General features: G+C 35.4%; 1 long non-coding RNA gene across 1 annotated transcript; it reads left to right on the top strand.

Annotated features, from left to right (window-relative positions):
• Window positions 1-29,956: 29,956 nt before the first annotated feature.
• Window positions 29,957-60,407, top strand: LOC103096600 (uncharacterized). The gene is made up of 3 exons (XR_459142.3): window positions 29,957-33,076; window positions 58,442-58,489; window positions 59,115-60,407. It is a non-coding gene; the product is annotated as an uncharacterized LOC103096600 (long non-coding RNA).
• The last annotated feature ends 11,682 nt before the right edge of the window (window positions 60,408-72,089 follow it).

Genomic DNA, 72,089 nt, shown 5'->3' with positions numbered 1-72,089 from the left:
CAAGAAGTATATATGGTATGGGGACATAATCCAGTGGAGGCTCCAGTAAAGGATACAGAGGAGAAATGGTAAGAGAGGCAGGTGGAAAATAAGAGTGGTTTGTCCCCAATATGGCCAACATTTCTATTTCAGCAAGCAGTGTTCTTTGTTGAACAAAATTGGGTCCACTCTAATAGTTTCCCTTCAAACTTACTGTATTTTTGAAGGACATAATTATTACTTTAATATTTCAATACATTTACACTCTCATTGATGTAGATACTCCTTTCAACAGTGTAGTCCACAGGCTGCCTATGCCTTCTCATCCTAAGCAATTTTTATCCATAAATCACCCAGAGATTTCCTTAATGTAATGTAGGACTTCTTCAAAGTCTTACACCATTTATGTATGAAATACTAAATTATATATCTTAATATCTTGTATGTTGAAAAGCCTTTGGCAAAGGAAAAAAAATGTTTTGAAGTCTGGCTCTTTAAGCGTTGCCACTCCCTTCAGAAGGAGTGGTCTCTTAGTGGCTGTTGTATTGCTAGGCAGATTAGCTGCACTCAACACTGCTCTCAAAATGGCTACTTTCCACAGTCACACAGGCTTTTGAAATGTATGTAGGCCCGATTTCTCTGAAACTTCTTTGACAACTCCAGCTTCCTTCTTTGTCCCAAATTCTTGGCAAAATAGCCTGGAAAATCTAGGTAGTTCTGCCAAAACTGTAATAATTAAAGGGATTTTAGGTATTGAAGGGGGTACAGGGGATGAGGAAGGTTTTGTAACAGGGAATGGAGGAATGACGGGACAGAGATAATATGGCTGAAAATAGGATTCCGGAGAAATGGGCCACCTATGATAGCCTGAGGGGATGTCTTCTCTATTAACTTATGTTGAAGATACCCCAGGACAGGTCAGCCTGGACCCCCCTCCCCCCGAGGGGTAAGCCTCCCCCCTGCCCAGAACAAGGTCACCAAGCAGGGGTCCAATAAGGACTAGTTATGGTTGAATGGCTGTCCTGAGGTTCAGCTCCCTCTACGTCCCCTGAAATGATAGCCCTCTTATCTGATTGTGGTTATTTAAATAAAGATGAATTTAATAACAAGTTTGGATTGGGAGGTATCAGGGAAGAGGGAATAGGGATTTCCCTAGATTAGGTTTGAGTCTCTCACAGCTTTTGAACTGGGGCCAGACTTTGCAGACTGGTGGAGGGTTTCTTTATTCCTGTCTATGCTTATCTGTGCTAGTTTCTTAAATTCAAAGTCTTTAGCAGTAGACAGCAAGAGGAAGAAAAGTTTCGGACCTTCAAAGCTGGTTGGGCTTGTCTCTTAAGGCTGATACCCCTATAGACTGGTCTTATAGTTCAAACCGCTTCCCTTAAATCCTTTTGTCCCATGACACGATTCATAGGAATCCAGGTAAAGCACACAGTTGAGGAAATCGAGGAATAGAGGAACTTCTATCTTGAGAGGGGAGAGAGGCTCCTTCCAGTCCCAGGGCCAGGAAAGAGAGCCAGGAGACCCAGTGTCACTCTAAGTTTCCCCTCCCCCCACCAACTGTCATTGCTGTTCATCTATTTCTGTCATCAATTTCTCTTTAACCTTCCAACTGCTGTTTGCTCCAACTCAGTGGCAGAAAGTCCAGAACTTGTTTCAGTTTTCCTTTCCATAGCAGAAAATAGAAAAACAGACAAAAGAGAATAAAGATTAAGAAAAGGCCATTTGATTTGACAACTAAGAGATAGTAACTTTGAAGAGAGTAGTTTTGATGGAATAATGAGCTGGGAAGACAAAATGTAAGGGGTTAAGAAGAGCCTAAGGAGAAAGTAGAGGCACTTATTGTAGACAATCTTTTCAAGGAGTTTAGCTACAAAAAGCAGAAGAAAGAGATACAGGATGCAAGCGAGGATTTTTTTTAGGTTATGAGAGAATATCTCCTGAATTCCAGTGTCACATCAATAATTACCAATTATACATTTTAAAGCATATGTCCTAACAATGTCTAAAACTTGGCTTCTCTGAAACAAAATGCATTATCTCTCTTCTTTCTTCCCCACCAAACTTCCTTATTTCTTCTGAAGGCAGGAAATCTGTCCAGTATTTAGGTTTGTAACCTCTGTAAATTCCTTGATCTCCTAGTTCACCCTCACTTCACATATCCATTCAGCTAACAAATTTTACAGTTTCTGTCTCCACAATATTTTTTCACCTTTTGTGCTTTATTTGTTTCAATTATGTCCAACTTCTTCTTGACTGAATTTGGGGTTTTCTTGACAAAGATACTGGAGTGGTTTGCCTTTTCCATCTCCGATTCATTTTACAGATGAATAAAGTAAAATAAACCCAGTTAAGTGACTTTCTTAAAGTCATGCAACTAGTAAATATCTGAGTACAGAATTGAACTCACTAAGAAGACTAGGCTTAGCAGTCTATCCATTAAGTCATCTAGCTACCCCTGCTCAATTATGACTCCATTCTAATCATAAAGTTACCACCTTAGTTTAAGACATTATCCTCTCTCATCTAGACTATTATGATGATCTCGCTGCTTCAAAATCCTCCCATGTTAGTCAAAATATAGGGTGACAATGTGTATCTGAAGTCTGACTATGACACTCTTCCATTTAGTAAACATTAGTGTCTATTACCTTTAGGACCCAAATTCTTAATCTGCGATGAATTTATAACACTCATATTTTTAATCATGAAGTTTATTCAAATATTGAAGCATCTCAAAATTTAGATGTTACATTAAAATTCACTACTGAGCCCATTTTTTATACTTATCTTAATTTTCTTATTTTCTCTCTCTCAGAAACAATATATCCTTTTAAATTACAAAAGATAAAGAAAGTCAAAGGGAGAGAAATTCTTGACCCACTCCAGTAAGCATTCAAAAATCTTCTCTCCATTGATTAATAGCAGATTAAGATCAGAAAATTGTGCTTGACAAAATTGTATCTCTATATGCTAAATCATCATTAATATGTTAGAGAACTATACAGATTTATTGGAACACACAAATAAAAACAAATGATTTATTAATCCACTACTATTTTAAACATTATCTCTATGTGCCACTATAGGATATGTCATGTCAATCTCAAGTCTCCTTTGCCCAATTTATTCCAGGGAGTCTTTGATTCCTTTTTTTCCCTTGTTTATACCTGGTTTATTCTTTGATTTAATTGGCTAACTTAATGCAGAGTCCAGGTAAGCTTCACTCACACAGAAATGAGGAAATTGAGTCCAGGAAAAAGAAGGCTTTCTTTTTATTCCCAAAGGACACAGTGGCACTTAAGCCTAGAAATTAGGTTTTTTGGCTTGTATTCTGTACTCTGAATAGTATGCTATTAGGTGAAACCACCCAGAAAAAATCTTTTCTGGGCCAGATGTTGATGTTATTTGTTATTGATGATTTTGATGTTGTTGTTGTTGTTGTTAATGATGTTGATGATGATTTAATTTGGAGTTGGAGGTTTTCCTTCCACTTGAACCTTTCTGACCCTTCCCACTATAAGGATTAAAATTTTCTTGGTGACTGTCTCTAATCTCTTTCACCCTTCCTTTATATTGGTCTTCTCCTCCCTCCCATGAGCTTCTTTTGTGAAATAGAAAATTACCTCATTTTGTTTCTTTCCCCATTTCTCTTAGTATTATCCTTTTTTTACTTCTAGCTTATATATATTTGACATTTCACCCTATACAGTTTGTCATTGTTCCCTCTAAGTATACTTCTTCTAGCTACCCTGATGATAAGAACAATTTTTAAGGAGTTACCAAATTTGCCTTTTTTATAGGAATACAAATCATTTGAACTTGTTGGGTCCCTTAAAAAAGTTTTTTGTTTTTTTGTTTTTCCATTTCTTCATTACTTTTTGGTGATTCTCTTGAATTCTGTTTGGGCATCAGATTTTCTTTTTAAGTCAAGTCTTTTCTTTATGAATGCTTGGAAGTCTTCTATTTTATTAAATGACCATACTTTCCTCTGCAAGAATATAATCAATTTTGTTGGGTAGTTAATTCTTGGTTGTAGATTCAATTCCCTTGCTTTCCAGAATATCATATTCTATGCCTTCCAGTCCTTTAGTGTAGATGCAGTCTGGTCCTATTTTATCCTAACTGTGGTTTCATGATATCTGAATGGTTTATTCTTAGTAGTTTGTAGTATCTTTTCCTTGGTCTGGTAGTTCTTGAATTTGGCTATAACATTCCTGGGAGTTAAATGCAGGAGGTGATTTGTGGATTCTTTCAATCTGTACTTTCCCCTCTAGTTTAAGAATGATGGGGCAGTTTTCTTGAATACTTTCCTGTAGAATGATGTTCAGGCTTTTTCTTTTGTCATGATTTTCTGGTAGTTTAATAATTTTTAAATTGTCTGTTCTGGATCTATTTTCCATGTCTATTGTTTTATCAATGACATGTTTCATATTTTTCTCAATTTTTTTCATTCTTTTAATGTTGTTTTATAGACTCTTTCTGCTTTGTGAAGTCATTTGCTTCTAGTTGTTAGATTCTAATTTTTAAAGACTGAATTTAATCCCTGGCTTTTTTGCCATCCTTCTCCTTCTGGATTGTTTTTCTTTGTAGGTTGTGGGAAGGGAATTTCCTCCCCCATTATGTTGCTTTATTTGACATAATCAATCAGTGACCTGGAGGTAGTTTACCATTGAGATGTGCAGGTATAGATATAAACGCTCAGAGAAGAAAGTTGAAACCAACTAGACAGTAAACTGATCCCATAGGCACTAGCCCACTGGGTAGTACCAGGCAAATTAAGGAACTGTGATTAGTTCCTGAGATTTGATGTGGGAGAGCTAATAGGTAGAGAAAACTAAATGTAAAGAGAGGCCAAAAGACTACTACCTCTCTCTGGCTCCCTTCTGGCTGGAGCTTGGAACCTGAAGGAACCCCTTTAAGTGGTGAGCTTCAATCCATGGAATGGCAAATAGGGTAGTAAGCTAAGTTACTCTCTACCTCTTTCCTATATTTCCCTCTCTTTACTATCACTACTTTGATGTAATAAAGCTACTAAAGCTACTAGCATCCTCATGATTTCATTTTAACTATTAAAAGGTAATCTTTGCCTTGTTTTCAAGCTGGTCAATTCTGGCTTTAAAGATACTATTTTCTTTTTTTAGTTCATATACTTCTGTTTCCAGATGACTTATTTTGCTTTTTAAGTTCTTTTCCTATTTTCTTTCAGCCCCTCTTAATTGTTTTTTGGATTGTGTTTTGAGTTGTTCCAAAGCCTGAGTTCAATTCACTAGAGTTTCTGTGTTTTTGCTTGGTATTCCTTGGTCCTCCTCTGTTCCATTTGCTCTGTGTTCATTACCTGCATATAAGCTATTGATTGAAATTTCTTTTTTCTTTTTCTATTGTTTACTCATATTTTTTTTCCTTCTTTCTTCTTTGTCATTGGCTGTAATCATGCTTCTCTGATTATTTGCTGGATTTGTAGGTTTGGGCTATTCTGTCCTGAAGGGGGTTTTTCTCTGATCTGCTGTTTGACTAGATTATGCTGATGGAGTATTAATGAGCTCTAAGATCAGACCTTCCTCAACTGGCAGCAGAAGCTGAAAGCATAGGTTAAGGTGTCGAGGCTGAAGGGAGCTGTGATTCCTGCCCTGTTATCAAGGTATTCTGTTGAGGTTGATGCCTTCACCCTGGAATCCCACAGTCAGGGGGGTAAGGGTGTTGGGGATTGAGTTTCCCTGCCCTCTGAAGGCTTCTTATCTGCCTTATTAATAGACTAGATCAAGACAGGGTAGAGCTGATCTATAGGGCTAGATGTGCCCTGAGGCTAAAACCTCAAGAAGCCAGGCCTAAGTTGGAGAGTAGTAGCTATGATTAAGCTTCCTCCTCCTCTGTGCCTTTCCTCCATCTGCCTCTCTGCAAGCTATGGTTAGAGCCCTGAACCTGGCACAGCTATGGCAGCAAAGCAGTCCCTTCTGGCTGGAGTCCTTGACCTCACCCTGAGATTCCAGCAACCACCCAAGTCTTAGCATAGGGAGGGGTCATGGGACCATCCTTCTTCCTTTTCCTTAAACCTGAGAATTTGGCCTTCTCTGCATATCTTTTGAATTGAGCAGGAGGGTCCCCCAACTCTGTCCTATTGTTAGATTTGGTTTTCTGTTCCCTTGAAGCATTTTGTTTTTGTTTGTTGTGGAAGGGTTTTAACAGAGGTCTGGACTTTTGTTGCTCTAAGTGACCATCTTGACTCTGCCCTACATCACATATTTTTAAACACATATTTATATATATGCACATAATTCTATCTGTCTGTCTGACTATCTGTCTATCTACCTATGAAACCTAAACATACACATATTTATTAGTAATATTTATCAGGTTTTTGACAGTGTCAGTTTCCTTTTTAATATTTTGTCTTTTATTTATTCAAAAACATTATTCTGAGGGCTTGCTATGCTTCTCTACACTACCTACAAGGTCCTTAATACTAAAAAATTAAAATTGAAGACAGTAGCTCTAGAATAAAACATAAACTTCTTTATTTGACATTAAAGTTAGTAAAAACAAAGTTAGTCAATAAACACTTATTAAGTAACTACTATGGATAAGGCACTTTACTAGGTACTAAGGTAAAAAAATTTAAAAAAAGAAAGCCTTGCCCTTAAAAAGCTTATAATTTAATGTGAGAAGACAATACCCAAAGGAAACTGAAAAATGTGTGGAGGGTAGAGTACCAGTGTGCTAGCACTGACAGAGCATGCTTCTCTAGTCTAGACCAAGCAAAGTGGCTAATGAAAAATGAAGTCTACTGGAAAGCCTTTGAGAAGTGTTTATTACTCTGCCCTCCAGTTTTCCAAGAGTAGGGGAGGAGCAATTCAGGGGGATGAGAGGTTTTGAATATCAAGGCTGGATCAGACTCCATCATTGATGAAATTTGCTCATCCTGAGGAAGGCAAGATGTTTGTGAGATAGAAACTAAGCAAAGCTTAACTTTGTAAGCCCCTTATAACTTGGCCCCAATCTTTTTGCCTTGTTCTCCATTATTCCCATTCTTGCACTTGATAGTAATTGTATTTTGTTTTGTATTTGTAATGCTTGATGTGTTCTTGATAAATGTTTATTGTGTTTATCAATGATCCAAATGATCAATGGACATTTATTGAGTACTTACTATTCGTAGAGCAAGAGGGCAAGATTCTGGATATCAGGCATCTGAAATAGTCACATATTCAGCCCATTACGGACCTTACAATATAGCTAGAAAAATAGGTAACGTACACAAAATCACAGCTATTCCCAATATAGTATATTCTAATTTGGGTAGGTAGCAGGAGCAGTATATAGAGTGTTGGATTTTGCGTCAAGAAGAGCAAAATTCAAATTAGGCTTCATACTAATTGTATTGTCCCTAGAAAAATGATTTAACCTCTGGGCTTCAGTTTCCTTATCTGTAACATGGAGAAAATACAGTACCTACTTAACATCATCCTCATGAAGATCTGATGAAATAACATATACATAGTGAATTTTATAAACTTTAAAATGCTAGATATTCATATTATTAATGAGCAGTGCTATGAGAATTCAATGGATGATGAGGTCACTGCCGTCTGGGACCATTGGGAAAGAGTGATGGTGGAGGAGTTGGAACTACATACAGGTCTTGCAAATCTGTTGAAAGCAGTTCATTTCAAAGGATACCATAACCAATAACCATTAGGTGCTTCAAGAGGAGCAGAGGAAAAGCATACTTTTATATGAATGCAGAGATCTTAACAGGACCAAATGGGGTCTCCCTGTGTTAGTATAGTTACCCAGAACCACAGCCAGAGTTTTATTTTCCTATCCTGCCAACTTAAGGGCTTATTCATGAGCAACTTTAGGGCAAAGGAGGGGTTAAAATGACTTTCTAGCTGTTGGCTGCCCATCTCTAATAATGCATGTTAGCAGAAGGCATACAAAGCTACAATTCAGCAGCAAGGTCTTGATGATGTCATAAACACTTATGACAGCAGGACAGCACCAAGATTGAATTACCTTCTTTGTACCCAGGAAAGGAGCAAGCATTGCTGTGTATAACACTTTTGTGTAAGTTAAACAATGTTTTGCGGTTTTCACATGGAACATAGGAAGACGGGAACTTGATCTGTGAACTTGGAAGATCATGAATTTGATACCGGTGGAGACAATTCCACCCCCCAAATAGCTCTGGTCTCAGAGATGTAATTCCCACATTAGATGAATTAAAGTGTGCAACCAAGTTATTGTACCTACTGTAAAAACACTGCACTGTACTAAGTGGTCTTTTTTTCTTATACCTGGGGAGTTACCCAAAGGGGGTCTAGCACTTAGTTACATCATTAATGATTACATTCTAAGACCATAAAGTATATCATCTAATGGTAGCTATTCACTCATTCTAATGCATTAAATGTTTTATTATGGGAAGTATGGGGACCAGGCAAGGGAATTCAGTTGAAGTTATTTCTTTTAGGAATTTTTCCAATTGAATGTTCCAGTTGAAGGAATGAAACATGTAGGGTTTCTCAAGGCTTTGAATTTCCAAGTAAAAGATGCCAGGTTTGTAAAAGAGGCGGGCTTATGGATTGTGGAGAATTGGCGACATTTCCCAAACATATGGGGGAAAGATGCTTACAAGAACAGATGGTTGGAAAATTTCTTTTTTTTTTTTAATGTTTTCTTCTTTATAGTCACCTTCATGCAACTCTTTCATTAATATGAGGATATTTAAAAACAGCTATTCCTTTGGTGGTATGATTTTTTTAGACAAATTCAATGTGCCTCTAAGAAATTCTAATCAAATATCATATTAATGATTTCACTGAATAACCTAGAACATTCTTCTGTCATAAAAATGTTCTGTGTAAAACTGTTCAAAGTTTATTGGATTTATGTTTTTTGTCACCCACTTAGTGACAATCAGACCACTCTATGAACATGTGCAAGCTCTTTGACATGCTTCAAAATGTTTTTCTAAATAATCGGTAGGGAACTATAGTATTATATGAAGCAAAGTTAAAAAAAAAAAAGCTCTGAAAGAAAATAATTGATTGATGGGGGAAATGGATTCAGGAACCATCTATGAAAACATCACAAAATGTGGAAAGGCAAATATTTTCTTGATTTGAGCCCTTACTGAAAACTTTAACTGTTAACAAATTCTCTTACACCCTACTATTTTCACTCTGGTCAATTCAACAGTTTAACAAACTTTAATAAGTTCCATCTCTCTCTCTCTCTCTCTCTCTCTCTCTCTCTCTCTCTCTCTCTCTCTCTCTCTCTCTCTCTCTCTGTATATATATATATATATATATATATATATATATACATACACACATACATACATACACATATATACTTCTACATATGCCCATATGCACCAATATATGTAACACTATGGCACCTAGATGATGCAGTGGGTATAGCTGCAGTAGGCTTGGAGTCAAGAAGACCTGAGTTGAAATCTGGCTTTAGACCGTAGCTATACGACCCTGAACAAGTCATTTAGTCCATTTTGCCTCAGTTTTCTCATCTGTAAAATGAGCTAGAGAAGGGAATGGGAAACTACTCCAGTATCTTTGCCAAGAAAAACCCAAATGAGGTCATGAAGAATCAGATATAACTGAAAAGTACTAAACAACAACAAATACCAAGATTAGGTGCTACAGATACAAAAATAAACATTTAAGTGTTCCTAACTTTCAAGGAGCTGGAGTGGAGGGGAGGGACCTGGTTAGACACAAAAATCAGTCAAGTAAGTGCAAAGTAGCTATATAAAAGGATAAATTCAAAATAATTTCAGTAGAAACTCCTCACTTTCTAGAGGGATAAAGAAAGCCCCCCCCAACAACAATAATGAAACTGTTTTATGGAGCTTTGATATATATATATATATGTATATACTTTTATATACATATATATATATATGTCCAGTAATATAAAGTGAATTTAAAATCACTGTTTTTATGTCTACCATGGTCAATTATTTTCTAAGAAATTTCAAGTATGCCTCCCAATCCCCGTAGGATTTATTGAAGGTTTGAGGGCATCGTATATGTCCCTGTCACACACCTGAGGAAACTGAAGCACAAAAATTACCAGCCTCAAATTCTTTTCCAAGCCCTTCTCCAGAGAGGTGTCAAGCTGTTAGTTCTAAAACACAGATCTGACTATTTCTCTCTAAGAAATTTTCTGTGATTCCCTATTACCTCTGTGATAAAATGCATTCTCTTCACTGCCACTATAAGCTCTCAAAAATCTTGTTGCCAACTAACTTTCTATTCTTATTTTCTATTATATCCCTTTACACACTCAATTACAATCAAACAACTCAACTAGCTGTCTCCTAGACACATTATTTTATCTTCTTTAACTCCTGCAGGAAGATTTTTCTAATCTCACTAATTATTAGGACTCTTTACCACTTGAAGTTATTTTCCATACTTCATCTATATTTCATATTTACTCATTTCCATTTCCTCAGTAGAATATAATTCATAATAAGCCTTTAATGAATGTCTGCTAAATTGAAGTGAATTTAAAATCACACAGCAAATCAAGCAGATAGATTTTGAAGACAGTAAGTCTTTTCATTTCCAGACCTCTCTCTGGTAATTATCTATTCCTCTAGTTTACCCATGGCTTCCTGATATTTCATCAGGAACCTTTTTTCTAATTTCTCCACAAAGGCATAATTGTAGTGTTTGGTTTTGTTGAACAGTTCTACCTGAGCTTCTCTGAACAATGTTGCCAATGCAAACAGAAGTAACCAGGAATTTTTCACCTAGCCCTGGGGGCTTTAGGTTGTACAAATGGAATGCATGGGTTGTTTATAATGTTCTTTAGAACTCAGTGCCTGGAGGCCACTGATTCAAATCCAACCTTCCTCTACTAGGTGGGTACCTGGGGAATGTGGATATAGCTTAACTGGTATATAGTCAATTATGAGTATTGACCTGGTGGTTTAAGTCAAGAACCTAGCTGACCAGCCTCCAACAGACAAAAACCATCCATCTAATTTGTCCACTTGCTGGCAAGCTCAGCTGCGAGAGCCTAATAGCTGCATAAGCAGAGCCTGAACCCTTGTCTTCTGGATCCATGCTTCCTCTGGGGCCAGCATGAGGAAGTTTGCCATGTTGCTGACTGATCTACTCTGCTCTAAGGAAATGAGGATGTTGGCCGCCCAGATGTCAATTTTTATAAGAGCTAAATTCAATCAAAGATACTTTGCTAAGCAATTACTTAGCTTATAAAGATTTTTACAAGTAGCACTTGAGGCACATCTTGGATTTTACAAAGCTGTGTTGAGCTTGTGGTTTTTTTGGCATATGAAGATGATGGGGTGGGAGATGGCCCAAGGGATGGGGAACTAATCAACACTGCATTGGACAAATGAACAGCAAAGTAATGGTCACAATTTAGCAATTTGCACAACAGGACTTGTTTATTTTACTAACTTCTTACTTAAAGAACATTGGTGTATCATTGGGTGAGAAAGCTGGGAGAGTGCTTAAGGGACTAGATTCTAGCTCAGCTTCTTTATTTTGTTGGAGACAGAGGCTGGTGCCCAGAGAGATTAAGATACTTTCCTGTAGTCATACAATGAATGTGTGGTCAAGCTAAATCAGAATTCAGATCTCCTGACTGAAGTGCTCTTTCTGTTATAAAAATGGCACTGTGGGCTTTGGAGAATAGCCATCTGAAGAAATTTGTGACTTTCTGAAGATCATAGCACTATCAAAAAAATTACAATCACAAAGCCTTCATAATTAAGTGTAAAATGTTTGATTCATGAAAGAAATAATGTAAAGTCGATTGACTCATTTTACATCTTTCTTCCTTCATAAATTAAGCTCAATGTTTAGTTGTTTTATTAAAAAAATTACCTTCCATCTTGGAATCAATACTGTGGATTGGTTCCAAGGCAGAAGAGTGGTAAGGGCTAGGCAATGGGGGTGAAGTGACTTGCCCAGGGTCACACATCTAGGAAGGGTCTGAGATCAAATTTGAACCCAGAACCTTCCATCTCTAGACCTGGCTCTCAAACCACTTAACCACCCACCTAGCTGCCCCCTCAATGAGTCAAAAAGTTTGTTCTGAGAATGGAAAACCATCTCTTAGCTTCTAGGTTAAAAATTTTATGGCTTAAATGGTTTTAGAAGTAGTTCAAAATATTTTCACACACACATTTATTGAGCAAGTACTAAATTTAAATTACTGTACAAGAGGAAAGGTAGGTGGCTCAGTGAATGGAAAGCCAGCCCCAGAGACAGGGATCTTGGATCTAAATTTGGCCTCAGTTATTTCCTAACTGTGTGACTTTGAGCAAATCACTCAACTCCCATTGTCTATTACTGCTCTTCTGCCTTAGAACCAATATATGGTATTGATTCAAAGATGGAAGGTAAGGTGTTTTTTTTTTTTTTAATCTTTAAGACATTGAGTGAGGTACAAAGAAAAAAGTTATAATCGTACTTCAAACCCCAATATGCAATCTGTGATTGTATCAGTTTTGGTACTCCCCCAATAATACAGACTATTTGCCATCTTTTCTTTTCTATCCTCTGTAACTCTAATTTCTGTTATAGTCTGCCATAAGGAATCCACTCTAAATTCCGATAGTCTTCCTCACATTCTCTTCATATTTAAGAGAAACCAATGATAGATGTGTTCTGTCCATTCGTTATCCCTTTTTCTTGCCATATGGCATAACTACCCACACAGAAACAAATGAAATAGGTGAATAATATCTACTGTTCAGATTATGATATGCAATTGGATAGACCAATCATAGACCTTGTCCATAGGCATGTGTGACTCTGACAGCTAATATAAATGGACAATGAACTAGGGAGAATTGAATAAAGGAGTAAGGTTATACTAGAGTAATACTCAAATGATCTTGAGCCCATCAGTTTGAAGTTTCCCTCCAGTAATTCCCATCTAAACCTTCTCAGTTTAACTTGACTGTCCTCCATAGGTTCTCTCCTTGCTTTCTCCTTACATCATGAAGGTATTAGTGGATCTTTCTGGCTCTCTACCTGCCATAGCTTGTCACATGACCAGCCCATTTTTTCATCCTCTCAAACAATTCCTTTGATGATGTCTTTTTGGACAAAAAAATCCTTTTTGTAAAATTTCAAGTTTTACAAAACCAAATAAAACAAGCATTTTCATATACAAAGAAAAAGAAGATTGTACATAAATTAAATAATAAGTCTCTTACATGTTTGGACAAACAATCCTAATTGGTTAAACCTTTAGCTGACTTATGCCTATCATGAATGTCTACCTGGTCCCATGTGTGACACTAACTTTTAGTTTTTTAGAGACAATTTCATTCCTTGTTTTACCATCACATGCTGACTCCTATAAAATGTTATTGAAATAATGAGGCTTTGCTTTCATGGGAAGCACCGGGTCAATAAAGGAGCTTTACAATTTCCTGAAGATACTCTATCCCATATTTTTCTCCTATTTAACTGACACCCAACAAATCCATTTAAATTGTCTATTCCAGATATACACATTGCTGGGCAAATTTTGTCCAGAAATATATTTTCACTGACAAGAAAAGAATTATTATTGATGTTGAAGTTATTCCTGAGACAACTATCTGTGAACAGCCAGATCATTGACTCGTGAGAACTGATACGAAAATTATTAAAAATTAAGAAGAGAAAAGAATGTGATATATAACTGAAATAACAACTCTAAGCTACTTAAAAACTAATTGAAAAATGAATCATGAGAAAATGGACAGCATAAATGATACTGACATTATCTATAATCATTTTATCACCAAATGTCATTGTTTCAAATTATCCCAATAGGAAAAAAAAAGGATCCCTGAAAGTGCTTTAGTAAATATTGTATCTTATTTGCCAGATTGAAAGAAATGATGAGAAAAGCAAAACTGAGTCAGAATATAGACTTTATATGAACACAAAAAGAAAGATGATGGATAATTACAACAGTGTTATCTTATAAAGCCAAGGAAACATGGGAAAATGAAATCAGATTAAAGTAAACTTGATAAGTTATTCAACTAAGTCAACTTATCACAAGAATATTCAAGGATTAAAATACAAGAACAAAAAATGAAGAAAATGGAAGATTTAAAAAATCATTAGAGCATATAATTCTTGGGCCTTAAAAGCATAATATGCATAAAAAGAGTAGAAATGACTGGAATGCCTTTGGGAAATTTAAGTCTTTCTCTGGAATAAGAATCTATTTTTAATCCTAATGTTTGTCCAATGATATTGCATTGCTGTGACTTATGGAACACTGTAGTCTTCAAAGAACTTAAGGTAAGACTCATCCAAAGGGAAATGGAGAGTTGTTTGATGTGTGTGAGCAGGACATAATATGTTACAAACAAGGAATTACTCAGGAAAATTGATATTAATAATGTTGTAAAAGAAATGTAGGCTCTGAAAAGAAATTGGGGAGACTAAAGCAGACTAAATATTGATCATGAATATTCAGTAATCAGTTCTTGTTAAAATAGAAAACTATTCCTGTAAACTACATATGAAGAGAAAAGTTAAAGCACAGTTAAAAATTCACTTAAGCATTCTGCAAATTTCTGGATTTTCCAATTCAAAAGGAACTTAAGCTTTGAGATGTGTCATCAAATGAAAGAATGGACCATGCATATCCTTCAATTTTACAAGGACATGGAATTTCATTGTTATGGGCACTTCCTCTACCAATACCTACTGTAGTACCTCTATAAGTCAGTAGCTGATTTTTAAGAATTGTAGTGGCCAATTTGGTGATGAGCCTCTCCAAGTTTAACTACTCTGATCCTAAGAAATGAGGCATTGTTCCTATACTGAATGTTTTTCTAATTTGGTAGAACCTAATAGACATTGTTCTATGATCATAGAGCATCCTGTTATTAACGTTACCTCCATGCCTCAAAAATGCAGCGAAGGGCAGAATGAAGCACAAGATAATAAAAATACCATAAAGCAGTTATTAAAGCAAATTCACCATAACCACAAATATCTCCTTCTGGTTCCATGTATATAGAGTGACTCAGCTATCTGAGAACTTAGTCTGGAATAAATAGGTCTGGGCAGTCTGAAAAGTTTTGCCTAATGGTAAACTGACCAAATTTTTAAAGCTTCATTGCATTTCTTCCCATCTATTCTCCAATGTGCATTTTAATTCTAAAGTGCTTGACTTGATTTTAATTTTGACTGACATTGATGCTTACTTTAAGTAAACCAAACCGCTTTGGCAGTTTATGTTTACATGAAAAAATGTAAAAGTATTGGGAAAATGGTACTAGCTCACACCAATCTGTATTGAAGAGAAATTACTGTTTTTACTCTACAAAAATCCTCCATATATTAGCCCAACGGAACATGTTTTCTTTCAGAGTCATTGCAACCTAATGCATAAAATGTCCATTACTCTTTTGGAACACTTTAAAATGCATGTTATTAACTCAAGAGACTATAATGGGCGCCAGTGTAGCATTTTATATTGCCTCATCAAAACTTTTTTATGTAGTCAAAGATATTATTTGCTTTCAGCTAAATACCAGAAGCTTGTGGACATGCCAAATGGAAAACATTAGCATTCTTTAGTTACCACAAAAAATAAAAAATAAGTAAATAAACAAATATATGAAATGTTTCAGACTTTCCAAAGGTTTTGAGTCTTACTGGACAAAGCATGATGGGAATTTCCTAATTTTTAGCAAGTCTATTTATAGCAAATAGTTTTATGACTAGGAAAGGGGTAGTGAATAGAATGCTTGGCTTGGAGTCAAGAAGAACTGGATTTGAATCCTACTACTTGCTAGGTATATATCTCTGGTTAAGTAATTTAACCTTCTCAAGTCTCAGTTTCCTTCTATGTAAAATGAAAGTTTAGGATTCAGTTAAATCTCTAGTCCTTTTTAATTCTCATTGTATGAAGAGAAGGTGAAGAAGGGCTGGTTGCAGAACATTTATATGTGTGTTGTATATATATACCTCAAGCTCAATCAAATTTTTATATGTATATATAAAAATATGATATATATATATATATATAAATATATAATTTCACTTGAAATTTATAAGAATCCAATAAGGTGTGTATAATATGTAATACAGGCCAGCAAGGGAGGTTATACCCACCCACACTGGTGAATTGGGGAGAAAAAGAGAAAGGGTTGAGAGAATGAGAGGGGAGAAGAGGTTGATCTTCCCCTCTCTTCCCCTTGTTGAAGACAACCTGAAATTGTCTTCCAGAGGGAGAATGGGTTTGGGAGGTGGAGGTTAAGGACTGGAGGAGAGGGCTTTAGGGAAATGAACCACTGGCTCCCTTCTTAATCTTAGCTATTGTTGAGAGGCAGGATAGATTTTCCTGCCTCTGGATCCTCCCAGTACCCCAACTACCACTTTTCCCTTTAAGATCTAAGTTCACTCCTTATCCCTGGTCTTGAGCTAGTCCTCCTCTTTGGGGAGAGATATGGTTCTCCCTAAATCTTCAGTCCCTTTCTTTGGTGTCAGAAAGTAGGTGAACTTGATCTAAATAGTAACATTTTAATAGAGAACAACATAGGGAAGGGGAATTGAAAGTTGGGTAAGGAAAGTGGGTAGCAGGAGTCTCTAGAGACTGGCAGACTGACTCCCACCAAATCTTAGGGGGTCCAGGACCTCAGCCTTGACCCCTCTTCTGGTCAGCTGCTGGTTGTCCCTACTCTTGAGCTAATTTGATTAAATTGCTGGAATTCAGGACAAATTTAGGATAGAGAGGTGGAGAAAATTCTTGGAGAGGATTTTCTCAGTAGATGACTTCTTTAAAGTTCAATCTACAATATTTGAGATGAGCAAAAATTTCCAGGGATCACTAGGAAGCAGTTAGTGTCCAGAGAGAGATCTCTACTCTCTGAAATCCTCTTGTCAGTCTTTCAGCTGAAGGAGTGAAAGTTGAAGTGGCAGTTTTGAATTCTACTCAGCCTCTGTTCTCACCCTGGAATCCTGAGTCTCTTCCTTTCTGCCCCTCCCCCACATGGGCTGCTTCTTGCTTAACTAGATCAGATTTCCTTCTTTGCATCTTCCTTTCTTTTGCAAATTCTTCTCTTACAAATATAATATGTATTTTATATATATATATATATATATATATATATATATATATATATATATACTTTAATTTTACAGAGTTGGAAACTGAAGTACAATAAATTTATGTGACTTGCTCATGGTCCTAAAGCTGTCAGAAGTATAAGAAGTATTGAGACACAGATCTTTTGGTTTATAAATTTTACATTTGTGTCACCCTGAGTAGTGATCTGCAGGTATGAGACCAAGTGGGAGTTGAGATGCTGTTTTCTATACACAACTGTTTTGATTATGCTGCTTTCAAGAGGAAACTTGATGAGTTAAGTCCTCTATGGCAAATTATTAATCCCCTCTTCCTCAGGGATTGAAGTGATTTAAGGGAGAGTGTGCTCCTAATTCTGGGGAATATGGACCCAACTCATCAATGAAAAGACTCCCTGGAACCTATATATGTGTCATATTATATATGTGTATTTATAATTATATATATTATGGGATATATTATATAATTATTGTTATATATAATTATGATATATAATACCATTAAATAAGTTCACCTGTAATCTATATCCATAATTTACAAAAAATCTCTCCTTTTCATTCTTTATTTGATTCTTCACAAGAAACACCCACATTTCACTTCTATTTGCCTCTGCTCATTCCATCTTTTCTTTTTATCTGTGACTATATTTGAACAAATAGTCTGCTTTACAAATAAGCCCATGAGTGATGCAGCAGAACAAGTCCTAAAGAACCCAAGAGATCTAATTTCTAGTCCTGACTTTCCCTCCAGATATCTGAGTGACTTTGAAAAAGTCACTTAACTCCTCTGAGACTCCAATTGCTCATCTTTGAAACTGATGACATTTCTATAGTGATTTTTTTTACACCCTTAACTTTCATCTTAGAATCAATACTGGGTATTGATTCTAAGGTAGAAGAGTGGTAAAGGCTACGCAGTGGGAGTTAAATGACTTGCCCAGGATCACACAGATAGGAAGTGTCTGAGGCCAAATTTGAACCCAGGACCTCCTGTCTCTAGGCCTGACTCTCAATCCACTGAGCTACCCAGCTTCCCCCCCCCCCATAGAGATTTAGGGTTAATGAAACACTGCACATATACAATTTCATTTGAGTCTTCTAATAACCCCAAAGTAGGAGCCCCAATTAAAAAATTAAGAAACTGAGGATGAGAGAAATTAAGGTCCTTGCCTAGAGTCACACAACTAATAAGTGTCAGAGGTTGGATTTGAATATAAGTTTTCTTGACTCCAAGTCTATTTCTGTCTTTGCTGCACAAGCCTTAGAGCCTCAGATGAAGGGATGATTCCAAATAATCCGTAAGGTTCTTTATAGATATTAAAATATCACTTTTGATTTCACAAAATATATATTCTAGAGGTTCATTGCGTCATAAAAATTTGAATAATCTTTTACTATACTCAGACAGCTAGGTGGTCCAATGGATGCAATACTGGCCATAGAGTCAGGAAGACTCATCTTCCTGAGTTCCGACCCTGGCCAAGTCATTTAAACCTGTTTTTATCAGCTTCATCATTTATTAAATGAGTTAGAGAAGAAAATTACAAACTACTGCAATATCTTGGACAAGAAAACCCCCAATGGAGTCTCAAAAAGTCAGACACAAGCAAACAACAAAAAAATCAAGCTCCATATTTCTTTAGGACTTCTTTTAAAAATCCAGTACAACTCTTTCAAATATTTCATGAGATTCTTGATTATTTCGATTCTCTCTATCAATGCATCTCAATGACTATATTCTAGATATTTTTCTGAAAAAGTTTTCTGGAATGCTAAAATGTTAAATGATCTGTTAAGTATCAAAAAGGTGGGTTCAAACACTGGTTTTCTTGATTCTGAGGTCAGATTTTTATTCACTGTGCTACCCTGAGTAATGATGGTACTAATTACTCAACCATACATTCTATAGACCAGCAATGCAGGCTGGGTTGGTTTTCTTTTCACATGATGTTCATATACCTATGTCTTTGCACAGGTTCCTAGAATTCACTCTATTCTCAGCTTACTTCTTAGAATGGCTTCTCTCAAAGCTTAGCCCAAGAACTACCTTTTTGCATGAAAGCTTCTTACCAGATGCTGCTTGTAGAACCCATCTCAGAAGATTTCAACCAATCAATAAATAGCAGTCTACTTTCCAATAGGTTGCAGAAATCAGGGCAATGAACTAGATTGGTGTGGTATGCTAATGCTATGCAGCATTTTAACTGGTATCTGAGCTAGGCTACACTACTTTCAAATGTAAGAATCTGATCATAATTTAGATGTTTTCCCCTCCCATTTTACTTTATTCTTTCTTTTGTTTTCATTTGGAGTGATCTGCTTCAGTGACGCAGAGCCATAATTGAGAATACTTACAGTTTAAAAAAAAATGATTCTGAATTTTCAGACGAACAACATTAACATTTGGAAGATTTCTTTTCTCCCTTTAATTTCTTTTTTAAGATTCTCTTTTTGAAATAATTTCTTGTTTATTATCTGGAATTATTTCTTTCTGGTTCATATTTCTTTTCATATTCAAAAACCAAAATAAATTATTTTTTTATTTCCCCTGATAAATTCCTTTCTTGATTGTCCATTGTATTTCCTGTGATTAGAAATGCATTGTGCTTGTTATTGTTAATAATTCTTAATTCATTGTTATATGCTTTTGACAATGCCTTGCCAACTAGCAGGTGTTAATAACTAAATTTCATGCTAAATGTCTATTTATACTCTAAATGATGGCATATGTCAGGCAGTAATTGTTATCGATATTAATATCACTTTGTTGTGGTTCTTTTGTAATAACATTGCAAATTAACCTTTTTTTGCATGCTGTTTCATTGTTTTATCATTGTTCTGTCTTGTTTGGCTGTTTATTTGAATACTATTGGTTTGCTAAACAAAATTTTATCTAATACTTAGACAAAATAGAGATCAGGGTTTTGGAAAAGTTTTATGAGGCATGATGATTCTAAATTCAATAAGGTCCTTGGTCCTAAATATGTGGTCTTGGTAGATGATGTGAAAATTTATCTAAATCTGATTTTGGACAACTTATTTACTTAGTTTCCCATTATTGTTATCTAAAACATTTTGGTTTTTTTGTAGTCATGCTCTTATGTGACAATTTTTTCAATTAGCAAATGTTTATTGTCTCCTTCCAAATACTGAGTCTTTATCTCAGTTAAGCACTGATATCATTGGTCTATAAAAGAGTCTATCTATGTAAAGTCCACTAATAGTGTTAGATTTACAATAACAAAAATAAAATAAAATCCATGAATAATCTTATTGAATTTCCTCATGATCAGTTTCTGAATCCACAAGTATCAAGATCATCTTAGAAACAAAATACAAGCCACTCCTCTCAAGATTATACAATTGATCATTTCTACCTTCAAAGAGAAGAATTAGAAGTTTGTGTTTGCCGATGTCACCCAGAATTCCTCTGAAACTAATAAACCAACCAGATTTAAAAAGAAAGTTACATAAGCTTTAGTTAATCCTTATCACTATTTAGTCATTGTAAATTGAAGCTTTTCTAATGTTGTTTTTCCTCTATCCTCCAGCATCATATGCTTTGCTTAGTCCTTACCTCTCATATCAGATGAACTCACTTCCTGCTACACTGAGAAAAATCAGAACTGTCTATACTGAGTTACCTCATTTCCCTTATAACCTCTATTCATCTTCACTTGTCTTCTCTTTTTATTTTTTTTAAACTCCAAGAAAGATGTACTCTTCTTGTCAAAGCTGACCCTGCTACTGGTGTTCTTGAGCCAATGATTTCCCTCCCCCTTTCCCTTTCCAGGAATTTATCTCATCAATCTTTTCCTCTTTCTCTTTCATCTTCAATCCCTTCCTTCCCCCTGACTGCTTTCCTGCTGCTTATATATATGTTTAAGTCTCTCCCATCCTTAAAGAACTTTCACTCAACCTGTCATTCATTCAAGTCAAGGTTCCATATCTCCCTTTCCAGTCCAGTTCACTGACAAGCTCCTGGAGAGAGATGCCTTTCACTGGCTCCACTTCCTCACCACCCACTCATTTCTCAACCCTTTACAACCAGGCTTCAGACTGAACCATTCAGCTGAAACAGCCCTCAGTGTTTACCAACAATCTTAAGTGACAAGTCCAGTGGTCTTTTGTTAGTGCTCATCTCCCTTGAAGTTACTCTAACTCTTAATCCTGTTGCCTACCTCTTCCTTGGGTCTTCTGTCTCCCTCACATTCCATCACACTGCTCTCTTGCTTTTGCTCTCCTTTTCATTCCTCTTCCTTTGGTGTGTCATCTATACACCACTCTCAAGGCATACATGACTTTTTTGATCTTCTCATTTAACTTTGGCTATTTTGTGAATACCAGTGCGTTCAAAGCACCACCTTTACACAGATTTTATGTGTGTATTTATGTACATATGTACCATATTCTTGTTCAGTTTTTCAGTCACATCTAACTCCTCATCATTTTTTTTCATGGAGTTTTCTTGTCCAAGATACTAGAGTGGTTTGCCATTTCCTTCTATAATGGATCACTTTTTTTTTGTAAGAACTTTCCACTATGACCTGTTCATATGGTGTAACCCTATACAGATAAGCTCATAGTTTCATTGAGCTATGCAAGTTCCCCTGCCATGATAAGAAAGTGATCCAGGAGAGACATTTTTTTAGTTAAACACGGGTAGAATGACTTGTTTAGAGTCATATAGCTAGTAAGCATCTGAGGCTAGATTTAAACTCATGTTTTCCTATCTCCAGGACCAGTATTCTATTTACTTTGCCATCTAGCTTTCCCCATATACATATATAAATACCCATGTATGTGTAGATATGTGTGAACATATATATATGTACATATATATTTGGACTAGAATATAGGTGTGTATATACACACACACACATATATATATATAATGTAACTATATTACATATGCATACATACATGTATTTATCCCCCCCACCCCAACCTGCAGTCAAACATTGCCAAATATCTTCTGGACAGCTTCTATGGATATATCATAGACATCTCAAACTCATTATGTCCAAAATGGCCATTCTTGTTCCCCATAAGATGACCCTCCTTAAAACATTCTTACTTTGGAGGCAGCTAGGTGGTGCAGTAGAGAGAGCACTGAGTCTGGAATCAGGAAGATCTAATTTCAAATGTAACCTTAGATAATTCCTAGCTATGTAACCTTGGGAGAGTCACTTAACCCTGTTGGCCTCAGTTTCCTCATCTGTAAACTGAGCTGGAGAAGGAAGTGGCAAGCCACTACAGTATCTTTGCCAAGAAAACCACAAAAGGGGCAATAAAGAGTCACATATGGCTGAAACAAATGGACAACAATAATAACTGTCAAGAATACCACTAACCTACTAGTCAAGTAAGTTCATAGCTTTGAAGTTATCCTTGACTCTTCTATCTCCCTAACTCTTCCCCAATTCTATGTTCAGTCTGTTGACAAGTCTTATCTATTCTTCCTCTTTTATATGTCTTGAATTCATCTCATTTTCTCCATTAACACAGCCATTACCCTAGTTGAAGCCTTCATCACTCCTCATCTAGCCTATTGTAATAGATATTCTATCCAAGTCTGCATTCTACCTCCTAGCTCTATATTTTTCCATAGTCCATTCCTCCATGCCTAGAATGCATTACCATTTCATATTTTCTTTTTAGAGAATGTGTCTTTTTTAAAGTCTTATTTCAGTTATCATCTCTTTAGTGATTTTCTTCTGCAAATAACCATGCAGTTACTTATAAAAGTGCATGTTTTACTCTCCAGAAAACTATAAACTTCCAGAAGGTTTGGACAATTTTATATTTCCTTGCATACAATAAGTAATCGGTGAATTTTTAATGAATTTAATTTATATGAATTCTGTGAACAAAATTATATAAAATAATAGCTACATCTTATGGACTAAGAATCAGAACCCAATAAAATTGGGGCAGCACAATTTAAGGATAAACTTTGCTATTTGGTCTAGCTCTCTATAATATATATGCAATATATATTATAGCTCTATAGGTCTAGCTCTCTCTCTATATAGAATAATTGAACTTTAGAAAGGAAGAAAGCAGAAACAAGATGTAATCTTTTCCATGCAACCTTGTTTGAATCATTATCTTTCTTAAATTATAATGTCCCAGTGGACAGAGACCATTTACTGTTAAATAAATTTAGCATCTTGCAAAGCACTATTGAGTAGATGGGGGCATAATAAATGCTATTGATAAGATAGTAGTGTCTAGCCTTTCATGCAATATTTAGGGTATAGATAATGGTATTTTATGTATTTTTCTCAATGTTAGTGGTTCTTCTCCCTTTCATTCTATGACTAGTTTTACTGATGCCAGAGCACCAAAATGAAATGTGAAAAGATAAGTTGGTCCACTACATGTTTTCAAATATTCAGATCTTCTAGAGGATTCTTCACTTAATTGTGCTTTTTATTTGAATTTCTTAGCATAAAATAGAAACAAAGATCACTTCTCCTGTCTCGTTTCCTTTTCTAAAAAAATGACAAAGATTGGAGTAAGAAGAAAGGCAGGGGAGAAGTCACCTCTGCCTTCCTCCAACCTTATTTCAACCTTGTTGTTGTTGTTGCTTTAGTTGGCTGTCAATGACATTTACCTGAATGAATCTGGGAAGATGTAATGAGGCAGAACTGGGTCTAAACCATACTAGCACACTAATGTTTGAAGTAAATTCACAAAGTATAACTGAGCTGGTGTTTCCAACCATCTAGGAGAAAGTGAAAGATGGTGTTTCTATTTAAACAGTTAATTTTATTCATATGATCTACTGGATAACATGGCACTGACCTTGTACCCTTAAAGATTATGCTTCAAATAGGCTAGAAATTTTTGTCTTTTTTTTAACTGAACTGAGAAATCTCAGCTCAGATGTAGCATCTGGTATTCAGTGATATCCTGCTGCTTTCATCCAATTTTCCAGCTGGAGGAGTGAGGCAGAGGGAGGTCAAGTGACTTGCCTAAAGGTCACTTAGCAGTTCAGCTGGGATTAGAACTCAGAATCTTCCTTCCTTTCCCAGCCTTTGCTCACTGGACCACAAAACTTCCTTGATCCTATCTTTTCAAGCTTGCCTGAGTAGGAAGCAAATGCTTAGCCCTAGAAGAAAAAAAAGGAGAGAAAATCCCATTGAAAATCTGGCAACTTGATTTGCCTCATCTTACTCTGAAATGCAAAAACAAATTTCTACTGGGCTTGCTAGGAAATATGTCTGTGTAGTTATGTTACAGTTTGATTCTTAAATAAACACATAAGAAATTAAGCTACCCAAATGAGTGGTGCCTTTTGCAATGGCCCCCTTGGGAGGCTACTAAACACTCTAATTCAATTCAATTTTATTTAATCCAATTCAACAAGCAGGAACTGAGCTGGCATTGAGGATGCAAACACAAAATTCGAATCATACCTGCTTATGAGAAGTTTATGTGCTACTGGGGAAATGAACACACACAAAATCTGTACAAAATAAATACAAATTAATTTTGGGAAGAACACCAATAACCAGGCAGATGGGGAGGAACAGAGATCAAGAAAGGTTTGGGGTGGGAAGGGACACATAAACTAGCTTTGGATGAGAGCTTTAAATTCCAAGAAGCAGAGCATCTCAGACATGGAGGACACTCTCAGCAAAGAAAGAGAGAGGCAGGAAATGGAATGTTCTGTCCTAGAAATAGTAAGTAGGATAGTTTGGGAACTATTCTAGGCTGTAATCTAGAGCCAGTGGAGAGAGTGATGAGAAACCAGTTTTCAAAAGTAGGTTGGACCCATTTGCCTTAGGGCTTTAAATGCCAATTGGATGACTGTATTTTTCTAAAGGGCCTTTTGCTACCTACTTCTGTTATTTGAGGCAAGTCACTCAACCTCAGTTTTCCCACACTCATGCTCAATACAACTTTCCTTCTGGATAAACTGGAGTTTATATATATATATGTGTATGTGTGTGTGTATGTGTGTGTGTGTGTGTGTGTGTGTGTGTGTGTGTGTATTTATTTAGGTATATTTCCTATAAAGCATTTAAAATTATTCACAATATGGCTTCAATCTGCCTTTTTATGGGCTTAACATGCATTATTACCCCCTTTTAGAGGGTCATTTAAGTAGCACAGTAGATAAAGTTATGGAATTGGAGTCAGGAAGACCTGATGTCAAATCCAGACACTTACTAGCTGTATAACCCTGGAAAAATCACTTAAAAAAAAACAACAACTCTGTTTGCCTCAGTTTCCACACCTGTAAAATGGGGATAATGGTAGCATCTGCCTCACAGGATTATTGTGAGGATCAAATATGATATATTTGTATGTAATATTTGTAAATCATTTATCACAGCCCTTGCCACATTTTAGGTGCTTTATAAAAAATGGTGATTATTACTCTCACATGCTTTGGTCTGACCAATGGGGCTTTTATTGCTCTTTTCTCACATGCGGCATTTCATTTCCCATTTCTGTTCTTTTACAAGACAATTCCCAATACTCTGAACAAATTCTTCTCCATTCCCTGGATTCCTTCAAAGAAATCTAGGTTTGTTTGCTATTTCTTTCTCTAGATCATTTGACAGATGAGGAAACGGAGGCAAACAGGGTTAAGTGACTTGCCCAGGGTCACACAGCTAGATTAAACTTCAACTCAAGATTCTGCCAACTATCTTGCCTACCTATTGTGAAATTACTTTGTTTTTACTTTATATAGATATATATATTTGGCATCAATATGTACTTACTCATATGTTTTCTCTTATAGAATGTAAGCCTTTTGAGGACAAGTGTAATTTCCATGTTTGTTTTTCTAGTCTCATCATGTGACAGTGTTTGATATCTAGTAGGTACATAGTAAGTGATTGTTGATTAATTATTTGTACTCATGTATTTATACATACTCAAACATGTGTATATTTCTATATACACACACATATATACATATATGAACAAATACACACTCAGAATATTTTTCATCTCTAGTCAAATCAACAACCATGTATTAAGAGTCTACTAGGTGGGACAGTTGAGCAGTTCAGTGCATAGAAAAATGGGCTTGGAAATGGGAGGTCCTAGGTTTAAATCTACCCTCAGACAATTGCTTAGCTGTGTGTCCTGGGCAGGTCACTTAACCCCAGTTGCCTAGCTCATACCATTCTTCTGCTTTGGAACCAATACTTAGTATTGATTTTAAACAGAAGGTAATTTCAAACAAACAAACAAACAAACAAAAAGTCCACTATATGCCAGACATTGTGCTGATCTTCAAGGATACAGAAAAGGGAAGAAAAATTAAAAAAAAATGTCTCTGTCCTCAATTAATTGGAGAGGCAACGTACAAACTATTATGTGCAAATAAATATTTTTACAAGATGAATTGGAATTAATCAGCAGAGAGAAGGGAGCTCAGAAAAGGCTTCATGCTGTAGGTATAAGTCTTCTATTGTTGTTTGGTCCATGACCTATTGGAGTTGGAAAGTTAGGATGCTTGATCTGATGGGTTAGGACTTACTCAATAAGAAGGTCCTTTCACTTACACAAATTCACCTTGAATTTGGTGTTGAGTGTTTTATGTGGAGAACTGGGGAGAAGGGAAGGAGTAAAAGGCTACATGGAGAGCAAGAAAGTAGAGAATCTTCCAGATTTCCAGGCCAGTCCCTAAAGCACCAAACATTTTTCTGTACTTACAAGACCTTGCAGGACAAGACCTTTCCTCTGCACCTCCCTTACCTCCAACAATCTCTCAGCTTTGTTACTCTATGTGGGTGGTGAAGGAGGAGTTCTTCCTTCCTCTACCCCTTTTAATGCCAACTTAATTAATCAGGGATTACATTTACCACTTCCAGATATTTTCTCCTCCCTTGATTTTCTAGATACCACACCCTACTTTCCCAACCTTATCTTATAGAACTCCTTTCCTCCTACTCTGGTCAAACTGGCTTACCTACCCTATATTCTTATTCCAACTTCATTGTTTTTCAGCTTGACTCTCACTGTTCTTATGACTGCAATATACTTGTGCTTTAGTGGAGAGAGCACTGGTCTTGGAATCATGAACATACGGGGTTGAATCTTGCCTCAGATACTTTACAATGGTTGCCACAAAACTTCTCTGGGTCTCTTTCCTTATCTGTAAAATGATGAAATTGACTCCTAGGTCTATGATCTCTCAAGTCTATAATCTTATAAGCTTTTTACCCTTCTCCTCATCTTATTGAATGTCTACACATCTTTTATCGCTCATCTCCAAGATCACTTCTTCCATGAAATCTTCCTTTTTCTAACCATTGGCATAAAGACCAATTGGACTCTCACACCTCATCCTTTATTCATAGCCCCCCTATACACTTAGGTATTCTTTTGTATTATAATAATTTGTCTTTGAAACAAAAGCTCATCTTTTATTACTAATATTATTATGGGGATTTTATATGATTTCACCTTTTAAAAGTACAACACTCTAAAGAATTAAAGTTAGGATTATTCAAAGGGCAAAGCAAAGGCACAGATAGTGGGTAAGAATGGATTGAAACACACTACTGAAAAAGAATTTAGCAACAGAAATGATGCAAAATGCATATTATAACCATACAATTAACTAAAACTCAATTATGTTCCAAGCACTGTACTAGGTCCTTTACAAATATCATCATATTTTACACTCAAAATAAACCTAGGAAGTAGGTGCTATTATTATCTTTACTTTTTAGTTGAGGAAACTGAGGCAAACAAATCTTGTGACTTGCCCATGGTCACATAGATAGTAAGTATCCGAAGCCAAATTTGAATTCAAGTTTTCCTAACTCTAAGTTCAGTGTTCTACACATTTTACTACCTATTAATAAATATAAGCTAGAAAAAGGAAATGGTCTAGTTATATGTCAAGAGTGAGGGAAACTTTATGTAATTAATGCAGTTCCCTGAGATGAATATTGCTCTCAGCTATAAAAATATAATGAAGGATTCATCCATGTCACCTAGGGCACAATGGCTTTCTTAACTTTGACAATTATTATGCTGCATCACTGGGAAAAGGAAGAACTAGTTTCTTCCAGGTCTTTTTTTTTTTCCTAAAAAACTAAGTCAGAAAGTCACTCATTTGTCAGACAAGGAATTCAGCAAAGAGGGAGTCTCACATGGAAGCCTTTCCTTCCTAAGCCAATGGGAATGTAATCTTTTCTGCCTTCTCACACCTGATATTAGAGAGCACCAGCAAGGTCCTGGAATGCAGTCACACAGACTGGCTCATAAAACCGATGATGGGGAAATCTCTTTGGGATCATTTGAGCACTGATGTCAATGCCTAAACCAAGGAAGGGCAGACCAGACAGAAGGAAAACAGAATGCTCTGTTGCATTTAGTATGTCTATGAGGAGAGGAAGTAGACTTTTCAGAGAGTATACTTCCACTTGCTTCACTTGGATTTCACACTCAATAGTCCCTTCTTCAAAGATGAACAGCTTTCCCTTTAACTTGTGTGATTTGTCAGTCTTGACACAGAGATTGCCCTGTGGGAAGGATTGATCATCCTCACAGTGATGTGTTTTCCCATTGCCATATTTTCTATCTTACAAACAGAAATACACATTGTACATACTCCTTTTCCTTCAGATCAAAGACCAGAGGATCCCAGAATCTCAGAGCTGGAAGAGACCTCTGTAATCCATACCTGAAGGATAATCCCTTTGACAACATCCCTGACATTTGACAACATGCAGCCTCTGGTCAAAGAACTCCAGAGATACTCTGGCAGCCTGCCCATTCCACTTTTGGATAGCCCTACTTGGAAAGAGATTTCCCCTTAAATCAAACCTAAATCTTTCTCTCTCTGCCTCCCACCCACTGCTCCTAGTTCTATATTTGGCAGCTAAACAGAATAATTCTCTCTCCTCTTCCCTGTGGTAGCCTTGCAAATGAGTGTTTGAAGTTTGCTATCATATCCATCTCCACGGACCCCTTTACCAAGGTTTCTCTTTTTCAGGCAAAACATTCCTACTTCTTTCAATCTATCCTCTTGTGGCATATTCTTCAGTCCACTCATCATCCTAGTTTTCTTCTTGTGAATATATTCCAGCTTGTTAATGTTTTTCCTAAAGTATAACACAAAGAACTGAACATAGTCATCCATTTAACTGAAGATTATGGCATGTTCCTAATTTTGGATGTTCTGTTTTTTAGATGCTATGAACCCTACCAATCTGGGTATACACACACAAATACACATGTACCACTGACTCTTATAGAAATAATAATAATAGCTAGCATTTATGAAACACTTTAGATATGTTATCTTGTTTGTTTCAAACAAAGCCCAAAGCCCTATTATTATTCCCAATTTACAGATGAGGAAATTGAAGTTGAGAGAGTTGAAATGTTTTGGCCATGGTCACACAGCTAGGAAGTGCTGGAGGAATCATCTGAACTCAGTTCTTCCTGACTTCAAGGCCAGCTCTTTATGTACTTTACCACTTAACCGCTATTAAATATTAAATTCTCTCTCTCTCTCTCTCTCTCTCTCTCTCTCTCTCTCTCTCTCTCTCTCTCTCTCTCTCTCTCTGTCAGCAGCTTGGTGTAACCGCGAAAATGTGGGTTTCAAGACTGTGAATTGCCCAAACTGTAAAGATAATGTTTAGTGTCTTGATTTAAATAAAAAATAAGTGGTTGCCATAGGAAAAATTTCCAAATATGAAGATACCCAAGTCAGCTGGGTTTTATGGAGATTTTAATTAATACAAATGAAGGAATTTAAAAGAAGGGAGAGAGAGAGAGAGAGAGAGAGAGAGAGAGAGAGAGAGAGAGAGAGAGAGAGAGAGAGAGAGAGAGAGAGAGAGAATTTAATATTTGAGAGAAAGAAAATAGTAGGAAGGGCCTAGGCCAAATGGCCTAGGCCTGAGGCTTAAGAGAGGCTAGTCAGTCTTTTATCACTCACCACAAGATCGTCCTAAAGCAAAACTCCAGTACTTCACTGAAATCCTCAACTCCTGAACTCAGTTCAGAGACCCAGCTCCTCCAAACTAACTCCAAACTCCAACTAAGGTCAGAGACCCTCCTCTGAACTCCTGATATCCTTTTAAAGAGAATTTTATGCCACCTCCCCTAAATTTTCACATCTACCAATCACAGTAGACACTATTCCCCAGGACTATCCATTCTTAGTTCACATCTTATTTTGTTATCACCTTCTCTGATTAGATTATATCTTCTGAGTATTTCACATCTCTTTGCTAAGCTTGCCCTTTGTAAGTTGCTTGACCTTTTAGTGATTAATTTAACCTTTATAGGTACTTATCACCTTTTTATATTAGATCTAAAATAGACCATCGAGATTAGGGTTTTTGCTTCACTATAAGTATGAGTTGGGGACTTTTCATTGTTCAATCAGGAATTTTACAACTTTATCTTCTCCTAAGGCACTGTCTGAGCAGGGTGGAGTAATTTTAAAGTTCCCAATACATTCCTGACTAAGTACCTCCATTGTAGAAAATGGGGAATAGCTTAATCAAATCTTCTGAAGTAGAGTCTGAGAAATTTTAAGATTCATATTGGACAGACTTCAGGAGATAGTAGAGGATAGAGGGCTGGTGTGTTATAGTCTATGGGGTCATAAAGAGTTAGAAATGACCAAATAACTGATATATACGTGTATGTATGTATGTATGTATGTATGTATAAGGGGGCAGCTGGGTGGCTCAGTGGATTGAGAGCCAGGCCTAGAGACAGGAGGTCCTAAGTTCAAATCTGGCCTCAGCCACTTCCCAGCTGTGTGACCCTGGGCAAGTCACTTGACCTCCATTGCCTAGCCCTTACCACTCTTCTGCCTTGGAGCCAATACAAAGTATTGACTCCAAGATGGAAGGTAAGGGTTAAAAAAAACCATATATATATATATGTATATATATATATATATAGTATTATGTATTACATATGATACTTATATCATATGTGTAAGTATATATGAATATGCACATAGCCCATAAAATATCAAAGTAGCCTTATAATAGACACAATGATGTCCAAGAAGCAACTTATTCTCTTGACCCCAAAGGGCAAAGCAGGGAGTAATGGGTAGATGATGCAGAAGAGGAAGATTTAAACTTGATATAAGAAAACTTACTGATAATAACTGGCTAAATGTATAAGGGACTTCCCAGGCATATAACTAATTTCTTTGCTTTGTTTCTCCCTACTCCAATTTATCTTCACCACAGCTATGAATTATTTAAAAAAGCATATAGCTAACCCTGTCACTCCTCTACTTAATATGTTCTAGTAACTCTCTGTTAACAGGATGAGATATAAACAGCTCTGTTTGGCTTGTAAAGCCCTTCCTAACCTGGCAGTAATTTACTTTTCCAACCTTATTATATAGTATAATATTCTTATTCCCTTCCTCTACAGTTGAGACAGATTAGTTTTCTTAACTGTCTTCCATGACACTCCCTTCTCTGTAACTTTGCTTTGTTTGACTTCCAGTCTTGGAATGCACTTTCCCATCCAAACCATATGTAAATGTCATATTCAGATATAGATGCTTCTGTTTAGGAAGGATATTAACACACTAGAGTGAGTTTAGAAGAGGAAAGATGGAGATGGCAGGGAATTGGAAATTAACCATGATATAGGAAAATTAATTGAAGGAACTGGTGATGGTTAGCCCATAGGAAAAAATGACTAAATGCTACCTATTAGCAATCTTCAGCATGCTATTGTTGAAAGAACATCATATTTGGTGTCAGAGGATCAGAATCCCAGTAGTGCTTTTGTTCTTTAGCATCTCTATGACCTTAATCATCTTTGAATACATGAACATCCAAAGGAAAATAATCAACATAGTAAAGAGTCTTGAGTTCATGAGGATTAGTTGGAGGAACTGGGAATATTTAGCCTAGATAAAAGAAGACTCAGGGGGTGCCTAATACCTATGTTCAAGTATCTAAGGGGCTATCACGTGGAAGAGGGGGCAGAACAGCAAACAATGTATAGAAGTTTCAAAGAGTCCACTTTTGGCGATATTTCAGGAAAATCTTCCTAACAATAATAGGGGCCTAAAAGGGAAATGGGCTGCCTTGAGAACTCTAGGGTTCTACTTTCTTGAAGGGTCTCATGTGGAGGTTAGGTTAACTACTTATTTAGTATGTTATAATGTTGATTCCTTCATGTATGGGTTAAACTAGCTAGCCACTGAGATTCTATCCTGAGAGGAACGACCACCTAGCCAAAAGAATCTTGAACTTTAATTATTACTTAATTAAATTAATTTAAGTTAATGTGGCAAAAGTTTTCTTATTTCATTCTTTATTTTATGTCAATCTTGAGAAAATGGGTATTCATGAGTTAATTTTACAGGTATTACAGCCAGCAAGCAAGACCAAGGAGTTGGAGCACACAGGCTATGTTTTATTAATTCAAATGAACCCCTCCCTTTATTCACCACTGACTGGTTTCTAGAGAATTATAATCTAGTCACAAGAGTCCGCTGATCAGAACCCAATTTACAACCTTAATCACTCATATTAAAGTAAAGCAACTTCACCTGTTAGCCTTTTAAGGAAACTAACCTTTCATGTCTTCCTCATCCTCTCTAGCTCATGTGATGTGGGGAAAAGGTACTTAAGCTAGGAACATGAAACTCAATTTTCTTTTCTTTTTTACTCCATTATTCAGGCTTATGAGAGGAATTCACCATCTTGTCAGGACCTGTTGCTCACATTTCCAGTTCTTTAAATGTGTAATCTTATAATAGTTTTCACATTTGTCAAGGGAAAGGAAACGACTAAGTGCTCTCTCATTGCTATCACTTCCAAACTCTATAATAATAACTATAACATTTAAAGGGAAGTCACAGAATGTGACTGTTCTACTTGGTCCCAAAGGACACAATCATGAGCAATGTGGAAGATGCAGAGAGGCAGATTTAAGTTTGATGTGAAGAAAAACTCCTGAAAATTGGAGCATTCATTCTGGAGGTGAATGGAATAGGCTGCTTTTTGGAGGTAGGTATGTTTGCATCACAGGAAGTCTTCAAGCCCTGGGATTTTATAGAAGGGATTTCTCTCGTATTAGGGATGTGATGCTCTTTCCAGCTCTGAAATCTGTGATTCTGTGATATCAGGAGTAAAATATGGTCAAAATTTATGAACATTATATTGAAATATCATAAAGTCATGGGGATTTTTGTTTGCTGCTTTGTCAGAGAAATTCGTATCAACATGAAGAACTTATTTTTTCACATAGGAATTTCTCCTTGAAAGAGAACTTTCAAGGAAAAGATGTCCGTGAATTATATGGATTTATGTTATATGGAAATGGAACAGGGAGTCAGGTGGAGTGCAATAAGCCTTTGCTTTTGATCCCAGATCTCTTGACTATGGCAATTTGGAGTTGTAATGGACTGCAATGATGAGGTGCTCAAACAAAGTCCAGCACCAAAATGATGAGTGCTTAGGAAAGAGGGAGGAGAACCAGGATTTTTAAGAAGTGAACTAGCCCAGTTGGAAATGGAGCAAGTCAAAGTTCCTATGCCAATCAGTAGGAGGATCTTGTGAGTTGCTCTTGTACTTCTAACATGGATAACATGGGAATCCCCCATCTTAATTTTATTTTTAATTAATAAAAAGTAGAATAGGTACAACAAAATAGCAAAGAGACGAAAGGAACTGCTATCTTGACATTTTCTCCAGGGTATTCTTTGCATCTTCCTTATAATTGTGAAAGATGAGTTTATACAAAAGAGGTATAATTTTGTCAGAATGGAGAACTTCTTTTGTGGAACCCTCTCTACTAGTAGGGACCCAAGATTCTTTTTTTGTCTTAGAGTTTTGCCTGGGGGCCCACTGAGTTTAAGTGATTTACCCAGGATCATATAACTAACTAGTAAGTGACAGAGTCTGAATTTAACCTCAGACTTTTTTGACTCCAAGGTCAATACTCTATCAACTATGCTACACTTTCTCATTTCTAAATATAATAAAATGCTTTGGTTTCATGAAAAGATTTATAGGAATGAGGTTCATTTGACGATTCTTTTTGAAAATAAGTCAAATTAGTTCTATAGTTATTTGTAGGAGTGTTAGAGTCAATTTACCTGGACTTGTAAAAACCAACTGTAAATTTTCAAGTGTGTTTTTATACACTTGAAATTGGCAAGTGCTAAAAATCAAAACTTGAGTTATTGACTTTCTTGGTTATTCAGACTTAAGAAAGTGGCAGAGAAAATATTAATAATGCAAATTGAACTTAAAAGTGTGTGTTGCCTATAATCTCCCCATATGTCCCCCATCCCAACTAATGATTGTTAAATATTTACTAGTATTCCTCTGTATGTAAACTATGATGCATTTTGAGATAGACCCAGACTCAAAATACATAGTTTTATGGAAAAGCATGACCCTAAATGGTGTCTATATATCTGAGAAGAAAGAACAATGTGAGATAGGAAAAAATTATACTCAGATACAGAAGATCCAAGTTCAAATTTGGTTCTGACATTTATTATCTGGGTGGTATTAAGAAAATTACTTAGACTCTTGGACTCAATTAAATCATCTGAAAACTGAGGGAATTGAACTAAATGGTTTGCGGGGCCTCTGCCATCTCTAAATCCTATGTGTGATCTAAACATTAATGCATAGCCTCTGTTTATTCAAGTACCCAGATGGAAATGATATATGATGTTACTTCTCCCCATTCCTAAATGGGAACAAGTGTAGGAAAAATAAATCAATCATCCTAGCCTATCCCAGAGGAGGCTCACAGTGAGAGGACACCTCCAAGAAAAACAGATGTGAATATAGGTCCTGCACTTCATCGTTATCCTGAGATACCAAAAAAGAAAGGCAAAAAAGGGGGCAAGGAAAAGGGGAGGGGGTGAAGAAACTCAAACATTAAGGGGGGAATGGAATGTCTTCTCTTCTACTGGCCACAATACATATGTTTGTTAAAAAGCAAGGGGCGGAGAAGACATGCATGCCTGATATTGAAGAAAAGCCTGTTTGTGCCTCAGACACTGGAGAAATTGTTCAAGAACAGTTCATCCATGTGAAAATATGACCTATGTCATTCTGCCAGGGTCATTGAGACATGGAGCTGCTGAGTAAGGACTGATTGGATAAATCCAGGATCCCGGGGGTGTACTTACTTCCTAGCACCCAATTTTTCCAAGATATAAAAAAGAACAATAAAGACTCTGGAAGTAAGGTTATAGAATGCCATTGGCGTGGGTGAGACAGGGTCTCAATAGGGTGGGAACCAGCAGGATCCCAGACATGGCACCATTCTTTTAGAGCCCCCACCTATTTTTTTCCGCTGGGCAAAAGTAGTGGAAAAAATGTGCCCTTGGCTAACTTCTTTGGGAGTCAGAATAGGGAAGAGGAAGAAGGATAGACAATGAAATAGTAATAATAATTGACTCTCTACTACTTCTTTTCAATACTGCCACCTCCACATTTCCCATCCTTGTAGATTTTTGGGATATATATATATATATATATATATATATATCCAAAAAGAGAAGTCACAGGGAATTAAAATAACAACATTTTGAAGTACAAATGAAAGTCAAATTTGAATGTTGCAAACATTCAATGGCAGCCTAGGTATAATACTTGGTATAATATACTAGGTATAATAATTAGCAAATGGAAAAACTCTTTCTTATTAAACTCATCAAGTTGTATGAGGTTGAGTATTACTTTGTGAAAATTAATTGAAAAGCCAAAAATTTTTAACTAAAAAACTATTTATATTTATTTTATGCCAATTAGTTAGTCTTTTCTTTATTAAAAATACACTGAAATTTCACTCTACTGGCTTGGTGTGGATACACTTCTTGCATGTATTTATCTGTAAATCCCAACTTTCTTCTCCAAGACCTTTATTTATAAATCATTTGATTAAATTGATACAATTGGACAAACCTATGTTAAATACCTACTAAGTGTAAGCAAGCCACTGTGCTATGAGATGGGGATGCAAAATAAATTAAAAATGCTCTACTTTTAGAGAACTTAGTCTAACAGGGGAAAGGACAAATACACAAATAACTATAATACAGAGGAAAGTGAGGTAAGTGCAAATAAAAGGTTCAATGAAATGGATATGAAAAATTTGAAGAGGGAGCCATCACATGTTGGAAGGTGTCTAGAGAAGGTGATCACAAGTTGGAGTTTTTTTATTTTGTAAAATGGTTTACTGATGCTCTTTTTAAAATGATTTCACTTCCAAGTGACCCTACCTCCTCTCTCTATCTCATCCCCCCTCTATCCCAAAAAGCATTAGTAGGTAAATAGTATGATTATTGAAATAAAGAAGTCAGGAAAGGGATAGCAAGACAAAAATGTGAGTTCAGTTTTAGATGTGTTGGAATTTTAGCAGTTGCAGAAAATGAAGAACTTGACTTGATCTTACAACCAACCTTGATCTTCACTGTTTTCAGTTTAACAGTTGATAGAGTCAGATAAAAATGTTAAAATGCATCTTTCCATATTTTTCTTTTACTTTTCATAAGAAATTAAAAAGTAAAGAGCTGTATATAGCATAAATACAAAAAGAGAGAATTAGAAGGCACTGCTATTGAACAACATTTCAGAAAATGAAATTGCCTATAACTGACTCATTTCAGAATTAACTGCCTGTAGTCAGCTGACCTTCAACTAGTTAGAGCAAAGGTCAAAATCAACACTAAATTTGGTGTGGAAGAATGATTAGAAGGCACTGCTTACAATAGTTTCATCTCCAAAGCAAACTTTTAGCTAATTGTTGATTAATAATAGTTGATTCTAAAAAAAATGAGGAACTGATGAAAGTAAAGATATTGATTCTGATTTTCACAATTTCTTAGAGCACATTAGTTGATATAAATCAATTTCTACAATAAGGTAGGCAAGAGCAATGCCACAAAAAGTAGATTTTATTTTCTTGCCAAGTAGAAAGACATGGCAGCCAAAGAAAGATGACACCTATTGTGGAAAATACAATTTTTTTCATAGAACATTGGAAATTAGCATGGCCAAATTATTAAACTAGTTATCCCATCAGAAAACAGAAAAATGAGGAAAAGAACCTATAGAAAACTTAATGTGTAATGTAATTAAGTAGGATCATCTAATGAACATTTATAGACAAAACTAGAAAGAAGACCATAAGTCAACATAAAATGTTATAAATTTGTCAGTGTATCTTTAGCAAAGTAGGCCTATATTGATTTTTGAGTCTAGATCCACTGCATTTATGCTGATGAAAAGAGTAATTTTAGGGATAAGGCCACAGCAGCTAGGATAGATCAAGGACGATCTCATCTTAAGAGCAAAGTTTGATCTGAGTCTTACTGGAAATTAGGGATTCTCAGAGATGGAATGAGAAAGAAAAATATTCTAGACATGTAGGAAGGCCAGTGCAAAGACATGGAGGTAGGAGATGGGTATTATGAATGAAGAATAATGAAAAATCAATTTGACTTCATGAAATATGCAAAATGGAATAATTTCTAATTAAGGCTAGAAAAGGTTAGTTGGGGCCAAATGGTAAAGAGAGTTAAACATTGGAATTTAAATTTTAGCCCAGAGGTGATAAACATTGGAGTCTATCAGTTAGGAGAGTGAAATGGACAGATCTTAATTTTAGAAAAATTCCTTTGGAAGCTGTGTAGAGTATGGTTTGAAGAGAGGAAAGCAATGCAGGGAGATCAATTAGTAATCTATTGCTATATTAATAGGCTAAAAGTGATAAAGACAAGAATGAGGATGGTGACATAAATGAAGAGAAAAAAATATACTTGAGGCATTGTCAAGATAGAAACATCAAGATCTGTTAACTGATGAATAAGAGAGTATGGAATCAAAGAATCATGGATGTTATAAACCTGAGCAACTGAAAGATGATGGTGAGTTAACAGGAAAATTCAGAAGAGTGAGGAAGAGGACTTCTGTTTTGGATGTCTTAAGTTTGATATACCTATGGGATAGCCAATTATAAATGTCCAATAGGTAGTCAAGGGGTGCAAGACTGGAATTCAAAAGAGATATTTGGAGAATTAGATAAATGGATCTAGGAGTCATCAGCATCAAGATGAAAATTAAGAGTTAATAAGGTCACTGAGTGAGAGGATGTAAAGGGAAAATGATACAAAAAGGATGTAAAAATTTACAAATGATATAATTAATCCTAAAGGTAAATGAGAATATATCACTGACTAATAACACATATACCTACATTCCTATCACTATAAAAATGTTATGGGAGTGATGTACTCATGTATCAAGGGTGTTCATGATCAAGATACAGAAAGAACACAGGCAGGTTTTTACAGATTTTATTTTTTTTCCTGTAGCACACCACACCTTTATAATCATATAATAAATTGCCTCAGAGATGTTGAGAGTACAGTAAAAAACCCCACTATTTTGTTTTTTTTGTTGTTGACATAAGTTGAGAATCATATGCTTACAGGTGATAATTGACTCTATAGGAGTAGATAATCTCATCAAGGAAGAGTTTAGAAGGGAGCCTTAAGGGACACCCCATCATGTAAGAATTGGGGAGAAGATAGGGAGTCTATAAAAAAGACAAAGGAGGAACTAAGTTATAGGGGTAGGGGCAGCATGAAAGGGTACTATTATAGAAGCCTGGGAGTGGGGGGAGAGCATCAAGAAATAAGTAATAGCAAGAAAGTTTTCTTTTTTTTTTTTAAAGAATTTGGTGGGTCATGTTCTAAAACACTACAAAAATAGATGAAGGAGAATAAGTCAAGGAATCCCTTCAAAATGACCTTAGGATTTATTGATATCATTAATGATTTTAGAGAGTATTGTTTCAGTATTTTGGTGGAGATGCAAAGTCTCTCTCTCATCAATGTTTAGAGGACTGAATGGGGGTATATATAGTAAGTGGAAGCAGTGAGAGTAGAGGAAATTGATGAATAACTGAATTAATGAATGAATTAATGAAAAAAGCATTTGTTAAAGCCTAATTAGGTGCTAAGCTCTGTGTTAAATGTTGGAGCTACAAATCAGTGGCAAAGATAGTCATTGCAATCAAAGAATTTAAATTGTAGGGGTGAGGGTGAAATGGGAGGTGGGGCTGCATGGAGGTTTGGGAGGAAGAGGAGATGGAGAAGGGTAACTATACAAATAAGGAAATGAAGTCGTTCTATTGTGTCCAACTGTTTGTAACCCCTTGGACCATAGCACATCAATATTTGGGTTCATCCTTTTTATAGAAGAGGACCAAGGACATCACAAGGGTAATATCTTAACATGCCAGTGAGTTCGATTTAAGTGAGGCAGTGTTGTTCAAAGTCTTTGGCTTCATTCTCTCTTCCAGAGTCAGTTAAATCCAGTGGCAGGATTAAATTCAGGAAGACTCTCCATGATCTTGGCTGAAGTGAATGGCCTTGGTGTCTTCACTGTCTGATGAGCTCTAAGTGTTCCACTGTACCTTTATTGAATTGTTCTCATCTGCCTATTCTGCCTGGGGAAGAGTTTAGAGTTTAGAGTAGATAAACCCCCAGCTACCAACTCACTGTTTGAGTTCTGTTAGTTACCTTCCTGTGGAGAAGATTTACCAGGATGTGGCCATTGTGCTATAGTTATAGCTTCTTGGAGCTGAGGCAAGAGTTGAGTGAAAGGAGGACATTACAGGCAGCTGGGCATATCAGTATTCTCTAGTAGGTTTTCTTTGCAAACATTCTGGAGTGGTTTTGTCACTTTCTTCTCTAGTGGATTAAGACAAACAGAGGTCACACAGATAGTAAGTGTCTAAGACTAAATTTGAACTTGGGTCTTCCTACTCCAAGTCCAGTGCTACATCCTCAGAGCCACCTAGCTGCCAGGATGAGTTACTTCAATTTAAAAAGGTACTAACAAGGTGGGTGGATACATAGAGAATTAGATTGACACACCCTTTTGAGTTAATAATTATTTGAGGGAGTTGCAGGATCAAAAGGAATTTCTTTGGGGTGGGGATACCTGCACATACTAGTATAGTAAGAAAATAGCTTGAATAAAGAGAGAATTATTGAAAGTTCATAAAAGAGAGAGTGGATGATTGATGGGAATAGATTGCAGAAGGAATAGGAGGGTATGGATTTGAGTGTACAAGTGAAAGCAGGAATGCTAAGAGCAAGAAACAGGTCACCTCTTCTTAGAGTCATCTTTAACTTTTCCCTCTTTCTGACCCGGCACTTTTTAGTGTAGATCACTCTCCAAATTTGCTCAATTCTTCTTCTGTAATCTTTTCCACATCTGCCCCATAGTCTCCATATCCACTGCAACTACCCTGTAGTTGGCTTTCTCCTCACTTAGGCTACTTAAATTGCCTTCCAAAGGGTCTTTCTGTCTGCAGCCTATTCTCTGATCTAGCCTTCAAGCCATCCAAATAATCTTCCTAATGTGTCTCTAAGTTCTTGCCAAGCCACTACAAAATAAACTTAAATGTTTCACTACTGACTGATTAATTAAAGAATAAATTCCAGACTCTGATATTGAAGACCTTCCAGATTTGGGTACCAAGTCCTATCTGTAGACTTTTATGTCAGACTTTTAGACTACTTTCCATCATTCCACTTTTTTTTTTAAGCCAACCTTCTCTTCTCCCTTATAACTTTGTTTATACCATCCTTTAGGTTTTGGATGGACTTTCCTTTCAGCTCCATTTGCTGGATTGCCTTCCTTTATTTAGGGCTTCATATAGCAATTCTTCTCTAATAACTCCCTCCTTACTTATGTTGGTGAAAGTAGTCTTTCCCTCCCAAAATTTCTCATAGCCATTTGTCTGAACTTACCCCTTGAAACTATTTCATATTGCATGGTAATTTGTCTAAGCATCAGCTCCTATCTCCCCCCTGCCTCCACCTTAATTTGTTTGTAATATGCTTAACAGAGCAGGAAATTGTGTTATCTCTGGTTTTGCCTCCTCAGTGCCTAGTACAGAGGCTTGCACATAATACGTGATTAATAAATATTTGTTGAATTGAGTTGAATTGATTCTGGCTTATTTTCTTGGACATCTCTTATTCATGGGAATAATATTCTACCACTCTCCGCATGAATGAGGTGTGGTTATTTCACAACAGGAAAAGCTACTGGAAAGGTTGAATCATTAGCTTTGCCTGATCCTGAAAGACATTCAATAGGTGAGGTAACTGTTCTTGCCAGGGTGCAACCCATTCTAGTCATGAGGATCCATTGATCCCTCCACTACCCTTTAAATATGGCCTCATCCCAATTGATTTGATTGACTACTTATTAAATAACCATTATATGTCAAGATGATAGTAATATAGAAGTAGAAATGAAATATACTCTGTCTTCAAGAAACTTAAAGGAGGCTGCAGGACAGCCAACATGTATGTATAGAGGTAAATACAAAGTAGTTTGAGAAAGGAGAAAGGACTAGCATTTGGGGGTAGAGATTGATGGAAAGCTTTACCATTAGGATAAAAGTGACACTTGAAGCCATTCCCCAGTTGACAAATGATCAGAGAATATGAATAGGCAGTTTTCAGAAGAAATTCAAGCTCTCAATAGTTAAATGAAAACATTCTCTAAATAATTATTGATTAGAGAAATGCAAATTACAAGTTTTGAAATACTACTTCACACCTTGCAGATTGGCTAATATGATAGAAAAGAAAAATTACAAATGCTAAAGAGGATGTGGAAAAATTGGAACACTAATGTACTGTTGGTACAGTTGTGAACTAGCCCAACCATTCTGGAGAGCAATTTGGAACTATATTCAAAAGGATATAAAACTGAATGCCTTTTGAATATTCCAAAGATCAAAGAAAAGGGAAAAGGATACATTTGTGTAAAAATATTCATAGCAGCTTTTAAAAAATATTTTTAATTTTTCCCCATGGTTACGTGATTCTTGTTGTCTCCCTCCTCTCTTCCCTCTCCCTTCCCAGAGTTAATAAACAATTCCATTAGGTTATACATTATACATACATATACATATATACATTATACATATATTATCATTCAAAATATATTTCCATATTATTCATTTTTGTAACAAAGTAATCTTTTAAAATCAAACCCCCAAATCATATAGGTGATAAATCATCTTTTTTTTTATGGATTTCTACTCCCACAGTTCTTTCTCTTTATGTGGAGAGTCTTCTTTCTCATAAATACCTCAGAATTGTCCTGGATTATTGCATTGCTTTTAGGCAAAGTACATTTGGTCAGCCCACAATGTTTCAGTTACTGAGTATAATTTTCTTCTGGTTCTGTTTATTTCACTCCACATCATTTCATGTATATCTCTCCAGTTCTTATAGAAATCAAGTTCATCATTCCTCATAGCACAATAGTATTCCATCACCATCACATACCACACTTTGTTCAGCCATTCCCCTTTGTTTTCCAATTTTTTGCCACTACAAAAAGTGCAGCTATAGATACTTTTGTACAAACAGATCCTTTCCTATTTTTAAAATTTCTTTGGGATATAAACCTAGTAACAGTCTTGCTGGATCAAAGGATGTACATTATTTTTTCCCTTTAAAATATGAAAAGTCTTTTTTAAAAATTTATTTAAAAATATTTTTCAATGGCTACTTGATTCATGATCTCTCCTTCCCTTCTTGCTTCCCCTCTTTTGGAGCTGGCAAGCAATTCTATTGGGATGTACATGAGTTATCATTTGATACTTATTTCATATTATTCATTTTTTAATAGAGCAATCTTTTAAAACCAAAACTACAAATCATATGCCCATATAAATAAGTGATGAATGATATGTTTTTCTATTGCATTTATACTCCCACAGTTCTTTCTCTTGATGTGTATAAAATTCTTTCTCTTAAGTCCTTCGGGATTGTCCTGGATCTTTGTATTGCTACTGGTAGCAAAGTTGGTTACATTTGATCATTCCACTCAGTTTCTATGTACAATGTTCTCTTGGTTCTGCTCATTTCAATATGCATCAGTTAATGGACATCTTTCCAATTTATATAGAAATGAAGCAGTTCATCATTCCTTTATGGAACAATAGTATTCCATCGCATACCACAATTTGTTCCACCATTCTCCAAGCAAGTGACATCCACTCATTTTCCAATTTTTTGCCACCACAAAGAGTAAGACTATGGAATATTTTTATATAACTATTTATTGCTGGATCAAAGGGCATGCATTCTTTTAAAGTCCTTTGAGTATAATTCCAAATTGCCTCCCAGAATAGTTGAATCAATTCACAACTCCACAAGCAATGCATTCGTGTCTCAGTTTTGTCATGTGCCCTCCAACATTTGACTAATTTTTGTGGTGGAAAAGAATTGGATATTGAAGACATGCCTATCAACTGAGGAATGGTTAAACAAATTGCAGTATATGATTGTGATGAGCAAGATACTTTCAGAAAAACCTCAGAAGACTTATATGAACTGATGCAAAGTGAAGTGAACAGAACCAGGAAACATTGTTCATAGTATTAGCAATATTGGTAACAGTGATAAATTGTTCACTTAATTATTCTGATCAAGATAGTGATGCACGACAATTTCAAAGAACCCAGGATGAAAAATGCCACCCACCTCCAGAGAGAGAACTGATAAACTCTGAATGCAGATTGAAACAAACATGTTCTAATGTTTTTGTCATTGTTTTCTTTTGCAACATGACTAATATGGCAGTGTGCTTTGCATGACTTCACATGTATAATTGATATCAAACCACTTGCCTTCTCAAGTTGGAGGAATAGGTAAGGAGGGAAAGAATTTGAAACTCAACATTTTTAAAAAGTTAATCTTAAATATTTTATATGTAATTGGGAAATATTTAATGAAATTAAAATATATTTAAAATAAAAGAAAGAGGTGGCACTTAAGCTAAGCCTTGAAGGACTTGAAGGAAGAGAAAGATTATGAGAGGCTCAGATGGGAAGGAAATGAATTCAAGAATGGGAAATGGCCTGTTTAAATGCAGCTCTCTCTCTCTCTCTCTCTCTCTCTCTCTCTCTCTCTCTCTCTCTCTCTCTCTCTCTCTCTCTCTCTCTCTCTCTCTCTCTCTTTCTCTCTCTCTCTCTTTCTCATATGTTATATTGAATTTGTGAGAAGGGAATTTGTGTGATGATTTGATCAATCAGAGATTTGGACTTCCCTTCCATGTGTTTTGAATTTGGATCAATCATCAATCACGAAATTGATCCCACAGGCACTGCCCCCCCCTTGGTTGTGCCAGGCTAATTGAGGAACTGGGATTGGTTCCTGGGGAGTGATACAAGAGCTAGTGGGTGTAGTAAGGATTTATAAGATGAGACCCAGCAGGAAGCTGGGGTGGGTATTTTCTGAGGCTGAGATTTGGAGACAGGCACTGAGTTGTTAGGCTCTGGATATTATACTAAGAAATTCTTCACCTCCTTTCAATAGTTCTCTCATTTTCTTTTTCTTACTAATACATCTAGTTATTAACAGTCTTGTGAATTAAGGATTAATTAAAATTTTTGGTGACTACCTATTCTAACCATTACAAATCTTTCATGTGATGCTATCATTAAATGTCTATTTGAATTAATTTACCTTCAAATTCATGTTTTGGCAGCATATTGGCACCAATGCTGTGATTACTGACAATCTTTAATTTTTCTGTCTCAGTTTTTTTGAATTCTTCTGTAAAGTAATAAATAACATTTTTCCTTAATGGTATTAAGTGAGGAACAATATAAGAAATAATGGTGAAATCCCCTGAAGATTAGAAAGTGGAATATTTTATGTATTCATGGTAACTTAATCCATATGAGCATTATCTTTATTAATTCAAAACTCAGTCCTTCTACATTTTAGTGAATGTTTTAATGACTTTTTGCAACCAAAGACATTTGCTACTATATAACTAACTTCTCCTGATGGACTGCTTTGAAGTTAGCTGGGTTGGTCTTTGAAAAGATAGATACAAAATACATAACTATTCCCCTAAAAATCATAGTGCAGTACTTTCTTAACTTAAGGCTCTACTGAACCCTTCAAAAGCTTGGTATAAGATCCAAACCATGATAATACACTAGAGTAGGATTTTACTAAAAAGAAAAGTAGAAAATTCGTGATAAATAATTCTAATGAATTTGCCATTTCTCAGAAATGATTCTATTAGTTTTCAGAAGTACTCTTCATGAAAAATAGATGTAAATGGGAAGGTTTTAGGTGGGTCAATGGATTAAGAACTAAACTTAGAGATGGGTGGTCCTGAATTCAAATTTATCCCCAGGTACTTCCTATTTTTGTGATCCTTTCCAAGTCACTTATCCTCTACTGCCTAGCCCTTTATGGCTTTTCTGTCTTGAAACCAGCCTACAATACTGATTTTGATATGGAAGGGGAATAAAAAAGAATAGATGTTAAAAAACAGCAGGTAATGATCAGCTAAGAAGATAATCACAAATGACACTCAATAAGTTATTCCTTTATTCAATTAATCTTTGAATCAGTGCATGAATCTCTCTTTTATTTTAATTTTTGGCTAACGTTTGCTTTGTCCATCAGTGACAAGTACTGTACCCATTTGTCTTACTGAGGAACATAAACTGACAAGCCAGGAATATTCCATATTTAGTCCGGGGGGAATCTTTATTCTAATGAAGTGGGGGACTAGATGCTCTTTTCTCATAATCTTATTTAACCCCAATCCTAGTTCCTTGAGGGAAAAGTTACTTATAGATCAGTTTGTGGATCATGTCTAAGTTTCCCTATAAGAGAAATATTAAAAAGTACTCAGTTTGAAGCAAGTGTAGGACAAGTATTTGTTTTCTACACCCAAAATGTTAAATAAAATGGACTTAAAACTATGCAGACAAGATGTATAATATAGTTGATATTCTCTACATGACTACAATAATACTCTTAAATCAATCAAAAACATTAACAAGTCAGTTCAAAAAAGTCTCACATTTTGATAAATAATATGAATGATTATCTGTATATACACATATTTAATCCAACTCGAATTCTGTTTTTTGACTTTATTGTTCACATGATCAGTGACAACTTCCTCCTATTTCATGCATTCAGTAGTCCTATAGACTGGCTTTTCTGGCTCTTGCTCCCATGAAACATTACATCTCCTATCTCTGCAAAGGCACATACCCTACCTGGTATCTAGGTTGTTTTCCTTGCTCACCTCAGCAAAAACACTGATTCCTTGTGTTCAAAACCTTCTCTCCCTCCTGCAGTGGCACTAGCCACTTATCCCTAAATTACCTTCAGTTTAGTGTTTATTGAATTTATGCATCCATTTTTTTTTGTTCTGTCTTGACAATAGAATATATCCTCTTTGAGAGCAGGGACTTTCATTTTTGTCTTTGATTTCAAGACACATAGCAGGCACTTAAGAGATCTTCACTCAATGATTATAGCTATACCTTATTGCCATTTGAAATAAGTCATTATTCATCATCTAACTTAAGCTTTTTGATACATGTTTTACGTACATAAGCATCGTGATGGGGAGTCTTGGATTGGGAGCAAGGAGATGACTTTTAGGCTTGGTTCTTCCAAGGTAAGTGTGACCTTGAACAAGTACCTTGACTTCTGAGATTTTTCATGTCCCTCCCACCTATAAAGCACTAAGCTTTCTATTTATATTAGAGAGCTTGATATAAAGACTTTGAAACTTCATCATTATTTTCAGTTAGAGGTTTGCACCATCTGTTCGAAAGTCTCTGGGTTATTTAGCACCTGTGTCTAACAACTCTCTCTGCTGTGGTGTATCCTCTGGCACCAGTTGAATATGTTTAAGCAGCCAATTCAGTGGCTTTTGCTTAATAACTGCTAAACATTTTCTAGTTTTGGGGGAAAAAATGTCATGGAAGTTTAACTATTCAGTTTTTATCAGGAAAAAGGGAGGGGTAAAGGGATAGGATTTGGACTGAATCCAAGAGAGCCATTTCAGTTTTAAGTGTGACAGGTTTCACCTCCCCCAAATTAAAGGTAGGGAATTTATTTTAAATGGCTCATTTGAAAGAGCTATGTTCCTCTGCATTTCTGCCTTACGGACCTCAGCCCTGGATCATACTATGTTGATTAAATTGCTCTAGGACTGGGAGTCATAAAACATTTTTCCCCCAACAACCATGATGTGGCTTAAAAAAACCAACAACAACAGTAGGCACTGGCAGATCAGTGGACTCTGAGTTAAAGAGTGGTAACATGAGAAACTTGTAAAGATCTTGCTGCCATTAAGACTTTTCTTTGAGACACTGGTATCGGTCCACTGATAAGGTATCATAAAATAACTTCAGTCTCCACCCTTTGCAGCACCAGCTCAAGGCTTAGTCAGACCTGGGAGAATGGAATAAGGAAGAAATTGTGAAATTGAATTAAAGGAAGGTGACCTTCAGGTTACTGTGGTCTTTTGGTGGGGTCCTGGGGTGGGAGGTTCAAGGCCTGGTGTGAAGAGGTCAGTGTGACTTTTAGACGCCAAAGTTCACAAGTCTTCAATTATAAATACTATATGTAGGAAATGAATGTTTACTCCTCTCTAATGTTAGCAAACTGGAAGGATAAGATGGCTTCCTTTTGACGCGAAAAAAAAAAGACCTAAATGGGAGATGCTATTTTAAACAATGAACAGCTGTTTCATCTTGGAGTAAAAAAGAACAAAGAAAACACCATCAGGTCTACATAGGATATGTTGTAGTTTCCCTTGTGTTTTTTTTTTAATGATTAAAATATTTTATCTGGATTTGTTTTCTTTGCAAACTGGAGACATGAAAAGTTAAAATATTAGCCTAAACTACTTAATCGAGTGACTCTATTGAAGAATTTCCTTTTCATCATTCTGAATGTAAACAATTTTTCATTGCTTTAACATTAAGTGTTTTCTTTGTTAATCCAACAGAGATTAATGTGTGGAATGCTAAAGTTTCCATCTGAATATAGTTAGGGGGAAAACCACTATTGTCCATGGGTAATATGTTTTAGGAAATTCTAAAGCAGTAGGATGCTATTTTTTAATGGGCCAAGCAAGAAGTTTTCCCAACTCTGAAGACCATGTATCTGAAAGCATCAATGATAGCATGAGTCACTGGCTTTAAAGATTCAAATATTCAATATATTTCTCAGAATTTTGGAATTCTGTTTACATAAAGTCTAATGGATAGGAGTTGAATTTTGAAAGTTTTGCTGTGGAATCTCAATTAAGCACAATAAAGGTGTCATCTTTTATGTGAAGCTTTACTTGATTTAAGACATTAATGCTTGCTCTCTCTTGGAATTACTTTGTGTAACTTAGTAATTATGTTTATGTATTGTATCCCCCTAAAAGAACATAAGCTTCTGAAAGAGAAGGGCTGAATGGTTATTTCATTATATCCCCAACCATCTAGGGCACTTGTGGTTTTTTAATCCAATTGAATAATTAAATGTTCAGACAAGTTCCTGACTTTGAGTATTCTTCTAAGAAACTTAAAGCATTTCTCAGACTCAGTGCAGAATATTAAAATCCATCTTCAAATGAATATATATATGTGTATATATATATATATATATATATATAATTTTTAGTGGTATTGTGAAAAGAGTACTGAATCTGGAGCCAGAGGATGTGGATTCAAATCGTACCTATGAGACTTAGAACTTGTGGGAACATGGGAGAATCATTTTACTTTTCTCAGTCTTCATTTTTTCATCTGTAAAATTAAATGGTTGGACCAGATGACTTCTGAGATTCATTACAAGTCAATCCATGATCTGGGACATATTTTCACATATAGAATCAATCAACAAACATTTATAAGTACCAACTATTTGCCAGACACTTTGCTAAATATTAGGGTTACAAAAAGAGGCAAAAGGTAATTCCTGTACTCAAGGAGCTTACAATCTAATGGAAATACTACACACAGACACACACACATACACACATATGTACATATGTAACAATGTAGTCCCATATTGATTTTTCAGGTTGGATCCACTGCATTTATGATGACTCTTGTTTCCTGATGAAAAGAGTAATAGATTTTTTAGTCATTCTGTGTGTTTCAATCATGTCTGACTCTCCATGACTCCATTCAATTTTCTTGATAAAGATACTGGAATGGCTTGCCATTTCATTCTCTAGCTCATGTTGCAGATAAAGAATCTAAAGCAAATCAGGGCTAAATGATCTGCCCAGGGTCACCCAGGTAGTAGCTGTCAGCCTCTTGACTTCAGGGCTTGTTATCTATCTATTGTGCCACTTAGCTGCCCCAATAATGCCTTACATTTATGTAATAAGGAATTACTTTTCATAGTATTTCAGAATTTAGAAAGGACTACTAGGTATTTGAGGAAGGTGGTTTCAATATTTTTATACTCATTTTAAAACTGAGGAAAGTGAAGTCCAGAGAAGTTGGGACTGACACCCTCATCTTCTGATTTTGAGTGATTCTCATCCTTCCTCTGTACAAAATCACATCATTTTTTGAGACTGTATGTTTTCTTCACAGTAAATCTGGGAGATGTAGTCAAAAGAAAATATTATTTATTTTAGGTTTCTTCAGTGGAGAAATTTTCAATAGTCCTTCTCCCTCCCTACTTCCCCATCCAGGCACCTTAGCTTGATCTTATAGTTAGGGAAAAGAAAAAAAATCTTTCTTAAGATTAGATTTTTTAAATGTATGGGCATTTAGTTTAATTTTTTTTAATCACAGGAATGAAGGCATTGACTTTTCTAATGGTATTTCTTTAGCTAATAGTTATGCATTTTTCAGGAATTGTGTCTGTTGATACTGTAAGGAACAGTTTTAGGTAATGTAGTGAAAAAATGGTCTACCCATTCAAAATATTTTATAGGAATTGGCTTAGAAGTGAAGGAACTTGTGAAAAATGTGCCCTTGGGGCCTTATTTCTTACAATTTCATGTTGAAATAAGGGATGATTAAAAAAAAAGTTAAGAGCAGGAAGCTCTGGGTCAGAGACTGGGATTTCTTTTGCCTTTAGGGTAGCTTTTTAGCTCAAAGGTACAAACTGCTCTTCAATCCTTAAAAGAAAAAGTCTGTATCGTAGCATATATATCATATATTAAAACTTGAACATGCACTAAGACTTTTGGGACACCACATATAAAAATTTATATTCTACATATACACCTATAAAAACCTATTTGATTATATACACACATATACATATATCCAGATTTGTCTGAATTGTACCTTTATAAATTTTTCTGTCAAGCTTTGGGGCAGAGCTTCACCTCCCATCATTTTAATGCTACAAATGTTTGCTTAGAGGGATTCAACATTTGTTGGAATGGACTTAGGATTGAAGTAAATTCTCAGCAGAGGCTGAGAACTCCCTAGAAGGTGGTCTTATGCTATAATCACACCCTGCTGATAGGATTTGGCAGTTAAAATAGATTGAGACCAGCCTGTCATTTTGTCTATTTAAATAAGTCACTTGTGATTAGGAGAAACCAGAATGTTTTTGTTTCTCTCTCACTTGTGGGTCCATACTGACTGTTTTGTGTATGTTTCTATCCTTTAGGTGTTTTAGTTGTCTTTCCACCCTTAACCCTACGCCCATTTTTATCAATATTTCTCTTGACTTTTTCTTAAACAGATGAGATGTCAATTGATTTGCCCTTTGGGATAGTAATTCATCAAAGCATCCCACACTTTCTCCCATTGAATTCATTTTGTCAATCTTGGTAAGATGAGGCTGAAAGATTTTTTTGTTGTTGTTGTTTGTTGGCTTCTTTAGAATAGAAACAGTTGTTTTTTCAAAAGACACTCTAGTTATTGGAGAGGACTTTATAATGTTTAGACAGCAGTAAGTTAGGTCATCCAAAGTGAATCCAATAGGAGAAAAAAAATATATCCAGCTAGTGATGTTAGTCAATGTGGAGGCCTATTCCTTGGCCAGATGAATGAATCTTTTGCTCTTTACTCAGATGTTTGGGTGAAATGTGGACAGAATCTGAGATCAAAGCATAATTCTCTGTCATTTCCTTCTTTTGTTTCTAACAGATATCCCTATAGTTGTTTATATTTCATGTTTGTTTTCATGATCAGGTATTTATCTGCTTTTATAGGCAAACCCTTTAGTTTTCCTTTATTGAATTTCTGGGATAATGGATATATAATTCTTTGTTGACTTATGTCTGCTTTCTTCATGTAAACTTGAGTACTCATGTTCATTATTAGCTTTGTTGTTTAGGATTCCTTTTGGCTACAGATTATGGGAGATCTTGTATGAAGTAATTTAAACTTAATGTATATGTACTGGAGGATAGGAAAATAGAATTAGACAAGAATAGGTATTTTCATTAGAATTTGCTTCTTAAATGATAATTATAAGTAGCATTTATGCAAAGTTTTAAGGTTTGTAAAGTACTTTCTACAAATTAACTTATTTTTGGTTCATAAAAACTACATAGCCTCTAAGGTTTTTTATTGTAAAATATGTTTTGTTTTGTTTTGTTTTGTTTTGTTTTGTTTTGTTTTGTTTGTCATCAGGACTGGAAAGCCAAAGTTTTCCTTATCTCCTTCTCCTGACTTCCTACAAATACTAGGTTAAATCACACTTCTACAAGATGAGATTGGTCTTCCATAATGCCCATGCCTTCTCTCTGAGATCCTCTCCAGTATATCTTGCTTATATCTTGTTTGTACATAATTGTTTGGATGCTGTCTCCCCCATTAGATTGTGGGTGCTTTGAGCTTAGAGATTATTTTTGATTTTTTTTCTATTCCTAGCACTTAAGCACAGTGCCTGGCACTTAGTTGGTACTTAATAAATGCTTGCTGATTTGACACAAAATGTGTGAAAAATATATAACTATTCAATAAGTGTTAAATTAATGTAGTATAACCTGAGAAAATGTGTTGAAAGATTACGTACTAAATTGAGACATAACTAGATTCAGATGAATTCAGTCAATGGAACATTTCCTTCAGAAGGTGAATTTTGAACATGAGGCACATGAATAGAGAGAAGGGAGAAGGGAATTTTAGGCAAAAGAAATGTGATATCCAAATGTCCAGATCTGGGAATGAGCTGTATAGAGAAGAAAAAAAAGAGATATGAAATTAGTAAGATGGGGAGCCAGTTGGATGGATGGGGGGCATCTTGAATGCTGAAGTGAAGAAATCAGATTGCAAATGAATGGCCATTGTACGTCATCATAAGTTCTTGAGCTGAGTATAATTATTGTAAGATATTTTATCACTACAACCAAATTTCCACTTTTGTCCTAGTACCTAATTATACTGTGATCATGATGATGATGCATTCAAATTATTATCATCATTAAACAGAGTTCCTCCTTTAGTGCTCCAGGGGAAGGGGTAATAGTTTGACTCCATTTTTATATAGAGCCAAGGAGCTCCCCATGTAGCATAATATCTGTATACTTCTGAATTCCTCTACTACCTCCTGCTGGTCTGGTTTGGTAATGTGTGTTTCATAATGGGTCATGGAACCCTAATATTTACTAATGGAAGTAACATAAATGCTCTTTGGCTAGAGAGTCATAGGCAAATTAGCAAGTCAGGAAAGCAAGTTATAACATAGAAAAGTAATGGCAATTGATGAGCATATAAAGCCAAGGAAGGTTGAGGACACATCATATACCAACAATTTGTGCTTTTGTTGGTAGGGGATCTCTTATTACTGATTGAGGTTACATTTTGTCTATAACTGACTAGCTAAATCTTTGAGAGTTGCCTGAGGCTCAGTGGGATCAACTGATTTGTCCATTATCATTCATATTTTCCATATATGACAGGATTTAGATGAAAGCCTTCTTGAGTCCTATATTGGCATTCCATCTATGATGTTTTGAAGCTTCTTGTTGAAGAAAAGCATTTTCATTTTCATTTTATAGATGAAAAACTCAAACTATTGAGTAGCTTAAAAAATTTCATCCGCAATTTTTCATCATGGGAGTGTCCAGAATAGACACAAGTCTCTTCCCTTTTATTTTAGGCAAAAGTTGATATACAGAATATCAATCCAACACCATTTTTCCTTCTTTAATATTTGCATTTATCTTCAGATAGAAGGTCTCACTTTATTTTAGAGATAAAGTAAGGTGACTGGGGAACAAATTTTGAAAATTTGAGAGAATCATCTAGAAATGGATGTGGTAATTATAAAAAAAAGGACTCCATCTAGAACAGATCATGTCAGTCTGATCTCATTGCCTATTTTGATGGAGTTATCAGTCTAGTCGATGAAACTTCTAGTTTCCTGAGAATTTTATCAAAGCTTTTGATGAAGTGTTTCGTACTATTCTTGTGGAGAAGACAGAGAGGTATAGCCCAGAAGATCATATAGATATGTAGTTTCAGAACTGTTTGAATGATCAGATTTAAAGAGTAGCTATTAAGAATTTGATAACAAAAAGGCAAGAGGCTTCCAGCAGCATCATCCTGAGATCTGTGGTTGCCCTTACGCTGTTTAACAATTTTATCAGTGACTTGGATAAAGCCATTGATAATTAGTTCATCAAATGGGCAGATGATAAAACTGAAAGGAATAACTAACTCACCGAATGATAGAGTCAAGATCAACACTCCCCAGCCTCCTGCAACTTCAATATTAATGAGATAAAGCATCAGGCTCCCTCTAGTAATTTAAAATCTATTGAGGATAAATATACAGTCTTATACTTGGGTACAAAAAATCACGTTCACAAGTTAAAATGGGAGAGGCATAGTTAGACAGTTTTGTTCTCGGGTTTATTGATTACAAAGTTAATATGTGGCAATAGCGTGATTTGGCAGGCAAGAAATATGAGAAATCATAGACTGCTTTGAGAGGCTTATTCCAGTAACAGGGAGGCCAAAGTCCCTTCCCCTGTATTATGACCTTATCAGAACTCATCTGGAATATTGTATGTCTGTCTCTGTGCCACAATTTAAGAAGTATATTGATAAACGGGGCAATATCCAGAGGAAGGCAATAAGGATTGTGGCAGAACTTAAGTTCAGGTCACATGAGACTCAGATGAAGGAATCTGGTATGTTTAGCCTGACAAGACTCAGAAAGGACATGATAGCTTTGTTCCAGTATCTGAAAAGGGAACATATGGCAAAAGGATTAGAACTGATCTATATTGCCCAAGAGAGCAAAACCAGGAGCAGTAGCTATAGATAGCAAAGAGGCCAATATGGGCTTGATATCAGAGGGTCTCTAAGGTGGTACCTTCCCTCTCCTTGAAGTCTTCAAGTAGAGGCTGGAAAACTACTTCAATATCTTAACCTAGACTCAGATATTTACTGTGTGACCCTAGATAAGTAACTTGACTTTTGTCTGCCTCAGTTTCCTCAGCTATAAAATAGGAATAATAACACCTACCTGATAGGCTTGTGTGAATCAAATGAGATAATATTTATAAAACAGCATTGTATCTAGCACATAGTGGTTATTTAAGAAGTTCTTGACCCTCTCTGTGATACAAGGGTTCCATCAAATAGTTGTCAAGATCCCTTTCTTTCTTAAATTCTATGGTGCCATTATCACACAACATTTTATATGTTATATAAACAAGTCTAAGTAGAATGGAATCCCATTGAGTGTATGGACTATTTTGTTTTTGTATTCCTATCCCTCAGTGCAAATTCTTGTTAGATTGTATTAGCTTGGATTTTGATATTTGAAAGATATTCCCAATTACAATTCTACTATAACATAATAAGATCACCTGGAAAAATCTTTCCAAAATCTTTAATTTTCTCTCATATCACAGTCCAATAGTAGGGACTGAGTTTCAATAGTCACTTTTTCTTCTTGATTTTTTTGACTGTCCTGTCAAGTTTTAATGTACATTGGATCACCATTGCCGGATGATATGTGACTCAGGATGCTTTAGTGTGTTATATACAATTTTATATGAGGGATTTTATAGAGAGAGAGTATTTAAAAGAAACATTTAAAGTTATAATTATAGTCCCAGAAATCTTAAAGTGTGCCACCAGGCACTTAAGAGCATGAGATTGCCTTGTTCCCTTTTCCGTGGGGCATTTCCCATGAGATGCATGCCTTATAAAAATTACTAGAACTCTAAGTCCAGTGGAACAAGACAGTTTTGTCCTACAACAATGTATTTTTTCTAAATGGTCAAAGAGAGATAGGACAGTCACAGTAACCAGGTTTCTTTTCTTTCTTTTTCTTCCTTAATAACCTCCTTCCTTCCCCCACCTCCACTCCCTCTCTCCTCCATTAGATTAGTCACAAATTTAAATATACTTTGTTTTAATTTGATTCTGATTCCTAATTCCATGGGAAGACTTTTGATTACTATGCTGTTAATTTGAGTCTTTACTAAAAATATTAGATGCTACAACAACAACAACAAAAATAACTTAAATGCTTTACTACTCTTTTCTCTTCCTAATCCTCTTCCTAGAGCAACCCCACTAGATCAAATGGCACCATGTATAAACAGCTCAGAATTTTATTTTGTCAACAAATGAGATAGGATGGTTTTAGGTCATGGGGGCATTTGACTACCATTTCCCTCTGTGACTATAGAGTAACCTCCTAGTACTTGATAAGGATATAGCTCAAATCTTACAATTTAAATGTTTTATCCAATAATTATAAAATACAAACCTCAAAAGACAACATCTCCTGGATTTAGATGTTTACTGTTTTCTTTAATAATGGAGAAAAAAGAAAAGGAAGAAAGGAGGGAAGGAAGGAAGGAAAGGAGAAAGGAAGGAAAAGGGTAGAGAAAGAACAAAAAGAGGGAAAAAGAGGAGAAAAGGCATGATGTAAAGAGTTGAAAAAGGGGGAGAGGAAAATGGAGGAGAAAGAGGAAGTAGCAGTGGAACAAAAGAAAAGAGGAAGACAGAGAAGGGAGAGATGAGGAAGTAAGGGAGGAGAGTACTCACAAGCTAAATCTAAATTCAAGATTTTAAGTTAGGTAGCACTTTAAATACACAAACATACAAAGTTGGAAATGCCTTATAAAGAGAATTCCAGGAAACTTCACCATTGTAGAATATTTACAGCTTTGGCAATATGGAACCTCTGCTTACTGACTGGCAGCAACCTGGACAGCTTTTTCATCTAAAATGCCACTCTTAATGCATTTTTACTGTTTGAAAAAGACACATCTGTTTCAGGATTTATACCAAGATTTCAAACAGTTTCTCTTATAAAAATATATTTCAACCCAAATTATCCAAACCATTCTGGTGAATGAATTTGATCTTTTTTCATCTTCCAGCTTAAATCTCTCTGGATCTACCATGACATTTATTTTCTATGTAATATCAGTCAAATATCTTATTGTCTACACTAACTTTTTGGAATGGAGAGTGGCATAAATTGACACGGTACTGGGAGGTGCTCTTTATTTAGAAGGAAAAGAATCAAAGAAGATAGCTTAGTCTCACCAGTAAATTTAAAGAACTAATACAGCTAAAAATAGTTTCCTGGTAATTAACCATCTAAAAATAGATCTTGACATCCATATGGAAGTCATTACAAGCTGGGCTATAAGGAAGCAGAGAAGGATAAAAACCTAACCAAAATATTATTACATATTAAACACACTACCTATAAACCGAGTCAGTAAATGCTTTACAGAGTGTAGTACAATCTATTAGAATTTTATATGAGAAATGTACAAGTATGAACTATCACTTCCTAATCTCACAAAGAGTTTTTTTTTAAGTAAGGTGTTCTGGAATGGAGCCAACAGACTTATTTAGGCATAAGGTATATTACTCTTTTGACATAATGGGGATCCTATCTTCCCTAAGGAATTTATAAATAACTTAATCTCTGTATTAGGAGACCAGAAGCAAATTCTCCAGAATAGGTGAACACAGTATAGTGACCCAGGAACACTTTGGTAGCAGTTATCCTTTGCATGAGAAAAATTAATAAACAGTGTTTTATTTGTTTTTCTAAGTTCATCATTATTATTATGTTCAGTTATAGAAACTCAGTCACACAGGAATTAATCATCCTTTGTAGATTAAGTACTTTGTACCATCTTCTTCCTTTCTCTTCTCATCGACATCTTTACCGGAGTTTATCAACTTGAACAAAAATGTAAATTTTTAAACTTTGCTTCTAGTTTTATCATGAAGGTCTAGTTTAATTAGAAGAGAACTTTAGCATTGTCGTTAGATTTTATTTTTCCATTTCATATGCCTTTAGGGAAATAATAATTACCATTTTATATTATAATTTAAAGTGTATTAAATGAGTTATCTCATTTGAGCCTGACAGCAATCCTGTGAGGTAGTTAATTTCTTGTTTTGATAAAAGCCTGTGATTTCATCCTTGTGGGGAAACTCCCTATGATCTTCCCCCATGAAGATCAGCAACATATTTGTAATTTATTCATATGGAGAGTTGTCTGAGGACTCTCAAGGATTAAGTGACTTTCCCATAGTCATATCACTAGTGCTATTGAGGTAGCCATGATAGGTGTATGAGCTCCATTTCTTAAATGAGAAACTGGGCCTGAGAAAAATCATTTGATTTGCTCATGGCCATGTTGATAGTGTCAGAGGCAGGAATCTAACAAATCTTTCTAACTCTAGATCCAGCAGACTATCCACTATGACATTTTGCCTCTCATATTTTGTGGGTTAAGACCTATGTAAGAATAATCTACTATATATTTCAATCTATATGTGCATGAAAAAATTACTTATAGGGAAAGAAAATTATGTACTGTGATCTGCCAGTCCTTCCAAGCTTCGGAAAGTACTCAATGAGCTCCATGACTTTAGCTATTTTTCCACATTAACACAGTCACAAAGTATTGATGCTCTCTGATATCAGAGGTTGTGTGCCCCCAACTTTTAATCTCCTTCTATGGATTGATTTGCTGTATTAAGTATTTTTTGTAAGTAAACCGTTAATATATTTGCAAAAAAAGTTACAAAAGCCATTAAAATAGTTTATTAAAAATGAATTCCTTTCCCCTTTAATGTCTTCCAAACTATCTTTATATTGATTATTAAAGCCCAATTAGGCTTTCACATGTCAAATAATGTGAGTGAATATTTTCCTCTGAAGGGTTTCCTGTATTCCTCAAGAAGTATGCAGAATCAAAATAGAATAAATGCTGAAAGACATTCTTTTAAAAATAGTAGCCCATATTTACAAATCTGAGCCTGGTGGAAAACTTAAAATTGTATTTAGAACCACTCCCTTGTTCCTCCAATTTTCCATGCTCTTGTTTCTTAGAAATCTTTCATTTAAATATTGATTACTACTTCTGGGAAAATTATGTGTAGATTTTATTTTATTTTAGATTTCTTTTTATAAACACAAATGATAACTTATTGATAATGTCATTATTCTGCATCTTTCCCAAATTATCAACCTGATGATTTCTCCCAAACCTTTGTGACCTCCTGCCTTGCCATTCATGTATTTGCTGAATACTAACTTTTATTCTTATTTATAGGTGGGCTATTTTTTATTTAACCAACAGACAACAGGCTAAGAAGCAGTGGTAAGTTTGACATTTTTATAAATCTAATGGGACCAAGAGCATGTCAAATTCAAATGAGTGTATGTAAGTTAATAATTTTCAAAACTGGAAAAATATTTAATTCCCAAAACATCACTTAATGGCTTCTTCTTGAGGTAAACTCTATGCTCAGATAGAGAAGGCAATCAATACAATCCAATAGGCATTTAAGTGCTTAGTATTATATATGTGTGTCCCTGGGTGAGTCATTTTAACCTTGCCATGCCTAAAAAATGGGGATTAGGGACTAGATTACTTATATCTCTTCCATCCCTCAATTTATAATCTTATAATCCTAGCAAAACAATTCTTCTTTCATATATGGGCATTTTATTTGCCAAAAGGAACCAAAAAAATCCTTCATTAAAAAAAATTAGCTTAAGGCAGTTTTGAGGAGTTGAGAAAAAGGGAAAAATGTACAAAAATGTACAAATAAATGTACAAAGACAACCTGTTTGAAAGAAGCTCAGCTGAAATGTTCATTAGCTAATTTGCATGTGATTGCTTTTTTGGGGTTTTGAAGGTTATAGATGAGAAACTGTGTCAAAGAACTGTTTGAGGATAATGGAAATTTTTGTATGTCTTATGTTTGTATTATCTTTGATAGGAGTGTGGACTTGGAGTTTTGATGTAAGAGATGAGACGCTAATTATGAGGAGGTTCTGACATGAAGCATTAAAGGTACATGAAGATAACTAAAGATAGATGAGAAGCCAGATAGATGAACAATGTGAAAACAACTTACATCTGAAAAGAGAAGCCAATAGCAGAGAATTCTCCCTGTAGTTTCAACTCAATATAAGGAGATTGAAACAGCTGCTTTGGGCTGAGTGAGCTCCAAAAGGAAGAATAATCCACCGGGCTACTGACTAAACTACAGAGTTATAGTCGCTGTGGCTGCTTTTCTCATTAGAGGAGAACTCTATAGCTTCTGGAAGTTGAATGAAGAAAGCAGACTCATCCTAATTTAGAATGGGGATTGTAAGGGAAAACTCTTTAGGAGCTTATTGGTTTGAGAAGGAGAAACTTCTTAGAACCTAGAGATTGGCTGAAGGGAATTGCTTGTTATTGAAATGATTTTATACTTTCAACAACTGGAGAGAAACAGAATTGGCTTTGTGTAACCAACCAGAGAAGCTCAGAAAAAAAGAATAAATGATCGATGGTATAGGCTTTTCCCTAAAATATAACACCAACATCCAGTCTTCAGGTCAGAATCATGAATTGCCCCCAGCACAAGTTTCTCGTATTCATACATCTCCCTGCTCCGTCTCATTGTCCGTTACAGATATTGGGTGCATTGGTGTTATAGTAGACCTTATGTTTATGGATGAATTATTATATTTTTATTATTTCTGCTTTTTCTTTTTCTTGAGGAAATCTCATTTTATTGCTTTTGCTGCCTAATTTTGTAAATGCTTTCATTGAAATTTTAATGATCTCATTCTGGTTGATTCTATGAATGGAAAGCACATTGGTGGGGGCTCAGAATCTATAGTTATGAATATTAGGAATACTATCTTTCCCATATCAGGGTTATCCCTAAAAATGTGCCAAACATATTCTCACATTTTTAGGGATAACCCTGATATGGGAAAGATAGCATTCCTAATATTCATAACTATAGATTCTTTCTACCAGTACATATCCCAACCATCTATAACTTCTCGAGGAAGTTCTAAGTAGTTCCTAAGGCACTGGGAAAAGAAATGACTTTCCTTGGGGTTATTCGGAGTTAGTAAATATTGCAGGAAGAAACTGAATCCATATCTTTCTGATGCCAAGCCTAAAAGTCTTATCCATTGTTACTTACTATCTTTCATTGTATAAATAAAAGGATTTTTATAGCACTCTGTCATCTGAGTATACTTTTCCTCCAAATGGATATATTGTCATGGTACATGGAATTGCTTTCAGTGAGATGGGTTGATGAAGCTGCAGCTTTAGCATCTGGGCAGTTCCTATTTTGCCTGAAGATAATAAGGCAGATAATATATATATAATAAGGCAGATAATATATATAATATATATACATATATATTAGATATAATGTGTGTAAACATATAGAGTACCATAGGTATATTTTATTTTGTGGTATAAAGTTTAACATGAAAGCATTTAGTCACTCATATTCCATGCTGAAATGCTCTTCTGGCTTAGGATTAGAAGCAGAAATGATTTTATGTCTTAATTACTCCATATACCTATTAAAATTTCAAACTCATTCCTTGGTGTTCTGTACAGTGCTGAGCACATACTCTTTGTTCCATTAATAATAATCATGTAGTGGTGGAGAGATAGGCTCTTAGAAACTTCAGAAAAAAATTTCCCTCTTTCTAGAAGAAAATAGAATTTCTATGAGAATGAGAATTTTGATAGACCTCACATTCTACTAGCTTTGATTTCATCTATTGCTATTGAAAGAAGAGACATTTTGGATCTCTATGAAAAATTTAGAATTTTTATTTTAATTGTTAAGTTTAATTTTGTACCTTCGAAACTAGAGTTAAAAGGAAAATTGTTTGTTTGGGCTTTTGCCCTGATAAATCAGACAAAACTTAAGGGGGAAGAATTAAAATGAATTTATTAAAAAATACATCAAGGTAGCAATGGATTGATGGGCTAATCACTAGAGATAAGATGAGGATTCAAGGTGGAGACAGCCTTTATTGATAACTTTTGTAATAAGAAAAAGACAATTTGAATAGGTTTACATCAGCAGTAGGGGATAGATCATTGCTTTTCAGCTTCTCCTATAGCATAAATAAATTAGATTATTGAAGAGGAAAATGGGTTTCTGCATTCTGCATAATAGGTAGGAGTTGACCCGCTATGTGCTGAATAATAGGAAATCCAAAAGCTGAAGACTGGCTAATGTCTCCCCTAAAAGAGCCTCCCCCAACCCTGATTAACAAGTATTGGGAAAAGAAGTCAGATTCATGACAATGGGGGTCATGATGTACATTTCAGTAGCAGAGATGAGAGTTTTGTGATAGTTTGTTGTAAATCTTAGATTACTCTATTTTTATCTGGTCCAGATTTGTTATTTTCATCAGTCTATGGGACTTCCAGGTGAGTAAAGGCCTTCTACAACTGAAGATCAACAATTCCTCAGTAACTTGTAGTTGTAGAGTAGAGTTGTAGAGCCTGTGGGTACTTCAAGGTTTAGTGATTGTCTATAGTGATGCAGCCAATATTCATCAGAGGCAGGACTTGAACCTTGGTCTTACTGATTCCTAAGCCAATCATCTATCCACTAAGCTAAACTGACCCTTCTACATTGAGAGAATCAGAGATTTTAGAGTTGGAAGAAACTTTGTTGAATGGAACATAGACTTCTTTGGTCGTGGAGCCTTTCCAGGCAGATGAGAGGAGATTCTCTAGAGAAGAGCCTTTACATTATTTGAATCTTTACTCATTTTATTAAAATAAGGAAGAATCTCTAACCCTAAAAGCAACTTGAGGTTGGAAAATATCTTTATTTTCCTCAGTACAAGAATCCCCATTGTGGAAATTACATTTAATTTGATTTCAATTCAAAAAACATTTATTAAGCATCTATGAGGGACCCGTGCTAAGTGCCAAGGAAATAAAGGAAAAGAGAGTGCTTGCCCTCAAGGAACTTACAATCAAATGTGTGAGACAGATGATGTACAAACAAATTTAGCTAAAGCAAGCTACATACAGGATAAATAAGGAATATTTAAAAGAGGAAAAGCAGTGGAATTAAGAAGGATGAGGGGAGGCTCTCTGTAGAAGCTGGGAGTTTATCCATCTATTAAAGCAGACTGCCACCCATCTGTGAAAGTATGGAAGTCCTTGGCAGCAAAAGGATAGAAGGCTGGCCTTGCAGTAGGAAGATTTCAGTTCAAATCCAGCCTTAGATACTTAATCATCTGTGTGACCCCTGGTGGAGTTATTTAATTAATCCTGCCTCATTTTCTTCATCGAAAATGGGGTTAATGATAAAATCTGCCTTACAGGATCGTTGTGAGGATCAAATGAAATAGCATTTATAAAGTGCTTTACAAACCCTAACGTGATAAATCAGTGTTAACTAGGGAGTTTTCTGAGCCACTGAGAGAGAGTCCAAGGAGGAGAGGTGTAATAAGCTAATAAGGATCAGAAGAAGGATTTGAATACAGGTCTTTTTATTTTAAGTTCAACACTATCCACTCTACCATGCTTCCTTAGTACTTATCTTACTAAAAATTAAATCTAATCCCATAATGCAATAATGCCCCATATTCACAAAACTTCTTTTATCAAAGAATTTAATATCTTATGTAAACAATATCTAATTGTAAGAACAGATCTCTGCAGTAAAGAAAAGACAAGAATGGGGACATCTAGGTAGTTCAGTGAATAGAGAGCCAGGCCTGGAGATGGGAATTCCTAGGTTCAAATTTGGATTTAGATACTTTCTACTATGTTACCCCGGGCAAGTCATTTAACCTCCATTGCCTAAACCTTTCTACTCTTCTGCCTTAGTACCAATACATAAGAATTGATAGTATTGATTCTAAAATGGAAAATAGGGTCTTTTTTTATTTAAAGGACAAGAATGACTTGCTCTGTTTTAGAAATTCATTTATTAATTCCCTCACAAGAAGGTACCTACTTTGTTACATAACATTCAAATATTTAGAATCTAGGTTAAAGTTTTTCACTTCCTTCCTCTACCTTCTCCCTTCTCCCCAAAAGTTTTTTTTAAAGAATATTCTTGTTGCCAATCTTTTTGAAAATATCTTTTTTCATTAAAATTTTTTGAATTCCAAATTTTCTTTTTTCCTCCTTCTCCTCAGCCTTCCCTGAAACAGGAAGCAATCCCATATAGATTTTACATATGCGATTTTGAAAAACATATTAACTTTTCACTAGCATAGGATCCTAGTTTTAGAGCTTATTTGGGCTTTCAGATGTATATCCCAACCCCCTCTTTTTTTTAAACAAATGAGGAAACTCACACATACCTTCTCCAAGTTCCTGCTCATACCAAAAAGCAGAGATGGAATTCCAATCAAGGTCCTTTGACTCTAAATCCAGAACTCTCTTTACTACTCCGTAGAGTATCCTTTTAATTTCACAAATAAAGATTTCACAAATAAATTTCACAAATAAAGATTTCATGGGACCAAGAAAAGTAAAGCAACTTTCTTTGGCTTTTATACAATATGTGTTGGAGATTTAATCTGAGCTTAGGTTTTTTTAACCCCAAAATAAATGGTCTCAACTACACAGTTTTGCAATCTAATCTTGTCTACAAACTCATAGCAAGTAAGAAACTATTCTTTATGGTGAGCTAGATGTTTGCATACACAATAGGATTTTCCATTTAAAACAACCTAAACAATTGGCTCAAGTAAATATAAAGTATTTAAATTATTCATCATATTAAAAAAGTTTTGTTGTTTTAGAGAAAATTTTCTTTCATCCTACCAGTTTCCAACACAATGTTTTCTTTACACAGCTGTGAAATAAATGTTTCCTAGAAACAAGTCTAACCCTGCTATACCTCTGCTCAAAATCATCAGTGCCTCCTTATTACCCATAGGCTAAGTATAAAAGGCATTTAAAATCCTGCCTAATCTGGCTTTCAATTCAAAATAGCATTTTCATTCTCTCTTATTTCCAACATCAGATTCCATTCTAAATATGCTAGTAATGCATGCATGTGAGTTTCTTAATGTAATTATATTTGCCCCATAGAAATTAAATACAATTAGCAAATTATTTTGACCTACAGATATTTCATTTTTAAAGATAGTTGAGCATATTATTTATAATGCTCAATTTTGTGGGGAAAGTCCAAATTCCAAGATGACATAATACTCATTAATTAATTTAACAGATTATTATGGTTATTTTCAAGAAGCCTTTACTTTCTGTTTTAGAATTAATGTGTTTATCAGTTCCAAGGAAAAGAATGGTAAGGTTTAGGCAATGGGGGTTAAGTGATTTGCCCAGGGTCACACAACTAGGAAGTGTTTAAGGTAAAATTTGAACCCAGGACCTCCCATTTCTAAACCTGGCTCTCAATCCACTAAACCACCTATCTGTCACCAATCTAACAGATTATTAAGAAAAGGACTGAAGTAAATTCCCTCTGAAACAATCCTAATCTTATATAATTATTAACATAAAGCACAATTACAATTTAATATACACATTTTTTTCTCTTGACTATTGACCAGGCAATAGTTTAATCACTAATTAGTTAAAATTTTTTATAATTGTATGCAATTTATATAGGAACAGAAGAGCTCAGTCCATTTCATAGCAAAGCCTCTTAGAAATAGCCTGAAGATTTGGGTCTATAGCTCTTTCTAAAGTCAATGAGAGTCTTATGGGTAAAAATGTTGCTATAGGGAATTAGACTTTCATGTGGGCAGAATGTGGGCAAAAAAGATTATGAATTGGAAATGCACAACAAAAATAAAAAATAAAAAACCCCAACAACTCAGGAACCATCTCTAGGATGCCAAATGTAGTTAGGTCTGATTTTTCACCAGCTTCTAAAAGTCTCATCTCTACCTTAATAAACACTAAATGCTAGTTGCCTGTTAAACAATGAGTTGAATATGTTCAAAACTTCCTCATCCTTCTGCCTAACCCTGCTTTTGACTCCTCTGTTTTTGTTAATATCTCCATAGTTCTCCCAGTTACCCTCAAAACCACAGTTCTTTACACCACATATTCACTTATTTACTAGGTCCTATGTATTCTTCCTCTTGAAAACTCTTACCTCCCTCCATCCTTTTCTTTCTTTTTTTGTACTTCTATAAAGTCAGGTCAGACTCTCATTTCCTTTAACTTTTTAATAATATAATTCATTTCTCTATTTCTCGTATCTTTCCCAATTTTTCTTCCTTCTGAAATGCATTGTTCTAATATATAGCTCTAACAACATAATCTCTGCTCAGAAACCTTCCTTGTGTTCCCGCGGCTGATAATTTATTACAGACTTTGTAGGATGGCATTCAAGACATTTCATAATCCAGTGCTACTCTATCTTTGTGGCCTTATATCACACTGCTTCTCTCTCTTTCTCTCTTTTTTTTATGGTAACTGAGTCATCTGGGAGAGAGAATGCTGGATTAAATAATCAAGTATTGAATTTGAATCTTGCTTTTGACACTCACTAGTTGTGTGACCCTCAGGCAAGAATGAAATTTTGAAAAAAAAAAAAGCACAATAAAACATCAAATCTTGGCTCATTTTATTTAAAAGGAGGAAAACCCTAAATCGCCAGTATAAAAAAATATAAGGGTGAATATTCCACCAATGAAGATGAAATTAAAGCCAGTATTAAAAATTATTTTACTGAATTATGTCAGTAATGTCAGTAAAACTGACAATCTAAGTTAAATGAATGAATACTAAGCAAAAGTTTAGATTAACAGAAGAGGAAAGAGAACATTCCAACAACCCTATATTAGAAAAAGAAATTTAACGAACCATAAATGAAGCCCCAAGAATAAAAAAATTAGTATCCAATGAAATTATAAATGAATTCTACCAAAAATTCAAGGAATAATTAATTCTAATACTATGTAAAATATTTGAAAAAACAGAAAAAGAATCCTACCAAATTCCTTCTATGGCTCAAACATGGTTTCGCTACCTAAACTAGGGAAAGCAAAAACAGAGAAAGAAAACTATAAACCAATTTTCCTAATGAATATTAGTGCAAATAGTTTAAAAAAAGAAAAGGAAATTATAGCAATATATCATAAAGATAATATATTATGAAAAAGTAGGATTTATACTAAGAATGTGAGACTTATTTAACAGTGGTAAAACCATCAGCATAATTGACCATATTAATGGCAAAACTAACAAAACTTATATAATTACATCAATAGATGCAGAAAAATCTTTTGTCAAAATGCTATACTAATTCCAATTACAGACACTAGAAAACATAGGAATCAATGAAGGCTTACCTAAAATTAAAAGTAGTCATCAACCATTATCTGTAATGGGAATTAACCTGAAAACTTCCCGATAAGATCAGAGGGGAAGGAATGATGTCCAATATCACCACTATTATTTAATAATGTGTTAGAAATGCAGAGTATAAGAATAAGATAAAAAAAGATACTGATGTAATAAAAATAGATAATGAAAAAAACTTTCATTTTTTTAATTGAAAAATTTTATGTAACGAATTAATTTAGAATATTTTCCCATGGTTACAAGATCCATGTTCTTTCCCTCCCCTCCTCCCTACCCTACCCCCCCCCCCCCAGCTGACATGCAATTTCACTGGGTTTTACTTGTATCATTGATCAAAACTTATTTCCATACTATTGATGATTACACTAGGTTTATCATTTAGAGTCTACATCCCCAGTCCTATTCCCATCAACCCATGTGATCAAAGCAGTAAAACTATTTTTTTTTTACTTACAGGAGCTGTTTTTTTATTTAAATTAATTTATTTAGTCAATTTAGAACATTATTCCTGGGTTATAAGAATCATATAATTTCCCTCCCTCCCCTCCCTCCACCCTTCCCATAGCCCATGCGCAATTCCACTGGGTTTTACATTTGTCCTTGATCAGAACCTATTACCATGTTGTTGATATTTGCACTAGGATGTTCATTTAGAGTCTATATCCCCAATCATATCCCCCTTGACCCATGTAATCAAGCAGTTGTTTTATTTTGGTGTTTTTACTCCCACAGTTTTTCCTCTGAATGTGGATAGTGTTCTTTCTCATAGATCCCTCCAACTTGTTTAGGATCACTGCATTGCCACTAATGGAGAAGTCCATTACATTCGATTGTACCACAGTGTATCGGTCTCAGAAGTAAAACTATTATTTCTGATAGTATACTTAGAGACTCAACTAAAAAACTAGTTGAAACAAGAACTTCAGCAAAATTGTAGGATATAAAATAAATCCACATAAGTCATCTGCATTTCTATATTACCAACAAAACCCAACAAGAAGAGATAGAAAGGTGAGCATGGAAAATTTTGACTGTCAAATCTACAGATACAGGAAGAGTTTATGACCAAACAAGAGTTAGAGAAGATCATAAGAAATAAAATTGTATGAGATTGGGAGTATTATTGCATTATAAAAATGACAAACAGAATACTTTCAGAATAACCTGCAAAACCCTATATAAATTGATACAAAGTAAAGTAAGCAGAACACTGTACACAGTAAAAGCAATATTGTTATAATTATCAACTGTGAAACATTTACTTTGATCTAGACAATATCCCAAGATAGTTCCAAAGGACCCATGATAGAAAATGCTGTCCATCTCCATAGAAAGAAATGATGAACTCTGACTATAAATTAAAGCATATGTTTTTCACTTTCTTTATTTCTCTTGCTATTTGGGGCAATGTGGCTAATATAGTAATGTTTTGTATGACTTCACATGTATAAGAGGGGAGGAGGGAATTTGGATCTCCAAATTAAAAAAAAATTAAAAAATCAGTTTAAAAATCCTCTTAGCCTCAGTTTTCTTTAAAATAAGCATAATGATGTTGGCTGCCTCCCAGGGTTGTTCAGAGGATCAAATGGGGGTATACTTAAGGCACTTTGTAAACTTTAAAGCATTATATAAATGCTTGCTATTAATGCTTACGTCGTCTCCTCCAACTAAACTAAATTATTCTCTGATCCCTAAACATATTCCCTTGTTTTCTCATCTTCTCATATGCCTCATTTTACGTGGAAAACTGTTCCCTCCAACTTTATCTGTTGAAATCCTTCAGGGCTCAACTATCATAGCTAATGAGCCTTCAAGTAGCTAGATATAGGTCAGATTAAGTCTCAGGCAGCCCTCCACTCTTTTTATTCAAGAAGAGAAAGAAATCAGAGGATGTTGCCATTCTGGGCTTAAAGCTTCAAGGGTCCTTTTAAAGGTGATCTAGTCCAGTCTCTTATAAAGAGGAAGCTCAAGACAGGGATAGAGAAACTGACTTGCTCAACCTCTCAAAGTTTGGTAGCAGATGTGAGATTTAAACTGACATTCAGGTAGATTCCCAAAATGATGTTTTTTCCCACCACAGCACACACCCTCTCTGTAACAGCTGCTCTGATGTTTGCACTCAGCACTTTGTCAGAGCTCCTCTCCAGGATACCAATCAGAGACCCAGCCATAAAAGCACCAGCTTAGCCAGGACTAGTAATTAGCTGGGCCTTCCTACTGGTTTGTCAGGGGACTGTGTTCAGTAGATTACAGAGCTCTGGCCCTGAGGGGTTTGCTTTTACAGGCAGCAGGCTGGGTGTGCCTTTACCTGCCTGCTGTACCCCTGGCCCAGGCTTTAGGGCAGATGGAACTGAGTAAATGTGTGTTCTCTGGGGGCCAGCAGGATCTTTCTGGTTTAGAAGCTCAGTTTTTATCTGTGGGCCAGAGGGAGACTGCATGGCCTGACTTGATGTGGTCATGATTGCCTAGAATGCAGGTTCCAACAGTAGACCTCTGTGACTGGCGATATGCTTTCTGAATCTCCTGCAGAGGAAAAGAATATTCCTGGAAACCAAGTGGCTACTTTGTCCTGATCTTCCAAGAAATAATCTCTGCTTCCTTTGAATTTTGCCCCTTTGATGTCTATTTGTCTTCTACTTTTCGCTATAATTGTTTGTATCTGAGATTAAGCTCTCTAGCTGAATGACAGGGACAGCATGTCTTCCTTGGTTTTGTACCAGTGGCGTACATAGATGGTGCCTTATCCTTAGGAGGTGCTTAATAAGTCTTTGTGGACATGAGGAATTGAATTGGGAGAAACCTCTCATATTCTTGTTCTCCAGTGCCTTTGAAGGAAGTGGAATAGTTAAGCATAGAGCAAGAGAAGATTTGAAGATCCATAGTCTAGGTATAGGATGGCTGTCCTCAAGAAAGGCTACAAGGAACAGAGGCTATTTTTATTCTACTTGGTCCCAGAAGGCTGATTGGATCAATTGTTGTTGTTCAGTCATATCCATATTTTTGTAATTGTTTTGGGGCTTTTTCTTGACAAAGATAGTGGAGTGGTTTGCCATTTCCTCTCCATCTCATTTTACAGAAAAAGTATTAGAGACAAACAGGGTTAAGTGACTTGCTCAGGGTCACACAGTAAGAGTTGGAGGGCAGATTTAAATTTAGGAAGATGAATCTTTTTGACTTTGTGTCCATCACTCTATCCACTGGGTCACCTAGTTGTCTATTAGGGACAATGGGTGGGAGTTGAAGAGAAGCTAATTTAAGTTTCCTCAAGGGAAAATCAATCATTCTATAATGATAGCTTTCCTGAAGTACCTTCTCACTCTTTTTGTTTTCCTGCCTTGGCTCTGGCTTCCTTTTTTCACCCCATCCCAAGAACCCAGACCTTCAGGTAGTGGCTGGACAACCACTTGGAAGGCAATGCTGTAGAGTCCATGCCAGCTCAGAGGCATGCTATACTTTGACTCTGAAGATCAATCCATCAAGGACTCTACAAATACTTGTAAACAATGCTTCTAAGGCAGCTAGGAAGTACAACAGACAGAGCTTTTGATATGGAGAAAGGAAAACTTTATTCTGAATCCTTCCTGACAGTTGGTAGCTCTGTGACCCTGGGAGGAGGCAGAATAGGGGAGAAGTAATCATTTAACTGCTCTCATCCTCAGTTTCTTCATCTGTAAAATGGGGATAATAACACCTATCTCTCAAGGCTGTTGGGAGGATCAAATGAGATAACCTTTGTTGGCAAGCATAAAGAGTTGCACACATGCTAGTTATCCATATAATTACATGCCAGAAACTGTACTAAATAGTAGGCATACAAAACAAACTATAATAACAAAAATCAATCCATGTGCTTATGGAGTTTGGACTTTATATGATCAGGTTGGATTAAAAAGAAAAACTAAAGAAAATGAACAAGTTTGCACAGACTTCTCGCCAATACTTTGAGAGGCCAGGTTGAGATATCACTGAAGATGTGTCTTGATTAGGTTGCATCTTCCATATTAAGTAAAACCAAATAAATCACCAATATTTTTATATATGATTAACAATATATGTCCTACAAGATAAGTTAGAGATACTCTATTTAAAATAACCACATATAGCATAAATATACTTTCCAAGACAAACTCAGAAACTACATGAACAAAATTATAAAATGCTATTTACACATGTAAAGCCAGAGATAATTGGAGAAACCAATTATCATGGATGGGCAGAGTCAATATAATTAATATGACAAATATACCTAAACTAATCTACTAACTTATTCAATATCATCCCAAATTACCAAAAATATTATCTTATTGAGCTGGGAAAATAATAACAAAAATCACTTGGAGAAACAAAAGATAAGGAATATCAAAAAACTAATACAACAAATAGTAGTAAAAAATTCTAATAATTTTATAATTGACAACACATCCAGGCTATTGGGATAAGACATCATGATTTGGTAAAAATTGCTGAGACAACTGGAAAGTAGTTTTGCAAAAACCAGGAATAGATCAATACCTTATACCAATCACTAAGATAATATCAAAATGGATACATTATCTAGACATAAAGAGAGATATCATAAGCAAATTAGAAAATGGAACAAATTACCTATAAGATTTATGAATAGGAAAGGATTTTATAAATCAACAAGAGATGGAGAGCATTGTGAGATGTAAAATGGATCATTTTGAGTAAATTAAATTGAAAAAGTTTTGTACAAACAAAATAATTGTTGACATTAGAAAGAAAGCAAAAAAAATCTGGGTGGGTAGAGGGATATTATAGTCTCTCAGCTAGAGTTCTCATATCTAAAATATATAGAGATAATTTTGTCAAATTGTTGGGAATAAGAACCATTCCCCCAATTAATAGATAGGCAAAAGACATGAACAGACAGTTTTCAGATGAAGAAATCAGAGCCATATAAAGATATATGGAAAAAATGCTCTAAATCTCTGCTGATTAGGGAAACGCAAACTAAAACAATTCTGACATCATCTCATGTCCATCAAATTCGCTAAAATTACAACAAAGCAAAATGAGAAATATTGGAGGGAATGTGGAAGAATGGGGATATATACACTGTTGGTGGAATTGTGAATTGACCAAATCATTTTGGAGTTATAAAACTGTGTATATCCTTAGACCCAGCAATATCACTGTGGGTTCTATTTCACAAGGAGATCGGGGGAAATGAGAAAGAAGTTATATGTTCCAAAATATTTATGGCAGTTCTCTTTGTGATGGCAAATAATTGGAAATCAAGAGGATGTCCATCAATTGGGGAATGGCTAAATACTTTGTGGTTTATGATTATGATGGAATACTGGAATACTACTGTGCCAAAAGAAATGATGAGCAGATTGATTTAAAAAACAAACTTGGAAAGCACTACATGAGATAATGAAGAGTGAACTGAGTAAAAACAAAAGAACTTTATATAAGCTACAAATTTATCATTTGAAGAATAAATTGTGAATGTTCACCTCTAGAGTATGAACTGAGAACTGAGAACACATTAGACATAATCTGACATGTGTTTTCTGGATGCCACTTTCTATGGTTTAAGAGGTAAAGGAGGGGCTAAGATACCTGGAAATAAATTCTATTAATAAAAAAAAATAAA

This window comes from Monodelphis domestica, chromosome 1, assembly GCF_027887165.1.
Source record: "Monodelphis domestica isolate mMonDom1 chromosome 1, mMonDom1.pri, whole genome shotgun sequence".
Taxonomy (NCBI): Eukaryota; Metazoa; Chordata; class Mammalia; order Didelphimorphia; family Didelphidae; genus Monodelphis; species Monodelphis domestica.
This window is presented reverse-complemented; position numbering and strand designations above follow the sequence as displayed.